Source organism: Phyllobates terribilis, unplaced genomic scaffold (assembly GCF_046119375.1).
Source record: "Phyllobates terribilis strain yellow unplaced genomic scaffold, ASM4611937v1 Scaffold_5__5_contigs__length_657084704, whole genome shotgun sequence".
NCBI classification, from domain to species: Eukaryota; Metazoa; Chordata; class Amphibia; order Anura; family Dendrobatidae; genus Phyllobates; species Phyllobates terribilis.
The window spans coordinates 166,084,557-166,156,645 of record NW_027362765.1 but is presented as its reverse complement, the minus strand read 5'-3'; the positions used below and the strand labels follow the sequence as shown (position 1 = coordinate 166,156,645).

The window sequence follows — 72,089 nt, the reverse complement described above, 5'->3', positions numbered from 1 at the left end:
TTTCCCTGCAACTCAGCCCCTCCCACCATGGGCTAGTACCAAAGATTAACTCTAACTGTCCCTATGGTCAAACTACACGCATTATCAATATCACCAATACTTTTAAAGCAGATCACAAGTCCCACTATATATCACAGTTTACATTGCATGACATAACATTTTACAACCATAAGCTTGCTTCTTCAAGAGGGAAACATGGGCAGCATGTCCACCTCCTTACATATGTATAACCTGAATACTGAAGAGAACATTGCTTTCTACTTCAGGATCATCAGCTTTAGGGCGTGCATAAGTTGTGTCTCCTGGTCATTTTTCAATCACACATAACGTTAAGGTACAGTAGTGCTCAAAATAATAGCAGTGTGTTCAAAAACATGAGTTAAGCACAAAATCCTTACACTTGTTCTTATGTCCATGCATTGGAAACATTGCACACTGGTTTCTAATTCAAAACATGAAGAGAAATGTATATAATTTTTAACTACTTTACAGAAAATAACAAAAAGTGAACATTGGGCAGTTCTAAAAAATAGCAGTGTCTGCATTTGTCTTTACATACTCACAATATGTACTTTTTTTTGAGGATTTAGCATTCCTGTGAATCAGTAACATAATATTTAGTTGTACATACAGTTTTTTAGAACTGCTTCACATCTATGTTGCATACAGTCATCCAACTGTTGGCACCTGTCAACTGTTATTCAAGCCCAGGATGCTTTGACTACAGCACTAGTGTTGAGTAGTGTTGAGCCACCCCCGTAGTGTTCGAGTTCGGTTCGGTTCGTCGAACACCCGTGTGTTCGCCGAACTGTTCGTCGAACTGTTCGTCGAACACCTTCGAACACCGTTAAAACCAATGGCAGGCAAACAAAAACACATAGAAACACATAGAAAACACCTTCAAAGGTGTCCAAAAGCTGACAAACTGCTCAGAAGACACAACTAACACATGGAAAAGTGACAAGTACATATAGTCATGCGAAAAGAAAAGAGGTGGAGGAGTAAAAGGAGGGGGAGACACAGATATAGGCATGTCATGCCCTTCTAAAATCCAAAAAGTGAGAAGCCGAGACGGCCAGTCCGCTCCTGCCCGTGCCACCTCCGTGTCGCCGGGTTTGTGCCAGAGCCGCGGTGAACCCTGACGGCCAGCCCCCCTCTCCCAATACTGGTGCCTGTCCGCTGGTGGGTCGAGAGAGCCCCCCTGTGGTGGAGGCAGCTCTAAGCTTTTTAATTTAAATTGTCCCTCTAATTTGAATGAATACACTTTAAATCCATTTACAAGGATCTATTGGAGGGCAAGTCTCATGCCAGCAGCCGCGTAATTCCAGCTCCAGTAGCGTCCACTAAAGCTGCTGCAGTTAAAAAGCTTTTATAAGGATCGAGCTCGGCTGTCCACCGCAAGGCATCCTAGTGCCAGTCCCAGCCCCTATGCCTTGGGGTGCCTCCTGATGCTCTTCACTAAGTATCCCGTGGTCCCGAAGCATTTCCTTTGAAAAAATTAAGTGTCCAAACTACAGGTGGTGTAGCTTGCTTAACAGCCGGGATAATCCGCTGACTAGCAGACACTGCTACTAGGCACAAAGTATTTCCTGGGCTAGATGCAGTTAAAAATTTGTAAGTAGATACTCTCGTTGGATGCTGAGAAAGCATTCCATAGAGTCTCCTGGCACGCCATATATGATTCTCTTAAAAAGCTTGGGGTAGGGGTCTAGGGGACCCTTTTATAGCCAAAATCACGGCCCTGTATCACAATACGTCACCTAGGCTGAAGATAAATGGAACTGTAGCACCGAGGGCTCGGTTGCTACAGACGTATTGCACCTCACCCAGAGGTGTGATATCTCACTCTCAGATAAGGATGGAGTGTGGATCAGGACCCGACACCTGCATGCATTACACCACATTGCCGTGGGGCAGGGCGACCAATATGCCCCTGAGATGGGCACGACAGTCCCTGTCCCTGGCTGGAGTGGGGGGAGGGAACACTGAGGAAGGGGAACCCTGCAGTGCAGGAGCAGGGAGGAAGCAGTTCCTGGGTGCATTGAGAAGGGAGTATAAAAGGTGGGCACCATCTTAGTTCAGTGCAGAGAAGTCTGAGCAGAAGTGGCAGGGAGCAGGGGCTCTGCATGAGCTCTGCTCCGGAGGCGGGCCTAGTAACAGAGGCCCAGGCCTGCAAGAGGGAGAAGGAAGGAAGAGGAGCGGAGAAGGCTCCAGGAACGAGGAATGAAGGGATCCCAGGGGTGCGGACGGGCGAGTCGCCACCGCACGCCCGAATCCACCTGCGTGGAGGGGTCAGGCCAAAGGGGGAGACCGGTCCCCGAACTAGTGGAGGCAGGAAACGACCCTCAGCTAGAAACCGGAGGCTCTGACATTTTATGTGGCGCAGCCCCTTGCTCCACCCGCTACGAAGGCACCACATAGGGTCAGGGAAACTGGCGCCAAGTTTACCAAGAGGAGGCCCGAGGCAGCCGGACAGAAGTGTTGGTAAGAAAGGCCAGACAAAGGACACACAAAGGGGGTCCTGTGAAGCGCTCCAAAGTTATCTGGGAGTTGTCTGAGCCCCTCACCTGGTGAGCACAGTACGACGTGGGCAGCTGTTACCTGCAGACGTGGTCTGGATAATAAGAACTGTGAGTAAAGGCCCTGAACTGCATCACTGACTCCGTGTCGTTACTGCTGCTGCCCTGCACCATCACCCCCATCCTCCGCATACACTGCCCTGAGGCTATACTCCTCCCGTGGGGAGTTATGCTACGCTCTGCTGCACCCACAACACCAGCCTTAGCGGTCTGCCCTGTAGCGGCGGTTCACTCTGACCGCAATCCACGGGTGGCGTAGTCGGACATTTAAACATCAAAACCACATAAATAGTTCCGCCACTGGTTGGACCGCCCTGAGCCACGGAACCGGATCGCCGCCACGAAGACTACAACCACCAGCATCCACCAAAAAGGGTCCAGCTCCGGGTGTCCCAAGGCCCAGGGGGCGCGTCAGAACATTTTCATCACCTTTCACAATCACCAATGGGACAAGGCAGGGATGTTCTCTGTCCCCTCTCTTATACATCCTAGTGACGGAGCACCTGCTCTCATCAATTCGCCATAACCCCAATATTAGGTGGATTGAGGTGGGAGGCACCGAGTACAAGTGCTCTCTATTTGCTGATGATGTCCTAGTATATATCACTCAATCACATATATCCATCCATGCTGTTATGGCTGAAATAGATCACTTTGTTACATGGTCAAATTTTAAAATCAATGCAGCGAAGTCTGAGGCCCTCGATGTCTCCCTCCCCAAATCCATATAGGATTCCATCCAGTCCAACTTTCCCTTTGCCTGGCCCTCACAGGGTATCAAATACTTAGGAATTCCTATTCATAGAGACCTCTCCCATCTATGTTATCTTAATTTTGGGCCCTTTATTGAACAACTCCATACAGACCACGGTTGGCAAGTTAGAACTGTAAGATTCACTACGTGAACCACTGGTGTTTTGTGGAAAAGCACATGTACACTGTGTTCCAAATTATTATGCAAAAAGTGTTTAGGAGTGATAAGGGAAGAATTTGTTTGTTTGTCAGTTAAACTCATTGATGGTGATGTGTGTCAGGGCTCTTTATATCACTGTAAGCAATTGCAGACACCAGTGCTAATTAGTTTGTCAGGTGTGTCCAATGAAAGGCAAGACTACTTAAGAAGGCTCTCTCACATTATTCAGCAGCCTACATTTTCTGCCAAAATGGGAAAGAAAAAGGATGTGTCGGCTGCTGAGAAGCAACAAATTGTGGAGTGTTTAGGTCAAGGCATGACTACAATCAACATTGTGCGATGATCAGGATGAAGTGTCTTGGCAATCAAGAAGTATGTAGCTGATTCACAGTACACACGTGTGCGTGCTGATAAGGGCAAATTGAGGACTCTTTCCTACAGGCAATTACGTCAGGTTGAAAGAGCAGCGGCAAAAAAGCCTTGTCATAGCAGCAGACAAGTTTTTGAAGCTGCTTGTGCCTCCAACGTCCCCCGAACAACAAGATGCAGGGTCCTTCAGAGGTTTGCAGCTGTGCATACGCCATCTTGTCGACCTCCTCTATCCACTTCACACAAGCAGAAACGGCTCCAGTGGGCCAAACATTACATGAAGACTGATTTCAAAACTGTTTTGTTCACGGATGAGTGCCGTGCAGCGCTCGATGGTCCAGATGGATGGAGTGGAGGATGGCTGGTTGATGGACACCCCACGCAAACACGGCTACAGCGCCAACAAGGAGGAGGTGGAGTAATGTTTTGGGCTGGAATCATGGGGAGAGAGATTGTCGGCCCCTTTAGGATCCCTGAAGGCGCTAAAGATGAACTCCATAATGTATGTGGATTTTCTCAAACAGCACTTCCTGCCATGGTTCAAGAAGAAGAACCGTGTATTTCACAGCAAGATCATTTTTCTGCATGATAATGCACCATCTCATGCTGCACATAAAACATCTGCATCTCTGGCTGATATGGGCATAAAAGGGGACAAACTTATGGTGTGACCCCCATGCTCCCCTGACCTCTACCCCATTCAGAACCTTTGGAGCATCATTAAAAGGAGTGTCTATGATGGCGGGAGGCAGTTCACATCTAAGCAACAGCTCTGGGAGGGTATTCTGTCCTCATGCAAAACAATTGAAGCAGAAACCATCCAAAACCTGACAAATTCAATGGACGAGAGAGTTCAGAAGCTCCTTTCGAACAAGGGGTCCTATGTGAAAATGTAACATCACCTAGAATAAAGTTTTGAGTTGAAAACTGTTTGATTTCAGTTTCTAACAACCTGCTAATGCTTATAATTTCAAAAATGACCATTTTTTTGGTCTTTATTAAAATGAAAAGGTTGATCGAAAAGTTTGGGGGATCTAAGAGTGTGGCAACCCAGTAGTCATGATTACTTCGAATTCTGACAATATGAGGGTCATGCTGCAGGTAGTGCAGCAAGAAGGCACTTATGTGTCTTGCGCATCTCGGAGCCCCAAAATTATTTTCCGGGCTAGATGCAGCTAAAAATTATTTTTAATTTTAAATCTGGTGGAGCTTATTATAGATGGCCTAATAGGATCAGTGCTGCACACTGCTACAAAGCCCAAATTATTTTCCAGTCAAGATACAGATAAACATGATTAGTAATTTGAAAGCTTAAAACGGTTGGTAGGGTGATTTTAAACAATCATCAAGCTTTTACTCTCCCCAGGATGACACAGGGGTAGAAAAGTTGTTTCGGATCCATGATTTGTTCATCTTTATGAACGTGAGTCTGTCTACATTATCAGTGGAGAGCCGCGTGCGCTTATCTGTCAGCACACCACCAGCAGCGCTGAACACACGTTCAGACAGAACGCTGGCTGCGGGGCATGACAAGATCTCCAAGGCGTAAGTGGCTAGCTCCGGCCATTTATCCAGATTGGAAGCCCAAAAAGAGCAAGGGTCCAGTGACACAGTCGTGGCTTCAATGTTTACTTGGAGATACTCCTGTACCATCGTCTCTAGGCGTTGACTATGTGTCAGACTTCTTGTCTCCTGTGGCCTTGCAAAGGATGGGCTAAAAAAGTGGTGAAATGATTCCGCAAAATTGATGTTACCACCAGATACTGTGGTTCTGTTACGGTTTGAGTGCTGAACACTTGACGGTCCCACGGTTGGCAAGTTGGAACTGTGAGATTCACTACGTGCACCACTGGTATTTTGTGGAAAAGCACATGTAAGATTCTGCAACAGTCTCTGCTGATACTCCTGCATGCGTGCATCCCTTTCTATGGCAGGAATAATTTCTGCAAATTTACTTTTGTACCGGGGATCTAACAGTGTGGCAACCCAGTAGTCAGGATTATTTCTAATTCTCACAATTCGAGGGTCATGTTGCAGGTAGTGCAGCAAGAAGGCACTCATGTGTGTTGCGCATCCAGGAGCACCAAGTCCCTGTTGTGTTGGTGGCGAGGTAACAATCATGCTTCCTTCCTCTGTCCTCTCCCCCCAACCTCGCACAACAGAAATGTGATCAAGGTCTCCCTCATCTGATGAGTCTTCCATCAGTTCGTCCTCCACTTCTTCCTGGGCTCCTGCACCTTCCTCACTAGTTTGGCTGCTACCATGCGCCCTGGTAAAACCATCTCCCCCACCCTCACATGCCTGCCGCCTTGGTGCTGCCGACCGTCTGGACCTTGCAGATGTTAGCCCTTCCGCATACAACTCCTCCTCCTCTACTTCCTCCACCTCCTCTTGTGCCACCACCTGACTCCGAATTCTGTTTAACATGTGCTCCAGCATGTAAATCACCGGAATAGTCATGCTGATAATGGCATCGTCAGCACTAAACATCTTCGTCGCCATTTCAAAACTGTGCAGAAGGGTGCATAGGTCCCTGATCTGAGACCACTCCTCCAGCGTGATTTGCCCCACCTCTGAATCTCGTTGGCCCAGGCTATACGTCAGAACGTATTGCACCAGGGCTTGTCGGTGCTGCCACAGTCCCTGCAACATGTGCAGAGTTGAATTCCACCGGGTAGGCACATCGCATTTTAGCCGGTGAAGTGGCAGGCCCAACGACTTCTGTAGAGATGTAAGTCGCTGAGCTGCGGGATGCGAACGGCGGAAGTGAGCACACAGCGACCGTGCCCTCTGCAGAAGGCCATCTAGTCTGGGATAGTGGGCTAAAAATTGCTGGACAACCAGGTTCAACACGTGAGCCATACAAGGCACGTGTGTGACATTGCCCCGGCGAAGGGCCGCACCCAGGTTTGCAACATTGTCGCACACGGCCTTCCCTGGTTTCAGGTCCAGTGGAGACAACCATTCATGAAATTGGTTCTCCAGAGCTGACCACAACTCCTCAGCTGTGTGACTCACATTTCCCAGACATTTCAATGTAAAAACCGCCTGATGACGTTGAGCCCTACTGCCAGCATAGTAAGGAGGTGTGCAGGATCCCTTCTGCGCAGTTAGAAAGCTTGTGGCATGACCAGACAGGCTTTGGGTGCAGGTGGAAGACCGAGAGGAGGTTGAGGAGGCAGAAGCAGTGGAGGAAAAATGACATAAAGAGGATTGACGCACAACTCGTGGGGACGGCAAGACTTGGACAGCAGCCCCTTGTCCTGCTGTCACCATAGTTACCCAGTGCCCAGTCAGCGACATGTAACGCCCCTGTCCATGCCTACTCGTCCAAGTGTCTGTGGTGAAATGCACCCTGTCACACACAGAGTTTCTCAAAGAAGCGGTGATGTTGTGTGCGACATGCTGGTGGAGCGCAGGCACACCTTTCTTTGAGAAGTAGTGCCGACTGGGCATCTGGTACTGGGGCACTGCGACGGACATAAGGTCTCGAAAATCCTCTGTGTCCACCAGGCGGAAAGGCAGCATTTCTGTAGCCAAGAGCTTGCAGATGGTGAAATTCAACCTCTTAGCTTTCTCATGGCTAGGAGGAAATGGTCTTTTACTTGTCCACATCTGAGGGACCGAGGGCTGGCTATTGTGCTTAGACGGGGTTGATAAGGGTGTCCCCGGCAAACTGCCGGTCTGTGAGGAAGATGCAGGCGGACATGTTAGGTTGCCTTGATCCAAAGGTGGTGCTATCGATGTCGGACAGCGCTCAAGACCAGCTGGTGTTACCACCTCCAAAGAAAATGATGACCTGCCAATCACGCTGGCTGTTGCGGGTAAAGAGGTGGCAGGTCTGCGCCCCAAAACAGGTGTGACTGCTGTCCCCCCAGTCACAGAGGATGAAGAGGCCGCGGATGCACAAGATATGGCAGAAGGTGGTTGGCCCGGCCGGCTAGACCGCATTGTAGCACACTGAGCTTCCCACTGCAACTTATGCTTCATGTCCATGTGCCGGTTCATGCATGAAGTACTCAAACTATGTATTTTTTGGCCTCTACTTAGCTTTTGCTGACAAATGTTACAGATAACACGAGTTGGGTCATCTTTATCGATCTGAAAAAATGCCCAGGCTATGCAAGGCTTAGCACCCATGCGACCTGAAGAGCCACCACGACTTGTGGTGAGAGGCAGAGTTGTGTTTGAGGATGCAGTTGTTGACGTGCTTCCAGTACTACGTCTCTGTCCAGGAAGGCGCAACCTGACCTCGTCGTCACTAGCATCTTCCTCCACCTCCTCTGCTGACCTCATCTCTTGGCTGACTGTGGGTTGACAGTAAGTGGGATCTCCGACCTCATCATCATCACCCTGTGCGTTATCACACCCGTCGTCCTCAGAGCCAACCTGTTCCTGCCCTGACAAAAAACTAAAGTTGTCGCTCCAATCAGGTATTTGAGTCTTATCATCGTCTTCCTCATTGTCTCCACCAACAGGAGTTACAGTTTGGGAATGAGGGTCTACATTATGGTCAGAACCTTCTGCGTCTGGTCCTGGATCCGACTCATAAAGATTCTGGGCATCAGTGCAGATCATTTCCTCGTCTGGATTCACAGAAGCGCTGGAGTCGACCTCTGATTCCCAGGCTATAGTATGAGTAAACAGCTCTGCAGACTCAACCATCTGTTCTACCTCATACTCAGACGGGCAGCTGGAGATTTGGGAGCTGTGAGGAAGCAAGTGCGATTTGGGTGACACCTTTGAGGACTGGAGTATTTGTGATGTTGAAGTTGATGTGGAGGAGAGCCCACTTAAAGGAGCACTTGATATCCGTTGAAGCACCTGCTGTTTTTGTGCCTCATCTGGAATTTGTAGCGATTGGCGTGGCCGTAAGAAAGGGATCTTATCACATTGTCCGCTAAAAGAAGTAGACATTTTAGTTTGGCTGGAAGATGGTCTTTCTTCTGCACCTACCCCACAGACACAACCTTTTTTCCCCTTCCCAACACGCCTATTCCCCTTTCCACCAGCAGCAGGCCTTTTTCCACTCATTTTGGTGGTTAACTAATTCACAACTCTGGAGTTGTTTGCACAAAAAAACAATGGATGGTAACCGAGCAGAGCTGAGTGGCCAAACTGTGGTATTAGGCCAAAACTATTGGCTGGGTTAGATGCAGAAAAAAATTATTTTTAATTTGCAACCTGATGGAGGTCAGTATAGATGGACTAATAGACCAAGTCCCACACACCGCTAGAAGCCCAAATATTTTTTCAGAGCTAGATGCAGAAATTTTTTTTATTCAATTTGCAACCTGATGGAGGTCAGTATAGATGGACTAATAGACCAAGTCCCACACACTGCTAGAAGCCCAAATATTTTTTCAGAGCTAGATGCAGAAAAAAATTATTTTTAATTTGCAACCTGATGGAGATCAGTATAGATGGACTAATAGACCAAGTCCCACACACCGCTAGAAGCCCAAATATTTTTTCAGAGCTAGATGCAGAAAAAAATTATTTTTAATTTGCAACCTGATGGAGGTCAGTATAGATGGACTAATAGACCAAGTCCCACACACCGCTAGAAGCCCAAATATTTTTTCAGAGCTAGATGCAGAAAAAAATTATTTTTAATTTGCAACCTGATGGAGGTCAGTATAGATGGACTAATAGACCAAGTCCCACACACTGCTAGAAGCCCAAATATTTTTTCAGAGCTAGATGCAGAAAAAAATTATTTTTAATTTGCAACCTGATGGAGGTCAGTATAGATGGACTAATAGACCAAGTCCCACACACCGCTAGAAGCCCAAATATTTTTTCAGAGCTAGATGCAGAAAAAAATTATATTCAATTTGCAACCTGCTGGACGTCAGTATAGAAGGACTAATAGAACAAGTCCCACACACTGCTAGAAGCCCAAATATTTTTTCAGAGCTAAATGAAGAAAAAAATTATTTTTAATTTGCAACCTGATGGAGGTCAGTATAGATGGACTAATAGACCAAGTCCCACACACTGCTAGAAGCCCAAATATTTTTTCAGAGCTAGATGCAGAAAAAAATTATTTTTAATTTGCAACCTGATGGAGGTCAGTATAGATGGACTAATAGACCAAGTCCCACACACCGCTAGAAGCCCAAATATTTTTTCAGAGCTAGATGCAGAAATTTTTTTTATTCAATTTGCAACCTGATGGACGTCAGTATAGAAGGACTAATAGAACAAGTCCCACACACTGCTAGAAGCCCAAATATTTTTTCAGAGCTAAATGAAGAAAAAAATTATTTTTAATTTGCAACCTGATGGAGGTCAGTATAGATGGACTAATAGACCAAGTCCCACACACTGCTAGAAGCCCAAATATTTTTTCAGAGCTAGATGCAGAAAAAAATTATTTTTAATTTGCAACCTGATGGAGGTCAGTATAGATGGACTAATAGACCAAGTCCCACACACCGCTAGAAGCCCAAATATTTTTTCAGAGCTAGATGCAGAAATTTTTTTTATTCAATTTGCAACCTGATGGAGGTCAGTATAGATGGACTAATAGACCAAGTCCCACACACTGCTAGAAGCCCAAATATTTTTTCAGAGCTAGATGCAGAAAAAAATTATTTTTAATTTACAACCTGATGGAGGTCAGTATAAATGGACTAATAGACCAAGTCCCACACACTGCTAGAAGCCCAAATATTTTTTCAGAGCTAGATGCAGAAAAAAATTATTTTTAATTTGCAACCTGATGGAGGTCAGTATAGATGGACTAATAGACCAAGTCCCACACACCGCTAGAAGCCCAAATATTTTTTCAGAGCTAGATGCAGAATTTTTTTTTATTCAATTTGCAACCTGATGGAGGTCAGTATAGATGGACTAATAGACCAAGTCCCACACACTGCTAGAAGCCCAAATATTTTTTCAGAGCTAGATGCAGAAAAAAATTATTTTTAATTTGCAACCTGATGGAGGTCAGTATAGATGGACTAATAGAACAAGTCCCACACGCTGCTAGAAGCCCAAATATTTTTTCAGAGATAAATGAAGAAAAAAATTATTTTTAATTTGCAACCTGATGGAGGTCAGTATAGATGGACTAATAGACCAAGTCCCACACACTGCTAGAAGCCCAAATATTTTTTCAGAGCTAGATGCAGAAAAAAATTATTTTTAATTTGCAACCTGATGGAGGTCAGTATAGATGGACTAATAGACCAAGTCCCACACACTGCTAGAAGCCCAAATATTTTTTCAGAGCTAGATGCAGAAAAAAATTATATTCAGTTTGCAACCTGATGGAGGTCAGTATAGATGGACTAATAGAATGATGCTATGCCCAAAAGATTTTACTTCACTAGGTGCAGTAAAAAAATTGGTATTCTATACACAGGTGGTATATCTTGCAACACAGATAGGCTACTCCACTGACTAACACACTCTGCAATAGGCCAAAAAGGATTAGCTTTGCTAGATTCAGCCAAATGCTGTGAAAAAAACTTGCACAGCACTGGCACAGACCTGCCTGGCAAAAACTGATAGGAACTGATGTAACCTAGTCCTGAAAAGGACTCCAATTACAATTAGTCTTTACTCCCACAATCTATCTATTTAAGAGCACAGACCTGCCTTATAAAAGTCGTAGGAAATGCTGTAACCTAGTCCTTAAAAGGACTGCAATCACAACTATTCCCTACTCCCAAGCTATCTGTATATTTGTGCGAAAATTGGCTTGAAATTAACAAGGTATAGCGCACACAGCAACAGCGGTGCCGTCTAACACGCAGCTGCAGCAGTGAGAAAATGGTGGCGACGGGGAAAATGGCTTGGTCTTATAGGGCAAGGACATGTGACATACACTGCCAATCACACATGCCCTTGCTTGTGTGAAAAAAAGCACTTCGCTCCGTGTGTGCGCTGCTGATAGGCTGACAGATTGCACCTCCCCACTGCAAATGCGGGAAAGAGAAAAAAAAATGGAGATCTTCATTGTTCCTGCAGAGATCCATCCCCTGCCCCTCCCCCCGCCCCGCTGTACACTCAAACTGCGTATTAACATTAATTTTCATCATTACTGAGAAAAAATCCAGTTATGATTTTGGTGCACGAACAGTTATCGAACATAACCTCGAACAGCCGAATTTTTCTCAAATTGTTCGTGTTCGCCGACCGGCTCGAACACCGCCCAAAACAGCTCGAATTTGAGATTGGCGAACAGTTCGAGTAGAACAACGCTCATCTCTATACAGCACACAATTTTTTGTCATTTGTTGGCTTTGCCTCAGAAACGACATTTTTGATATCACCTCACAAGTGTTCTATCGGATTAAGGTCCGTGAATTGGACTGGCCACTCCATAACCTCAATTTTGTTGGACTGGAATCAAGATTTTGCTTGTTTACTGGTGTGCTTAGGGTCATTGTCTTGTTGAAATACCCATTTCAAGGGCATATCCTCTTCAGCATAAGGCAACATGACCTCTTCAAGTATTGTATTATATGCAAACTGGTCTATGATCCCTGGTATGCGTTAAAAATAGATCGGACACCATTGAAAGAGAAATATGCCCATATCATGATGCTTGCACCATGCTTCACTGTCTTCAGAGCGTACTGTAGCTTGAATGCAGAGTTTGGGGGTCGTCTGATGAAATGTCTGCGGCCCTTGGATCCAAATAGAACAATTTTAATTTCATCAGTCCACAAAATGTTTGTCTATTTCTCTTTAGGCCAGTTGATGTGTTCTTTTGCAAAATGTATCCATTTCAGTACATGTCTTTTTTTAACAGTGGGACTTTGCGGGGACTTCTTGCTAAGAGATTAGCTTCAAACAGGCGTCTTCTAACTGTCACAGTACTCACAGGTAACTTGAGACTGTCTTTGATCATCCTGGAGCTGATCATTGGCTGAGCATTTGCCATTCTGGTTATTCTTCGATCCATTCAGTAGTCTTCTGTTTCGCTTTTCATTTTAAAGCATTGGAGATCATTTTAGCTGTATAGCCTATCATTGTCTGCACATCTTTATAAGGTTTACCCTTTCCTTTTTAATCAACTTTTTAATCAAAGTGTATGCTTACACTAGGGATCCAGTCTCTCTGCCCTTGTCCATATGTATGTCACTTGACAAATGGTAAGGTTTTTAATATTAGAGTTAGGACTGTCCCATAAGGGTTGCCGTGAAGTGGCAGGATGGCTTTCACATTATTTTGATCAAAATTATGTTAACTAAATACCCTTTATTATTTATTATCATTTTTGCACTGTGCGATTTATACATTTACTTTCAGTTATTTCGGTATTTTTCTTGTCTTTGGTTTCTCTCTGTTTAATGGCCTTGTGTGAACATGCATTTACATTTTGCATGCACATCAACTTATGTTTCAGTTCAGACCTTCAGGTTTTTTCTTTGCAGTCAGTATGCTTTAGTGCATATAAAAGGGTGTGGCCGCCCTTTGTCTGAGCTGAGACGCTCATTCTGCCTCGGTTTTATGCTTACACTAGGGATCCAGTCTCTCTGCCCTTGTCCATATGTATGTCACTTGACAAATGGTAAGGTTTTTAATATTAGAGTTAGGACTGTCCCATAAGGGTTGCCGTGAAGTGGTGGGATGGCTTTCACATTATTTTGATCAAAATTATGTTAACTAAATACCCTTTATTATTTATTATTATTTTTGCACTGTGCGATTTATACATTTACTTTCAGTTATTTGGGTATTTTTCTTGTCTTTGGTTTCTCTCTGTTTAATGGCCTTGTGTGAACATGCATTTACATTTTGCATGAACATCAACTTACGTTTCAGTTCAGACCTTCAGGTTTTTTTTTTTAGAGTTTGGGGGTCGTCTGATGAAATGTCTGCGGCCCTTGGATCCAAAAAGAACAATTTTAATTTCATCAGTCCACAAAATGTTTGTCTATTTCTCTTCAGGCCAGTTGATGTGTTCTTTTGCAAAATATATCCATTTCAGTACATGTCTTTTTTTAACAGTGGGACTTTGCGGGGACTTCTTGCTAAGAGATTAGCTTCATACAGGCGTCTTCTAACTGTCACAGTACTCACAGGTAACTTGAGACTGTCTTTGATCATCCTGGAGCTGATCATTGGCTGAGCATTTGCCATTCTGGCTATTCTTCGATCCATTCAGTAGTCTTCTGTTTTGCTTTTCATTTTAAAGCATTGGAGATCATTTTAGCTGTATAGCCTATCATTGTCTGCACTTCTTTGTAAGGTTTACCCTCTCCTTTTTAATCAACTTTTTAATCAAAGTACGCAGTTCTTCTGATCAATGTCTCAACTGACCCATGTTTCTCAGGCTTTCAAGGAGAAATGCATGTACAACATGTGCTGGCTTCACCCTTAAATAAGAGCCACCTGATTCACATCTGTTTCTTCACAGACTGATTGACCCCAGTAATTGAACTCCACACTGCTATTATTTTGAACACACCCCTTTTCAATTAATTATTCAAATACACAGAATCAAAAACATGAAGATCATGAATGCTGAGTCTGTTGGTTTTCTTAGAATCTACAGCACCAACTGGTAAATTGTTTGACATGTGGTAATATAATTTAGACCAAAAACAGTGATTAATCTGGTTAGTCATATTGGACTGATATTAGTTTGAACACTACTGTATCAGTGTATCTTATGGTTATTACTAAGTTATTATGGTTAATATTAAGTTATAATATTAAGTTATTATGGTTATTTACTTCTAAAAAATGCAATATGGGTTAGAGTCATATAAATACAATCACAAGCCTGTGTCTGGCTGTAAGGACACTGCTGCAGAAGGAGCCTCCTCCCACTGATGTTTCTTCAGTGCTAAATTTCTCAGCAGAAAAATCAAAGGTTGTATGTGTGATGTATAGATGTACCAGGTACTCCAAACTCTGAAGGCTTAATTAATTGTTCTATATACTCTGGGTTACAGTTTCTCCCCATACTCGTGCCCATACATGATCCATATTTAGGGGCAGCATGGTGGCTCAGTGCAGCCTTGCAGCGCTGGGTTTCTGGGTTCAAATCCCATCAAGAACAACATCTGCAAGGAGTTTGTATGTTCTCCCTGTCTTTGTGTGGATTTCCCCCAGATTCTTTGGTTTCCTCCCACACTCCAAAAGACATACTAATAGGGAATGTAGATTATGAGCCCCAGTGGGGACAGTGCTGATGTCTGAATTGTAAAGCGCTGCGGAATATGTTGGCGCTATATAAAATAAAAACATAATTTGCATATTTGTTAATATAAAAATGCTGGTCATTAATAGCCTGTAAACCACAAGCAGGGTTGGACTGGGGCCCCTGGTTAACATGGCCGCCGGTGCTCCACACTGCAAGGGCTCAGAAGGTCAGGAGGGCCCTTGCAGTGCGGCTGATGAGGGCAATCTGGCCTGCTTCTCGGAGCCCCTGGCTAGATTGCCCTCATCCTGTGCGGTGGGCAGGGAGCAATCCCTCCAGCTCTGCTGCCGACTGGAGGAAAATGGCAACGGAGCTGGAGGGATCTGTCCTCTACTACCTGCCCGGCACTTCTTCCCTGACACAGGCTCGCGATGCTTGATGACAGGCAGGAAGCAGAGGACGGTGCTGCGGGGGAGAGCGCTGAGAGGTAAGTTTTTTGGGGTTTTTTTGAGGGAGAGCAATGGTGATTGAGGAGGTGGAGGAGATATGGCATGGCAATGGGAGAGGTGGGGGAGATATGACATGGTGGGGGAAGATATGGCATGGCAATGGGGGAGATATGCATGGCATAGTGGAGGAGGTGGGGGAGATATGCATGGCATGGTGATGGAGGAGGCAGGAGGAGATATCCATGGCATGGTGACAGAGGAGGTGGGGGGGAGATATAGCATGGTAATGGGGGAGGTGAGGGGAGATATGACATGGTGGGGGAAGATATGGAATGGCAATGGGGGAGGTGGGGGGAGATATGACATGGTGGGGGAACATATGGCATGGCAATGGGGGTGGTGGAGAAGATATGGTGGGGGATATATGGCATGGCAATGGGGGAGATATGACATGGCATTAGTGATAGAGGAGGTGGGGGAGATATGGCAATGATGACGAAGTAGGTGGGGGGAGATATGCATGGCATGGTGATGGAGGAGGTGGGGGGAGATATGAAATGGCATTAGTGATAGAGGAGGTGCGGGGAGATATGGCAATGATGATGGAGTAGTTGGGGGGAGATATGGCAATGATGACGAAGTAGGTGGGGGGAGATATGCATGGCATGGTGATGGAGGAGGTGGGGAGAGATATGAAATGGCATTAGTGATAGAGGAGGTGCGGGGAGATATGGCAATGATGATGGAGCAGGTGGGGGGAGATATGGCAATGATGACGAAGGATGTGGGGGGAGATATGACAATGATGACGAAGTAGGTGGGGGGAGATATGGCAATGATGACGAAGTAGGTGGGGGGAGATATGGCAATGATGACAAAGTAGGTGGGGGGAGATATGGCAAGGATGATGGAGGAGGTGGGGGGAGATATGACAATGATGACGGAGCAGGTGGGAGATATGGCAATGATGACGGAGCAGGTGGGGGGGAAATATGGCAATGATGACGGAGCAGGGGGGGGGAGATATAGCAATGATGGAGGTGATGGGGGAGATATGGCAATGATGATGGGGGTTTTGGGGGGAGATATGGCAATGATGGAGGAGATATGACAATGATGGAGGAGGTGGGGGAGATATGACAATGATGGAGAGGATGGGGGAGATATGACAATGTTGGAGAAGGTTGGATGTGAGCAATGATGGGAATGGGAGGGAGCAATTATGGAGGAGGTGGGGGAGAGCAATGATGGGGATGGGGAGAGCAATTATGGAGGTGGGGGAGAGAAATGATGGGGAATTATTTGGACACTATATGCTGTTAATATCTGGTCTGGTCATGGTGTGGTGGTATTTCTCCCTTGTATGTGGTATTATTCAGTCACTATGTGGTGGTAATATGTGGTCTGGTCATGGCGTGGTGGTATTTCTCCTTTGTATGCAGTATTATTCGGTCACTATGGGGTGGTAATATCTGGTCTGGTCAAGGTGTGGTGGTATTTCTCCCTTGTATGTAGTATTATTCGGTCACTATATGGTGGTAATATGTGGTCTGGTCATGGTGTGGTGGTATTTCTCCCTTGTACAGTATGTAGTATTATTTGGTCACTATGTGGTGGTAATATGTAGTCCAGTCATGGTGTGGCAGTATTTCTCCCTTGTATGTGGTATTATTTGTGTTGGTACAGTGGATTGTGTTGTGTATGGCGGTCATTTGTTCTCTCTGATATTAAGAGAAGATTCTTTATTTCCATTAGTGATTAAATACTTGGAACAAGATGCACTTACTGGGGTTCTCCGGGGAAAACAAGTAATCACCTCTCCACAGGATAAGTGATACATTATTGATTAGTAGGGGTCTGACTGCTGGGACCCACACCGATTGGTAGAATGTGGAGCTTTTATCCCCATTAGACTGGAGCTCATGTGAGACATGACCACTGATCCATTCATTCCCTCAGTGGCTGTTCTTGGTTTTTTTCTGGAAACCCCAAAGAGCATCAATGGAGCTGCAGTCAGACGTCCCACCTGCTGCTGCATTTTAAAATGGGGATAAATGTCCTGACAAGGATAAAACTTTCCCAGTCTTCCAATCGGTGTGGTTTCCAATGTTCTGACCCAAACGATCAGTAAGTTATCACCTATCCTGTGGAGCCCTTGGATCGGTGATAACTTGTTTTAATCAAAGAACCCCTTTACTGCAAACTACCGTAATTGTACATCCCAGTTATAGCATGTGCACAGTAGATGTGCCGGGGCCACCTGTGATGTACAGCAGACGCTCCACTATGACGGGGATATCGGCTATCAGGTATTTGCATATAGCTGTAGGGTGGGCCCCGAGGATCAATTGCTCCTGTGGGCCCTAGACACCCCAATCCGACACTGACCACAAGGTATGTGTCACAATAGTATTTGTACATTGTGCAAGTGTATTTAATAAAAACATTCAATTTAATCAGTACTGAACAGTGGAAAAATCAAAACTTCTTATGTTCTACTTCAACAGTTTACTTCTTAAAGGGATTGTCCAATATAAGAAGAAAGTGTTTTGTTTTGTTTTCATTACAGAAAGAGCGCCACACTTCTTTCAAATGAGCTGTCTAGTATATTCAAGTGAAGGGAGGATGGGTTGCAATACCAGACAAGTCTTTTACTAAATAGGACAAAGCATTTTAGTCTATATGCTAGTATATGTGTTTACCACTAGATGGCAATGAGGCTCGGCATATACTGAATGGAGTCCGCTCTTTCTACTGCAGAAAAGCATGGATCATGTAGCTAATATTCATGTATGCAGTAATGGTACGGGATGTCTGCAAAAACTAGTCCCCACTTTCTCCACTGAGTGCTCAAAAGGTCCGTTTGCCCCATACAAAAAGACAATTACTATTAAAAGACATGAAACTTGAAGCACACAAGCTTCAACTTACACTGAGAGATGTACCCCAAATTCACTTGGTATACATATGTACTGACCTAAGTAGAGTGCCTGTGACATGCAAAAGTAGTGCTGTTGCTTCCAAAGCATCCAGCAACTGTTACAAATAACACAAGCACAGGAGACAGGAAGTGTTGTGCTTCAGAAGCATCCAGCAACTACAGGGGTTAACACAGTCACAGGAGACAGGGAGTGTTTTAGCAGAGCACCAGGGGGATTGTGGGGAACTTGTTATTGTAGTCTGGCTGAAGCCGAAGAGAAAGGTGGTGTCTTATCTGGATCTGACAGAAGGCAACTGAACAGGATTCCGATCAGGAGAGAAACTAAACACAGGTCAGATAGACAGCCTGAACTAACAGTACAGAGTATTATCGGCAGGAAGATAAGGACTGGAAGGAATTGTGTCACAGGGATCATCTCCCTCATCAAACCCTCCCCCCTCAATCTCCATGCAGGATAAAGAATGCTATGTACTATTGTATCTTTGTGAAGGAAAAGCATGTGGTTGTGTATGCATAGAAGTGTGCTGCTAAGAGATATAATCTATGCTGAATTTTGCTACTGAAGAGACTGTAATACTGTGCCTTGTGAAGAAACTACTGCATTGTTACTGGAGCCGGTTGCTCAAAAAACTCAGACTGTACTGTAATGAAGATTGTTGCTGTAATATCCCTGAATTACACTGGCTGTGCTTCAGATTAAATTCCACTGTTAAACTGTTGAAAAAGACTCTTGTCAGATGTGTCTGGTCAGCAATTGAATCTATCATGTGACTGAGAGAAGCTGCAGCCTATGGTCGCCCTGAGTAACAGTTCCCCCAGGATTCCAAAGAATTCATGAAACTCGTCTCGTCCGAAAAACACAGCTGCACAGCACCTCAACTCAACTCTGCTACACCAGTTAAAGGGGAACAGCTCTAAAGAAAACTCACTAGCAGCAATGGATGTGGAAATACAAATGGACAGAATTAGTGAGCTGCTTCTTCAGTTAACCTGTGAAGAATTGAGAACAGTAGCAGAACATATTAAGATGTCAGAAGAACAGATTTCTAAAGCACACAACTGCAGGCAACTGCTAGCTGCCATTAATGCAAAAATGGATGAGCTAGGGGAGAAAGAAGCTGAAGACATCATGGGGACGTTTCTCCAGGAGCTAACACAGTTTTTAACCAGGTTGAAGTTGGAGGATGGAGGGGCGGCACCAATTACCAAAAGCGGGAATCTCCATCCACAGACAGAACTACAGGAATTGAAAGAACAATTCAAAGCCCTAACAACAGCCCTGCAGGAATCAACCAAAACCTCTGAACAGGTGACAGACTCAGACAGAACTTTTACCCTGCTCGGGTTAGATAAATCTGGAAGACAGTCCTCTCTAACACCACAAATCACCATAAGGAAAGAATTCAAGATCCTGGGACAGATTGGAGAGTGTGAACAGAAATAGAAACTGTCTTATATGAACTTGTTGCACCAGATCGATACAGGCTTAAAGAAAGGCTACCAGCCAGATGAGATCGTCGAGGGGGTGGTAAAAGCGATCAGCCCAGGACTGAACCTCCATAGTATGCTAGAAATGGAAAGTCAATTGACCTTGGAACAGCTGTTTCTTCTTCAGAGCAATTGAACTGAAGGATAGACTGTTGTTTGCATCCAGAGATGTAGAAGCGGAAGAGAAGTTTGATGCTGTACTAGTCCAGAAGAAGTTCTTGAGATCATTGGGAACGGGGTTAATCAGCAAAGACATCAAGTTGCAGCTGAAACAGTACCTAGAAGATCCTGGCATTCTGGACGAAGTCCTAATTGAAAAAATGAATGAGGCAACTAGTTTGGAGTCAGAGAGCAAACAGAAGTTAAAGAAAGGCTCTGCTCCTAAAATCACCAAAATGAGTCAGCTGAAGTTGGAGACCCCCAGTGGCCAGTCCGAAGATCATCATGGAGACTATCCAGTGCCACCTCCGAGACGGAACCTTAAATCACCAACAAAAGAGAGGACCGCAAGTGCTGACTGGGAGGAAGTAATAGGAGAACTGCGAGCAGAGTTGATTGAGGTGAAAGTTGATTTGTTTCAGGCTAGAACCTGTATCCCTCAGACCCAAGAGTGGGTTCCAAAACAGAAGATACCTGGCTTGTGAAGCGTGCCGTTCATCAAATCAGAGTACAGTGTGTGTCCACTGTCTAAGATGTGGTGAGGAAGGACATTATGCCAAGGAATACCAATGGTCATGGTTGTTTGGGTTAAAAGACAGGAGGTTGCCAGAGCGGGGCGTCTGGTAACCGCGACATGGAGGAGGCCCCAGAAGCAAATCCAAATCTCACCAAACCCCAGAACGGCGCATGAGGTAAAACGGCTGCATCAGTACTATATCCAAGTGTGTTCCGGTCAACATAAGCTGCAAGAGAAACACGGGCATCTGTTACTTAATGCCCTGGGAGGAGGATTCCTCGATCAATAAACATAGCCTCATCAGCCTAATCGGTGAAAATTGCTTTATACAGTGCCAGCTAGATGGACTCGTGGTAAAAGAACTTTGGGACACAGGAGCCCAAGCGAGCCTTTTAAATGAAGAATGGAGAAGGCGCTACCTGCCACATACCAGCCTTCGCTCGCTAAAAGAACTCTTAGGACCAGTGGAACTCCACGGCAAAGCTGTCAACCAGACCAAAATCCCTTTCATAGGCTGGGTGGAAGTGACTTTCCAACTGAGGGCCACGAAGAACAGCAACACCATTGAGCTTTTGGTACCTTTTCTCGTGACCAGTGATCAGAACATGCCAGAGGATCCTAGTATGGGTTATAATGTAATCAGTGAGGTCATCACGAAACACAAGTCAGGGACGCTGGTGGTGGATGCAATTGCCACATCGCTTGCCAAACCCAACGCCGTGGCGTGAAATCTGATTCATAGAGTAAAGAAAGCACAGAATACAATGGACCTAAAAGAAGTCAAGGTAGACTGGCGCCCAACCATCATCCCTGCAAACCAAATGACTGTTCATGCCAAAAGACTCCTCGGAACTTCCGGAAAGCCTAGTTCAAGGTGAGACTGTGCTTAAAAATTCCTACTGGTGGGTTTGCTCAAGTGACAGTACCGGTGATGATTACTACGAAACACGAAATTAGACTGGATCCAAAGACTGTGCTAGGTCACATTGAAACCATTAAAATGGTATATGCAGCCAGTGTGAGATCCGCCCAGAGGTCTACCGTAAATTCAGTCTCCCCACCAAGGAACAGGAGTTGCCCAGGGGAGGAAATTGCACAACCCACCTCAGGGTCCTGGGATCCCCCAGTATCCCTGGAACACTTGTGTGCTGAAGATATAGCGACAGCAAAACAGATGCTGAGAGAAGAGTGTCATGCATTCTCTAAAGAAGACTCTGACATAGGCTGTATCCCGTCATTGCAATTGAAAATCAATTTGAAAAACACGACCCTAGTAACCAGAAGTTAAATGTCTGTGCCGAAACCATTACACCGTGAAGTAAAAGAGTATTTACAAGATCTAATCAAACAGAGGTTGGGTCCAAAAGTCGAAGTCGTCTTATTCCTCTCCAATTGTTTGTGTTAGGAAGAAGGACGGTACATTGAGACTCTGCTGTGATTACCTGGAACTAAACCGAAAGTCAGTACCTGATCGGCACCCAATACCAAAGATTCAAGATATGCTGGATAGCCTAACAGGAAGTACCTGGTTCACTGTCCTCGATCAGGGTAAAGCATACCATCAAGGGTTTGTTGAAGAGTCCAGTAGACCCTTGACAGCATTCATCACACCGTGGGGGTAATATGAGTGGATCCGCATACCGTTTGGGCTCAGTTTAGCTCCAGCAGAATTTCAGAGGAGCATGGAGACCTGTTTGGAAGGATTGAGGGACAATATCTGCCAGCCGTGCTTGGATGACAATGTGGAACACAGCAAAACCTTCCGGGAGCATGTTGAACACATAAGGACCGTATTACAGCGGTATCAACAACACGGAGTTAAGTTGACCCCAAAGAAGTGTGAACTGTTCAAAAGGCAAGTCTGATTTCTAGGGAAAATTGTGTCCGGAGAAGGATATACCATGGCCCAGCAGAAATCGCTCCGGTACTGGCCTTGAAAGACAAGCGGCCCTCTACTGTTGGGGAGTTGAGGCAGATCTTAGGATTCCTCTCCAACTATCGTACGTACGTTCGGAACTTCTCCAGGATTGCAGCCCCACTATACCTCCTTTTGGGGGGGACGACAGAGTCAACAACACTCACGGAGAAAAAAAAGAACGCGGGTAGGACCGGGCTTAAAAGAAACTACGCCGTTTCGTCCCAACAGCCCATTCTCTGGACAGCAGAAAAACCACCCATCTTAGGATATCCTGATTTCAACATACCATTTGTTCTTCATTGTGACGCTTCTCAAGTTGGACTGGGAACTGCCCTGTATCAGCATCAAGATGGAAAATTGAGAGTCATTGGTTACGGTTCTAGAACATTGACAGTCGCCGAGAAGAATTACCATCTACAATCCAGAAAATTGGAGTTCCTGGCATTGAAATGGGCTTTCTGTGAACGATTTAGAGATTATCTCTACTACAGCAAAGAGTTTGAGGTATACACTGGCAACAACCCTTTGACCCATGTCCTCACTACAGCCAAACTGAATGCAACGGGTCAGAGATGGGTCGCTGAACTAGCTGACTTCAAGTTCAGCATCAAGTACAGGCCAGCAAAACGTAATGCGGATGCTGACGGATTCTCGAGAATGCCACTAGAGCCTGAGGAGTTCATGCAAGAATGCTAGGAGGAAGTCAGACTGGAAGCAATTGGGAGAACTACCCAAGAAGTGCAAGATTATCAAGATGAAGACACACCATTGTGGTGTCCGTTGATGATGGAAACCACCAGAAAAGCAAGAGAACAAGATCACCCCCTGTCCATTCAACAACTACCAAAAGGAAAAATCTGTAGAGCACAACGGGAAGATCAGATAATTGGGAGAATACTACTTTATGTGGACCAAAATCGGTTTCCAAGTAAATGGGAGAGAGAAAATGAGTCAACAGCAGTATCTGTTTTAGTTAAAGAATGAACAAAGCTCTACCTCAGTGAAGACGGTATCCTGTATCGTAAAGGAGGACAAAACTGGCAGTTGGTACTACCCAGAGTATTCCGTAGGTTGGTCTTCAAAGAACTCCATGAAAACATGGGACACCTGGGAGTGGAAAGGACAACCGATCTGTGAACGTTTCTTCTTGCCGTACAAGCAGAGAGATATTGAGAGGTAAGTGACCAAGGAGTGTGGGCATCTGAAAGAAAAACGTCCCAACACCTCAACCAGGGCACCTATGGGCAACATCTAAACTATGTATCTGTTTGAGATGGTCTCAATAGACTTTCTACATCTCGAGACGTGCAAGGGTGGTTACGAATACATCTTGGTGGTGATGGACCATTTTACTCGTTTTGCGCAAGCGTATGCCACCACCAATAAATCTGGTCGAACAGCGGCAGAGAAGATCTTCAATGATTTTGCTTTGAAGTTTGGGTTCGCTACGAGGTTACACGATGACCAAGAAAGAGAATTTGAGAACCAGCTCTTTGCCAAGTTATGAAAGTACTGTAGATCCCACACAACACCCTATCACCCAGAGGGTAATGGACAAGTGGAACGTTTTAACCGGACATCATTGTCGATGTTGCGCACTTTAACAGCTGATGAGAAGAAAGACTGGAAGAGTTCCCTGTCAAAAGTGGTACATGTCTATAACTGTACAACAGCGAGGCAACGGGTTACTCACCTTTCTTCCTATTGTATGGACGATCGCCAAGACTGCCAATCGACATCATGATCGATACTCCGGTGTCAGACACTTACAAAACGTATCTGGAGTACGTTCGGAAATGGAAGGAATGGATGGCAGAGGCATACAACATAGCCTTCAAAGTGGTTACGCAAGGGCAGGGCAAGAGTAAGGAGTACTATGATCAAAAATTTTATGGAGCAGAATTGACACCGGGAAGTCGGGTGCTAGTCAAGAACGTACGTGAAAAAGGTGGTCCAGGAAAACTTTGTTCGTACTGGGAAGACAAGGTGTATGTAGTCGTGAAGAGGAAAGCCGATGATAGTCCAGTATATGAAATCCGATTGGAAAGAGGGGACAAGAAAACCAGAATAGTCCATTGGAATTTATTACTATCCTGTGATTATCTCCCACCACAACAAGACTTCCCAGAAGCAGACCGACATCGACCAAGACCGACTAAGGGACCACCACAGACTGAAGTTCCGTAGGTGGATAGTGACCTTGAAAGTTCCGATGAGGAAGAGCACATCGTTGTATTTCTCGGACCAGCAAGGAGATGGACGTACCATCATTAAGAGAATGAACTAAGTCCCGAAGCACCAGAGTTTGTACCAAGGAATACAGATGAAGTCCAATCCAGATCTGACAATCGAACAGCGGTCATTGAAGAGACTGATTGACACTTAGGAGTAGCAGAATTACCAGACAAGGTGGAAACGGATGACTCAAGAGAAGCACAGGAACTTACAGAGGCAGTTCCAAGATCATCTGGGGAAGTACGAGAAATTAGTGTGGCAGAAGAATCTCCTGTAACTGAAGAACCCATGGTATCTGAGGAACAACCCACCAGGAGGATGTCGACTCGAGAAGTGAGGATGCTGACATATGAGACACTTGGTGAACCAAGCCAAATGCCAAGGACTGTCGATTGGAAACCGGTATCTCTGCCTACAGACCAAGTAAGCCCGCTTGAGGGGTATTCACCACCGAGAGACAGTATGGACAATGTTACCTGGTGGAAACACTTGTTTTTGCCTAGTGAGAGAGAGAGCTGGTTGAAGATGTACGAAAAGCTTCAGTGGAAGAGATGCTAATTGTTTTTAATTGTGTTGTTTATTTCTTACGACCTTTTTCTTGTAGGACTGTAAGTATAGGCTATCAATGTTTCTAAATGTTATAGCAATTTGACAATGACAAATTTATATATAGTTACTAAGCTATCACCACTGTCTCAGAAATGGTTAGATTGACCAATCAAGACGAATGTCGAGGACGACGTTCTAAAAAGAGGGAAGAATGTGACATGCAGAAGTAGTGCTGTTGCTTCCAAAGCATCCAGCAACTGTTACAAATAACACAAGCACAGGAGACAGGAAGTGTTGTGCTTCAGAATAATCCAGCAACTAGAGGGGTTAACACAGTCAGAGGAGACAGGGAGTGTTTTAGCAGAGCCCCAGGGGGATTGTGGGGAATTTGTTATTGTAGTCTGGCTGAAGCCAAAGAGAAAGGTGGTGTGTTATCTGGATCTGACAAAAGACAACTGAACAGGATTCAGATCAGGAGAGAAACTAAACGCGGGTCAGAAAAACTCCGTGAACTAACAGTGCAGAGTATTATCAAGCAGGAAGATAAGGACTGGAAGGAATTATGTCACAGGGATCATCTCCCTCATCAAACCCTCCCCCCTCAATCTCCATGCAGGATAAAGAATGCTATGTACTATTGTGTCCTTGTGAAGGAAAAGTCTGTGGCTGAGTATGCATAGATGTGTGCTGCTAAGAGATATAATCTATGCTGAATTATGCTACTGAAGAGACGAATACTGTGCCTTGCGAAGAAACTACTGTAATGTTACTGGAGCCGGTTGCGCAAGAAACTCAGACTGTACTGTAATGAAGATTGTTGCTGTAATATCCCTGAATTACACTGGCTGTGCTTCAGATTAAATTCCACTGTTAAACTGTTGAAAAAGACTCTTGTCAGATGTGTCTGGTCAGCAATTGAATCTATCGTGTGCCTGAAAAGCTGCACCTATGGTCGCCCTGAGTAACGGTTCCCCCAGGATTCCAAAGAATTCATGAAACTCGTCTCGTCCGAAAAACACAGCAGCACAGCACCTCAACTCAACTCTGCTACACCAGTTAAAGGGGAACAGCTCTAAAGAAAACTCACTAGCAGCAATGGATGTGGAAATACAAATGGACAGAATTAGTGAGCTGCTTCTTCAGTTAACCTATGAAGAATTGAGAAAAGTAGCAGAACAATAGCAGAACATATTAAGAAGTCAGAAGAACAGATTTCTAAAGCACACAACTGCAGGCAACTGTTGCTGCCATTAATGCAAAAATGGATGAGCTAGGGGAGAAAGAAGCTGAAGACATCATGGGGACGTTCCTCCAGGAGCTAACACAGTTTTTAACCAGGTTGAAGTTGGGGGATGGAGGGGCGGCACCGTCTCGTCCTATCTAAACCTAACAGCGTGCGTGTAACACGCCTGCAAAGATCTGTATGGGCTGAGACCCTTGGTAGAGGAGGGGGCTGCAGAAATTATTACCTTCCCATAGTGAAGAAACAAAGGAACGCAGCACAAGTGAATGTACAGTATTTCACAGATATGATGCTAATAAATTATGCATTTTTTTTAAAGAGCACACTGAATATAAGCCGGGGTGTGGATGATTGAGAGGATTCCAGAAAAGAAGGGTGGTAACTAGTGATGAGCAAGCGTGCTCGGATATCGTGTTATCTGAGCATGCTTAGGTATTATACGAGTATCTCAGGCGTGCTCGAGTAATATGTTCAAGTTCCCGTGGCTGTATGATTCGCGGCTGTTAAACATCTACAACATATGTGGGGATTGCCTGTTTGTTAAACATGCAGCTGTGGGAACTCGAACATATTACTCCAGCATGCCTGAGATACTCGAATAATAGACGAGCACTCTCATTCATAACTAGTGGTAACCAAAATGTTCAAAATACAGCTTTCACCCAAGCAGGATAAGCATAATTTACACATCTCCATGTCAGTCTAGGAGAAAGTACTGGACACCTCCACATTACACCTACATCAGCTTTTATGACATCCCATTATAAATCTTAGGCAGTAATATGGCGCTGGACCCTTTGCAACTATAAGTTTCCACTCTTCTGGGAAGGCTTTCTACAGGATTTTGTAGGTGTCTGTGGGAGGTTTTGCCCAGACCTGGACAGGTCCACAGGAGGACAGGTGAATCCCCGGTGGGACCCTATGCAGAATGGGCCTCCTATGCCCCTACCTGAGCACTGTACACTTAATGCAACATGTACAGACAAGAAACATCTCATCAACTGGTGTTTTTGTATCATGCTTCAAACATGCCTCGATCACACCTATCCTCAAAAAGCCCTCCCTTGACTCATCCTCTGTGTCTAGCTATCGCCCCATATCACTTCTCCCCTATGCTCCAAAACTAATGGAAACAACACGTCCATCTTGAACTGTCCTCCCACCTCTCCTCATGCTCCCTCTTTGACCGCTTACAATCTGGCTTCCGACCGCATCACTCCACTGAAACTGCCATGACTAAAGTCACCAATGACCTACTAACTGCCAAATCCAAGCGACACTACTGTCCTCCTCCTTCTGAACCTATCCTCAGCTTTTGACAGTGGACCATTCCCTCTTACTACAGACTCTCCCATCTCTTGGCATCACAGACTTGTCCTATCTTGGATCGGTTTACACCTAACAGACAGGACATTCAACATCTCCCACTCCCACACCACCTCCTCATCCCGTCCCCTATCTGTCGGTGTCCCCTAAGGTTCAGTTCTAGAGCCTCTGTTCTTCTCCAGTTACACCTTCGGCCTGAGACAACTCAGAGTCTCACAGCTTTCAGTATCACTTTAAGGCCATGGCCCCACTATCAGTATTTGGTCAGTACTGATCGAATACTGACCAAAACCAAATACTGATAGTGGCGCCGTGGCCTTATGCTGATGACACACAGATCTACCTCTCTGGAATCAATATCACCTCTTTACTAACCAGAATACCACAATGCCTGTCCGTTATTTCATCCTTCTTCTCAGCTAGATTTCTAAAACTTAACATGGACAAAACAGAATTCATCATCTTTCACCCATCTCACTGAACCCCCCCCCCAACTGACCTATCCATCAAAGTGATCCATCAAAGTCACCTATCCATCAAAGTCAATGGCTGCTCACTCTCCCCAGTCACATAAGCTCTCTGCCTCAGTGTAACCCTGGCCCTGATCTCTCCTTCAAACCACATATCCAAGCCCTTTCCACTTCATGCAGACTCCAACTCAAAAACATTTCCCAGATCCGTACATTCCTTAGTGAAGAATCTGCAAAAACCCTAGTCCATGCCCTCATCATCTCCCGCCTTGACTACTGCAACCTGCGATGTGGTCTCCCTTCTAATACTCTCACACCCCTCCAATCTATCCTAAACTTTGCTGCCCAACTAATCCACCTGTCCCCCTGCTATTCCCTGGCCTCTCCCCTGTCAATCCCTGAGACTCCAAATCAAAACCCTAACCATCATACAAAGCCATCCACAACCTGTCTCCTCCATACATCGATGAGTCTCCTTCTCTATTCACCTCTTCCCACAATCGCATACAAGATTTCTTCCGTGCATCCCCCCTACTCTGGAACTGTCTACCTCAACATATCAGACTCTCGCCTACCGTGAAAGCCTACAGTCATGGCCAAAAGTATTGAGAATGAGACAAATAGTAATTTTTCCAAAGTTTACTGCTTCATTTTTTGTAATGGCAATTTGCATATACTCCTGAATGTCAAAGAGTGATCAGCTTAACAGCAATTACTGTACTTGCAAAGTCAATATTTGCCCAGAAAATGAACGCTAACCCCCAAAACACATTTCAACATCATTGCAGTCCTGCCTTAAAAGGAGCAGCTAACATCGTTTTAGTGATTGATCCATTAACACAGGTGTTGATGAGGACAGGGCTGGCGATCAGTCATGATTAAGTAAGAATGACATCACTGGACACTTTAAAAGGAGGCTGGTTCTTGGTATCATTGTTTCTCTTCAGTTAACCATGGTTATCTCTAAAGAAACACGTGCAGCCATCATTGCACTGCACAAAAATGGCCTAACAAGGAAGAGTATCGCAGCTACAAAGATTGCACCTCAGTCAACAATCTATCACATCATCAAGAACTTCAAGGAAAGAGCTTCCATTGTTGTCAAAAAAACTCCAGGGCGCCCAAGAAAGACCAGCAAGCGCCAGGACAATATCTTAAAACGGTTTCAGCTGCGGGATCGGACTACCAGCAGTGCCGAGCTTGCTCAGGAATGGCAGCAGGCTGGTGTGAGTGCTTCTGCACGCACTGTGAGGCGGAGACTCTTTGAGCAAGGGCTGGTTTCAAGGAAGGCAGCAAAGAAGCCACTTCTCTCCAGAAAAAAACATCAGGGACCGACTGATATTCTGCAAAAGGTACAGGGAGTGGACTGCTGAGGACTGGGGCAAAGTCATTTTCTCTGATGAATCCCCTTTTCGATTGCTTGGGACATCTGGAAAACAGCTTATTCGGAGAAGAAGAGGTGAGCGCTACCACCAGTCTTGTCTCATGCCAACTGTAAAGCATTCTGAAACCATTCATGTGTGGGGTTGCTTCTCAGCCAAGGGAATCGGCTCACTCACAGTCTTGCCTAAAAACACAGCCATGAATAAAGAATGGTACCAGAATGTCCTCCAAGAGCAACTTCTCCCAACCGTCCAAGAGCAGTATGGCGCCCAAAAAGGCCTTTTCCAGCATGATGGAGCACCTTGCCATAAAGCAAAGGTGATAACAAAATGGCTCATGGAACAAAACATAGAGATTTTGGGTCCATGGCGTGGAAACTCCCCAGATCTTAATCCCATTGAGAACTTGTGGTCAATCATCAAGAGACGGGTGGACAAACAAAAACCCTCAAATTCTGGCAAAATGCAAGCATTGATTATGCAAGAATGGACTGCTATCAGTCAGGATTTGGTCCAAAAGTTGATTGAGAGCATGCCAGGGAGAATTACAGAGGTCTTGAAGAAGGGGCAACACTGCAAATATTGACTTGCTGCATTAACTCATTCTGTCAATATAACCTATTGGTACTCATAATATGATTGCAATTATATTTCTGTATGTGATATAAACATCAGACAAACACTAATAAAAACCAGAGGCCAGCAGATCATGTGAAAATATAATTTTGGTGTCATTCTCAAAACTTTTGGCCATGACTGTACAACCTGCAGTAAGCCTCGTCCCACCATACCGCTGCACGACCAGTTCTACCCACGCCTACAGTATCCTCACCCATCCCTTGTAGACTGAGCCCTCACGGGCAGGGTCCTCTCTCCTCCTGTAGCAGTCGCTGACTTGTATTGTTTAAATTGTACTTGTTTTTATTACGTATACCCATTTCACATGTAAAACGCCATGGAATAAATGGCGCTATAAAAAAATGATCATTCATTTTCCAAAGTACCCAGTTTATTATTGTTTTGAAACATAGGCAGATTTGTTATAAAGAGTGAGGAAAAATTTCATGTAGCTGAACAGTGGGCCCAGAGAATCAATGTCACTGGCAGACCCTTGGCAATGCGGACAGGTAATGGTTTTGCCAATTCATGCGGAAGAACATTTGTGAAGTCATACACTGATGTTGGATGAGAGAAGGCCTGACTCACAACCTCTATACTAGTAAATCCTAAAGGTGTTGGATGGGGTTGAGGTCAGGGCTCTATGTGGCCAGTTATGTTCTTCTACGCCAAACTGGCCTCCCCTTGCCTTTATGGACCTTACTTTGTGTAGTTGGGACAGTCATGCTGGAACAGAATATTGGAAGCATATAATTATCCAAAATATCTTGGTATGCAAGTATTAAGATTTCCCTTCACTGGAGGCAAGAGACCTAGGCCGGCCCCTGAAAAATAACGCCACAGCATTATTCCTTCTCCACCAATCTTCACAGTTGGCACAACACAATGCAGATCGACATGTAACATCCATCAGATGCCAGATAGAGAAATGTGATCCATCACTCCGCAGAAGATATATACATAGCTTCAGAATCCAATGGTGGCAAATTTACAACAGTCCATCTGATGTAAGGCATTAATAAAGTCATTGAGATATGGAAACCCATACAATGAAGCTTCCAGTGCACAGCTTTGGTGCTGATGTGAATATCAAAGGTTTGGGCTCTGCACTTATGGAGTCAGCAAAACATTGATGACTCATACACTGTGGGCACGATTCAAGACTGACATTGTTCTCACCAATCTTGATGACAGGCATGCTGGAGCCAGATGCTACCAATTCATAAACAGGTATACGCCTCTTCATTATTCTAGAGCATCTGACGAGTGGCGTGCACCTCCATGCACTATGCCAGAAATCTCACTCTAGTCAGAAGGGAACACCACAGCTTTCCATGAATTAGGCAAGTTGTTGCATCCTGCCCCAGCTCTACTTATTTCAAGAGCAAAAAAAGGCACAGAATTTAGGCACAACAAGAGTTGAGCCTAAACTTTGCGACTCTTTAAAGCTTTTACACCAGAATTCTGGTGTGAAAGCTTTGATTAATCGGGCCCTATGCGCCAAAGCTCTCTGAGACCGTACTCTAACTTTACGTAGTTTCCACTTTGCTGTGGTTCCTAAACGCTTCTGTTTTCCAATAATAGCACTCACAGAAGACGGTGGAATATTTAGGAGGGAAGACATATCATGAACTGACTTGTTACATGATTAAGAAGTGTGTGCCAATAATTTGTCCAGACCCTCTATCCAAGACGTGCAGAATGTGATATTTTTATACAATTGATCAATAATAGAAATATTATTGACTTTTGACGATAAAAGTTGCCTGAGACAAGACAACTCACTATCATGAGTGGCACTCTCTCATTTCTAAGTCAACTTAAAATCTCCGCCTACAGTCATTTACGGGAAAGGCTAAAAATTCTAAGAATTCCTTAAGCGCCCAAACAATAGGGAGAGATCCACCTGATGACACACACGTTCAGAAAGGGATTCCAGGACATCTCAGGAGTAATTACTGTATGTTGTGCTGCTTTTAATGAGTTGGGACGATCCTGGTTGTAAGCACACACTCATATCTCACACATTTGTTTTTATAGTTAACACTCATAAAACTGCCAACATAGAGTAAAGATGGCGTGACCTAATTATGGTGCTTAGTCTTCAACAGAATTCTCTGTCTCCATGTCCCGCCACCTAATCATCACATGGACACATTTTACCTTCATGTTTTAAGACCGTGAGGTTTACAGTTTGAGCCGGGAAAATACAGCAGGGGTTACATGAGGCAAATCCCCATCACCTAGGGATGGGGAGAATAGGGCTCTTGTTGGACCTGCAAGTAATACACAGCAAAATCTTCAACTATTTTGGTTTGCAGTGGACTTTGATTTCCCCAATGAACTCAATTTGAAAAATGCACCAGAAATCATACAAGTTAAGTGATAAAAAAAATTAGGAAATTAAAAAAAAATAAAAAAATTGTTGTGGCTCATCTTTTGCATGGACTACTGGTTTTTATTGAAACCATTTTTTTTTTTTTTTTTATCTGGCTTCTTCTTATTGCATTTTTTGTCGCATTTTGACAATCAAAAACCCCACAATTCTAAGTTTATGTATTTATTTCTTATAGGGGAAAGTAGTGGGCAATTCAAACTTTTATATAGATTTATTTTCATATTATTATTTTCAGTTCCCTTATCGGTTTTGAACCTGTGGTTGTTCGATCACATACTGTATACTGCAATACTACTGGTTACTTGTTATCACTTTGTAGGGAGCCAGTGACTATGCGCACCAGCGATCGAGCCACTTAAATGCCACTGTCAAAAGGCTGACAGTTGCATTTAAGTGGCTAAACTACAGTGATCCGAGCGCACTCCGGTCGCTGTTACAGGCATATGACAGCTATGCTATAGCCGGCATCTGCCTGGTACGGTTTGCTCCATAAACAGTGACCAGACTCGAGATGTATTAAATCAAAAGACAGGAAAGGAGTTAAAAGGCAAAATGCAGGACAACTACTGTTAAAGGCTCATTGTTAGGTCACATTTACATATTCATTATTTGGTCAGTATTATATGTCAGGGTTTGTAAGCCAAAATCAACAGTCAGAGGAAAAGTAAAATAGAAACACGTCACCACTTCTGCATTATTTTACCCATTCCTGGTTTGGCTTAGAAATACTGATGTAAAATACTGACCACATACTGAATGAGTGAACTTGGCCTTGTATATAATCACAATAGGCTGAGGATAAACACGAATAACTCAGCTAAAGTTATTAAACACTACTGAGTCAAGTTCTCCTTTATCAGCAGTGAGAGAAAACATCTATTATTTCTTATGGAGTGATTTGCTCATAAAACAGTTCTCAGCAAAATTAGTTTGGCAAGTAGACAAAAATATAATAAAATAATGAAAAGAGTAGATGGGACCCACAGAGAGATTCGCTGTGACGTGGCAGTGGCCTTCATACAGAGCGATCAGAATTTAAAACTAAAAACCTTATGATCAGTTTGGTAAATTTTTGTTTACCTGCAATAGACCAATGTATAAGTTTTAGATATGTAGTCCTTAGCGCCGACTCATCATTTGCATTTTTTAAGGCCCTTTCCTTTTGGTCTTGTAGCATTAGTTGCTGTTATTGACGCCAAATTAATCAAAATGGCACACGCGATCCATGACTTTGATGCAGCCAAAAACTGGCTTTTTTTCCTTTAACTGCTTTTGCGATCTTTGGCACCAAAAATCGCAAAAATTGAGCCATAGCTTAGGACTAATCGAAAATACACAAGGGAGGGACTGGAGTGAAGTTGCATCAAATTGTGTGACCTTTTAAGAAGTTGCAATTGATGAATTGGGCAAAAACATCAAGAATCTCTAAACTCCGCTCACAAAGAAGGCGGGCACATATAAAATAAGGCGCAAATGGAATAATGAATTGGTGCAAAAAAAACCAAAGGCACAAAACATACTAGACAAAAAACAGACGCAAAGGCAATGATGAATCAGTGCCCTTGTCTTTTTCTACAGCTATGTGTGTTACATGGTCTGTCTTCTCTTTTGTTTTTGCTTGGACCAGCACTTCTCCCATTTGGCCCAGGAGCTGTAATTAGTAGACTACAAGAGGGGCTCTGCTTATTTTTGTTCTGAGTTTACAGGCAGCCATTGTTGCGGTGCCTGTGGGGTGGTGCGGCCTGGAGTCATGGTGGCTCAGCCTTGCAGCATGGGTGCTGTTGGCACAAGGTCACTCATCCTGGTGGTGCATCATTGCTGCATAAGTGGTTGGCAGTGCACCTTGAAAGGTCAGGCACCAACTATGACGTGACAGTTGGCTTCATAAAGTCTGATCAGAATGTTAAACTAAGAACCTCAGCCAGTTTTGTATATTTTTACCGTAATAGATAATTGTATGAGTTTTGAATGTGTGGTCCTTGTCTACAGCTGCAATATCTAATACTGGATCACGGATATGGAATCCTAATCATCCCTAGCACCTGAACAGGATCTAAGACAGTAGCCTGCAAGTTGCGGCTCTACATGGGTTGTAATACTACAACTCCAGGCATGGGGCCTGATGGCTGCATACTGGTGACTGTAGTTTCACAATATCTGGAGAGTCACAGTAAGCAGAGCACATTGCTAAGGAGTACAGCTATTTACTCTAGGGTAGCACTGTCTTACGAAATCATTACAGAAATTGCCAAAATGCAGGGACTTATCAAAGTCACATGTGATTTTAGTTCGCCAAATAGTCCTAGCATCTGGAAAAGAGCAGTACAAAGAGAACCATGAACATAAAATGTTTCATTCTTCTTTATTTTGTTTGTATTTGATAAAAAAAAAAGAAAAAAGTAATAAAAAAGATCAGTTGAAACACCAGATTTTCATACACAACTGTGCCGAGAATTGTGTTTAGGCCACATTAGCTACAAAGATGCAGCATGGAAGGGTGGGGGAGGGGGCACATTAAAATTGAATTCAGGGTAAAGAATTAAAACCACGCAGAACTTGAACATTGCTGCACTACTGACTCAGCATGAAGACGGGTCTACACCCATCAGGACACAATTTAATTCCATCGTCAGGTTACAGACAGCTAAAATGCTATATGACGCCATTTCTATGGTGCAGTTGGCCAACCATAGACATGGCAGTGCTGACAAGAGCTCCACAGAGATAGCAGTCAAGAAGCAACATTATGGTGGGATTATAATTTAGGAATGATTTGAGAGGTTTTCCTTCATCGACCTATAGGTGACAACATAACACAGGCGACCCTCATCACACTGAGATCAATCCTTCCGATCCGCTTCCTCCGCTGCTTGATCCGTAATGGTTTCCTCCACCGTTCCACTGTTGGTCTCAGACCCAGTGTTGCTATCACTTGTTCCCTCATCCAGGGTGCTATCCATCGCTTCTTGCCCACTTTCCTTGTCTTCTGGAGTAGAGGTCCCCTCCTCACCATTCTGCTGGCTCTCGTTGGTCTCCTCTGCTGGTGGCAAAGAAGGGGTCTCCTCTGGAAGAGAAACTGGAACATATACACTACTTGTATAGGAACATAATGGTTGCCAGATTAGCCCATTAGTCCTTTTTATGGCAAGTAAACTATTTTCTGTGACAAGAAACAGAGGCACAAGCCAAGCTGTTGCATAATAAAATAATTGCCCAATTTACTAGGGAGCTGGGCAGATGTGAAGGCAGATAGTAACCACCTTCCTTCATCTTAAACTTCCAGTATCTGGAGCAAGGAGGCGACATGAGCCCTGCATATAACAGAGCCGTCACACTGCTAAGAACTGGCAATATTAAAGGGATATATCAAAATTAAAGAACTGGCATTCAAGTAGGAAATGCCATAAAAATAAATTCAGTGGTTTGGGTAAGGGTTTTACTTTTGGAACCTAAAGGAGAATATTAGTCCTGTGACTGCATACTAAGTGAATCACCGATAAGAACCATACATACGTGTCTCCATCGCCACCTCTTCCTCTTCATTCTTCTCTTCAGTCTTCATAGCCTCTTGCTCCTCCTCAGCTGCTGCAGCTGCAGCTGCCGCGGCAGCGGCTGCTGCTGCTGCTGCAGCAGTCTGATTGCGTTCAGCTTGTTCTGCCGCTTCTTTCTCTCGTTCTTCCTGACGCTTGCGAGCTTGTTCTTCTGCCTGGGCGATTTCTGCTGCAATTTTATCCATGTCAACCTCCACTTTCAGGCTGCATAGCTGTAAATAGCAAACAAGAGTGAAGACCATAGACGCATACTAGAATGCCCTTACATGCAAAGAACATTCCCTGCACACCGGACACGTCACACAACACAGGACAGTGTACAAGGGGACTGTTTCCAACCCCTTTCTATAAGGGAACAGCCTGACTGACGGGGGGACAGTGCTAGTCCTAACAAGAGCATAGAGAATGGTGTAGACATCCATCAAGAAGTAGAATACTGAAAATTACCCGTTTAAGCTCATTGTTGAAGGAATCGGTACTTTCTAAGAACTTTCTCTTCTTTTCCTGGTGACGATCTTCAATTTGTAACAGCTCAGCCTCCAATTTGCGCTGATGTGAAAACACAGACAAGTCAGGACACAATGGACAACACTAATCTCCCCAGACAACTTTCAGACCCAAAGACATTTCCTGACCCTTCACAAGGGAATACCCCACACTATTTTTGCAGCAGTGTTTTTTTGTGTTTTTCTCCAAGAGTCACAACCTTTTTTTTATTCTTCTGTCAATTTAGCATTGCTGCATTATAAGAGACTATGTTTTTTCTCTCTACGAGGGCTTGTTTTTTTTTCCTTGAAAGTCTAGTGTCGTATTTATTAGTATCGATTGGAAGGAGTAAAAAAAACAACAACAATAACAAAAAAAAAAAACAACAAAGAGCAACTTCACCATTATTTTTCTAATTGTCTCTCTAACGTCCAAGCTGAAAAAATACCCCCAAAAGGTGTCCATAGCCTAGACTATGTGTTACGTCTTAATACTGATGTGTATGGCGCGGTGATGCTATTAGTGATAAACCAGGCACTAGTACACACCCATTCACCACACCTGCAGATTGGGTGAGGTTAGTTTGTGCCCGGCATGTTTATTCAAACTTCCATTCAGAAAAAGGGATGCAACTTTAAGCCAGAAAGGAAGCTGCAACTTATAATGATGAGTGTTTCTAAAATCAGCTTTAAGTTTTTTATCCCTATGAAAACTTACAGCGCGCAACATTAATGTCTATGCAGCTGTGGCCATCCCCAACCACTAGAATAAAGCTGCAGTTCATGCAGTAGCTGCAGAAAAATGCCTAGCAACCATGAAGCCAACTCCATACACTGGTCAGCGTTTTAGAAAGCAAAAAAAAGCTAAAAATCTGTTGTTGTATGTTATCTGTTGTTGTAATTGTAGAAATTAGTCAATTTTTAATCCGTATGCCATCGGTAACCCCTTAGTGGTCGGAACAAATTTTTTAAAATCTGACCAGTGTCACTTTATACAGTAATAACTCTGGAACGCTTCAACATATCCCAATGGTTTTGAGACTGTTTTTTCGTGACACATTTTATATAATAATGGTAAATTTAGGTTTTGTTTTGTATTTATAAAAATATCAGAAATTTGACAAATGTAAAAAGAATTGTAATTTTCAAACTTTGAATTATTATCCCTTTAATCCAGGTAGTGATACCACACAAATAAACATTTCCCTCATGTCTGCTTTACATCAGCACCATTTGTAAAATGGTCTTTTATTTTGTTAGCATTTTAGAAGGTTTAAAAATGTAGCAGGAATTGTTGATTTTTCAAGGGAATTTACAAAACGAATATTTTTAAATTGATTTCAGGCAGTTCATTAACCCTTCAGGTACTTTTCTGGAATTAACACAAAGTGGCATGGCAGGAATGAAAAAAAATATTTTTACTACCTAAATTTTGATAACTTCTGAACAGGCCGCTATAGCCTGCAGACTCTAAGGCTGTTATTTGGCCATGAACTGCCATGGCAAACATCAGGACCACACAGTCAAGATCTCAGGGTGCCAATGGAGCTAAAGAGAAAGCCCCCACACTCTGTTAACTACTTAGATTCTGTAGTCACTTTTGACAACAGCATCTAAGGGGTTATACGGCTATGGTCGGTGCCAACACTGATGAAGCAGGGTGTCAGCTATAGTGTACAGCTGACAGCTACAGGATTGTCACCCGTCGAGGGAAGCTAGTCTCTTAGACCACAGGTCAGTAAAAAGATGTATTGGTGGTCACTAAGGGGGTAAGTCTGTTTTTTTAAATCTATGTGACATCAGTCTTTGTCCATCAATCACTGAAGTTATACAAGGCCAAATACATGTTTCCTATGTTATTAATTACAATAAATCTGGAGAAAACAGATGATGTCCTCATGGCACTTTTTTAAAGAACCCCTTGAATTTAATGAGCGAGTGATCTGAAAAGCAGATCAGACAAGAGTGTGCCTCCATTTTTATTTTTTTTACACATGGACTATTGGTTTGTGTATAAAAACGCTCAGGTGAAATACCCCAGAGAACTGCACTTAATGTAGTAAAATAATTTAAAAAGGCTTGGCATTTCCAATTTTAAACACTAGGGGGAGCAGCTGCAGAAATTTGCCATGAAAGCCTTATGTACAACTCATATTACAACTTTAGTAAATGTGGGCGGGGCTGCTCTCACATGGGTGTGACATCACACCTGTCCTTCCCTTCTGGGTGTTTGCAATAGGATAAGAGAGGATGAAGTTTAGGATCAGTGTGGAGTCATTTTGTTGGTGACTGCCAGTGATACTGACAATTACAGTGTTAGGCTGAGTTCACACGATGCGTTTTTCATGAGTTTCCGCGGCGTTTACGCAACTGCAAAAACGCCGCGGAAACGCATGAAAAACGCATGGTAGAAGGGCAGCAATGTTCCCCAATTGAAATCCGCATGTGCTGTGCCCATGATGCGGATTTTTCCGCAGCGTAAACGCTGCACTCAAAAATCCGCAGCATGTCAATTAATTTTACGGAAACGCTGCTTTTTTGGCGTCATTGACTTGCATTAGACCGCATCACTGTATATGTTGATGCGCTTTTCATGCGGTCTAATGTGCGGATGGTACCCGGGTGTGGAGGAGAGGACTCTCATCCAGACCCAGGTACCATTAAAAAAAAAAAGAATAAAATAAAAAATATATACATACTCACCTTCTGACGGCCCGCGCAGCGCTCGTGCTTGGTTCCCCGCACTTCGCGGTTGAATGAAGAAGGACCTTTGCTGACGTCAGAGTCATGTGACGGGTCACGTGACGCTGACGTCGGCAGGTCCTTCAGTCTTCACTTTCGGTAGCCGGGACCGAGCGAAGCAGGACACCGGGGCCATCAGAGGGTAAAGTATATATTTATTTTTTGACATTCACACACTATATAAATCCATGCCGGCTGCATGGATTTATATAGTGTGAAGTTGTCAAGCACTTTCCAATGATGCTAAAATCGCTTGGGAAGCGCTTGACAACCCGCATGCGGAAATGAAAGTGAAGACCGCTTCACATCCGCATGTCCCTGGCAGGAAACCGCATATACAATCCACATGTACAATCCACATGCGTTTTTTCCTGCCAGGGAGATGCAGAAATGATCAGGAAAAAATCCTGAGCATTTCTGCATCGTGTGCACATACCCTTAGGCTATATGCCCATGTAGCGTTTTTGTAGTGTTTTTTGCGGCCGTGAAAAAGCTTGTAAAACCGTCTGCCATGCAAAGCAATGTAAATTCGGATGTGCTGTGCACATGATGCGCTAATTAGCGCGCCAAATTCAAATTGCGTTGCAAAACGCAGCATGACCATTTCTACCGCGATTACGCTGCAAATTTGCGGCCATTGAGGAACATTGAATCCACATATACCTGCAGGTTTGCTGCGTTTCAATTAAATTCAATGGCCGTGAATTTGCAGCGTAATCGCAGTGCGTGTGGTACCCAGGATGAAGAGGAGACTACAACTCCTCTTCATCCCGGCTACCACGCGGTGAAAAAAAGAAATAAAGTTAAAAATAAAAAAAACCTGTATACTCACCTCTCCGATCTCCTCCCGGCCGCATCCTCTCTCCTCAGCGCCCCGCGGTGTACTTGCTGGACCAGAGGTGACGTCATTTAGTCAGCTGATGGTCACGCGACCGCTGATGTCAGTGGTCAGGTGATAGCTGATGGTCACGCGACTGACTAAATTACGTCACCGCAGGTCCTGCCAGTACACCGCGGGACGCAGAGGATCGCCGCCGGGAGGAGACTGGAGAGGTGAGTATACAGGTTTTTTTTTTATTTTTTTTTTTAACTTTTTATTTATTTTTTTAACTATAGATGCAGCATTTTAAGCATCTAAGTTGGTCACACAATATAAATCCATGCCGGTTGCATGGATTTATATTGTGTGACCAACTTGTCAAGCACTTTTTCAAGTGATGCTAAAATCGCTTGGAAAAGTGCTTGAAAAAAACGCATGCAGAAATGTATGCAAAAATGCTGAAAAAACGCTTCTTTCTGGCAGAAAAAATGCATGTAAATCTGCATGTGTTTTTTTTCTGCCAGAGAGGCAAAAACGCTCTGCATCAAGTCTGCTACGTGGGCACATAGCCTTCGTGTCACTGAGGACGGCCGGCAGCACTGATTCTGTTAGTGCTGCTCACTGTATCATAAGCTGGGGTTAGATACATGGAGTGTATCATGTGCTGCGATTAGATACAGGGCTAAGTGTAGTGTATCGCACAGGATGGGATTAGATATATAGTATCTAAAGTATGTAATGAGATACCCCACTCTGTCTTAGTCTATGGGAACCGTAGTGTAAAGTGTAATGTTTCCCCCCCCGCAACAGAGCGCTCCATGCGGTATAATGCCCACCCCCCCCCCCCAGAGCGCTCCACGCGGTATAATGCCCCCCTCCCCAGAGCGCTCCACGCGGTATAATGCCCCCCTCCCCACAGAGCGTGCCACGCGGTATAATGCCCCCCCCCACAGAGCGTGCCACGCGGTATAATGACCCCCTCCCCACAGAGAGCGTCACGCGGTATAACGCCCCCCCCCCCACAGAGCGCGCCACGCGGTATAATGCCCCCCCTCCCCACAGAGCTCCCCACGCGGTATAATGCCCCCCCTCCCCACAGAGCTCCCCACGTGGTATAATGCCCCCCCTCCCCACAGAGCGCCCCACGCGGTATAGCAGAGTTGAGTCATTGTGTTCAGAGCACAGCAGTGTGATTATTTCTCTGCTGTGCTCTGTACTACCGATATCAGGTTGCAATCACCGCTCCCCGCCGCCAATAATCACCTCATCCAGGACCTTCACTCCCTGCACCTGCTGTCATCACTCCCTACCCGGCAGCTCCTGTCATCACTCGGCTTGTGCAGAGTACTAAAGGCCCAGTCACACCTAGCGACGCTGCAACGATCCCGACAATGATACGACCTGTCAGGGATCGTTGCTGCGTCGCTATGTGGTCGCTGGTGAGCTGTCAAACAGGCAGGCTCACCAACGATCAGGGGAGTAGCGACATCGTGGAAAGAATCTTTCCACGATGTCCTGCTCCGGTTACCAGCCTGCTGAAGCAGGAGCAGGCTGGTAACCATGATAAACATCGGGTTACTAGGGGCACATGCGCACCTAGTAACCCGTTGTTTATCATGGTTACCACTCTGCTACAGTGAGCGGGAGGTTACCGCTCACTTTAGCAGACTCGCAACCATGATAAACAACGGGTTACTAGGGGCACGTGTGCCCCTAGTAACCCGATGTTTATCATGGTTACCAGTGTGATCGCTGCTCCCGCTGGTCACACACAGCGATGTGTGCTGACCAGCGGGAGAGCAACGACCAAAAAATGGTCCAGGACATTCTGCAGCGATCAGCGACCTCACAGCAAGGGCCTGATCGCTGCAAAGTGTCACACATAGCGACATCGCTGGTGAGGTCGCTGTTTTGTCACCAAAACTGTGACACAGCAGCGATCTCGCTATGTGAGAAAGGGGGCTTTAGAGATGACAGGGGAAAAGTGTAGCCCGTGGCATATTCTGCGGGCTTCACAAAAATAGCGCCAATCTCCTCCCACAGCTGTGACCTGGACAGTCCAAAGGGCATGCCCAAGTCACAGCCACAATACAGGAGATGCAGTCAGACACCGATCGCAAACTCCTATGTGCTGGGGCTGCCATATTTGAGGTAAGTGACATTACACATTTGTAACACAATACCCACAGACTTAGTCATATGTACACAGGAGTATGGACACAAGTATAAAATATAATATTTTATTTCGATCAAAAAAATGTAAAAACCTAAACAAATCTAGAATAAGCAGAATGTTTCTTCAGTTAAAGAGGGACTCATGGAGTTACATGAGCCCTGCAGCTACAGGGCTCATGGACACTTCTCCTATCCAAGCTGTAAGTATACTGTAAGCGTACTTTCAGCTGGATAGGAGAAGTGTCCATGAGCCCTGTAGCTGCAGGGCTCATGTAACTCCATGAGTCCCTCTTTAACTGAAGGAACATTCTGCTTATTCTAGATTTGTTTAGGTTTTTACATTTTTTTTATCTAAATAAAATATTATATTTTATACTTGTGTCTATACTCCTGTGTACATATGACTAAGTCTGTGGGTATTGTGCTACAAATATTCAATTTTGGAGTGACATGTCTATTGTTTGACCATGTGGCAATCTAAGTGTCATTACACACCAGCAAATGCAAATGGCAGCCCCCAGTGGCTGAAAAAAAAATAAAATAATGAATTTTGTATTAAAAATAATGGATTATATAATCAATACAAAAATAAATATTGCAGCACCTTCCCTTTAATGAGTGTGAATCCAGCCTAAATCCGAAAGTGTCAGGTTGTTACTTACAGTAGGTGTTAATGTGGAAACTGACATCAGTCGGTGTTCCTCCATAAACAATATAATAATCTGCAGCACTATGGTTGTCTATGAATACATTGAGGGATTCTATAAAATCATAGAGGGCAATAAGTAGGCATACTGTGCTGTCATATGTAAAGAGAATATGGGAAGATATAAATCTGGGAAGGATTCAATCATGGACTTATTACTATGCAAACAGCCCTGCGGTGGTTGTGATCTCTCTCCATCATCCTAATAAGCAGAGACAAGTCCCAGCACTTCAGTTTTACCCCAGTACTGACCTGATGAACCATAAGAGACTGGACTTGTCTTTTAAGGACCTGCATCCTGGCTGTGGTGACAACAGATCTCACATCGGGCACTACGCTCTCGCTCAAGATTTCACTAATTAAGCGATGATTCCTCTGGAAACGTGCCGCTGCTGTATGCTTCATGGAAAAACCGTCATCATAGTCTTAAAGAGAGAAACAAAATGTGAACAGGTTAAGGTCAACATTATTTAGGTATTAGTTGCTCTAATACTATGCACACATGTGCCAAAATGCTCAGAAACTGCGCCCACATGTACACCGATTCAGTTTGCAAATGACAGCAACATGCCGTATGTGTCCTATATGGTGTTTATTTTTAATATAAGTATTAAATGTTAAGTTTTAATTGAAATCCTGAGTACATTTCATAAATTATTTGGGGATTCTTCTTTATTTTCAAAAAAATCTGTTATTGCTTTATCGGATTGCAATTTAAGAGGAGTATGGCTGGTTTCTTGGCCACTGCTATAGACACTAATCACTGGTTGACAGAAGTAAAAGACATTTTTTCTGATCGTGAATTTTAACAAAATAAAAAAAAAAAAACTGATAATTTTGCAGATATGCAGCAAAATGATCAAACCTGCATGGCAGCACTGTTCCCGGCATCTACGGTGTGTGCACACAGCCGAACAACTAACAGAAACACATCTATTAACCTGCTTCTCAAAATCCTGAAGGGGAATTAGAATGAGAAGTGTTCAACGTGGCTAAACTGAGAATATTTACAAAGACACGACTCTCGGAAGGAGTTTACTGGTACAGAATATTATTATTATTACAGTGTTGTATGAAGCAATGACAAATATCATTGCTTGCCTTATTCCTTTGAGGCACTAGGGGGAGCCGGATTACCCATTAGGAAACCATCCATAATATTAAGGACATTTCTCTATACGCCCCCTAGCTGTCACTCTAGAATTTCTCAAATTTAGCAGTGTGAACAGACGATTCAGACCTCCTACTCCTCGTATTAACATTTAGCAAGTCCAACCATTTTTGTTTTCTTTTTCTAAAGAAAAATTACATTAAATTCCAATTTTAAAAGCCTACTAAATGGTATTTTCAAACATGGCAGATCAGTTCTGAACATTTCTGAGACTCTAAATTACTACATATGAATGAGGTTTTTGTAGCATGTGCATTGACCTTTACAAACCCCATTTAGACAGATGGATCAGTCTGCCACATGTGAATATGCCTCACCAATAGAAAACAGCAACATGGGTCAAATGCACTGGGTTGTATCACTTACCGTCCGGATCCTCGGCTGGCTGGATGCTCATGTACGGCTCGCCCTTATCAATGCGAGACTGGCGCTGGCGGCTTTCTTCCTCCAGGGCTGCTTCAGCTCTGCTTTTGGCATTGATGTATGCAAGATAAGCAGGAGAGTTGTGGTACGTCTTCATGGATTCATTGTACTCAATCTGCAAAAAAAGCACAGCAGAAACCACAATTACAATCACATGCACCAAAACAGCCATTAAGTACACTACAGATTAACGCTGAGAATGACCTCTGTGGTACAGTACCGCGCTTCCCAATCCTACGGACAGTTAATTGGATCGTTCTAGGACTAGACTGAAGCACAAATTGTAAAAACATTAGAAGTCCATTTTTTTTGCCTGCCACGGACATGATATTCCTGCTAATCACAAGCCATTGTTTCATCTCACTCAGGTTTTTAAAAGGCTGTATGGGATTACATAGAAAGCTTTATGGACTGTGCTGGCATTTTAGTTTTACCCCTTTAAGGCGGCTGATCATCAGCACTGCAATCTAACCCAACACAGCTCAAAGAAGTGCAGAAAACTGTACCATTAAAGCAAATCTAGTGCCCTGGAGGTAGGTAGTGAGACTGGATCAGAACATCAGCAGCCTGTATATCATCCCTGTGCGCCTGACAGCAGGTGTTCATGCACACTGGCATTCCCCTCCTCTGCTAATCTAGAGCTTCTCGTTTGTATTCATCCAATTCTTACTTTTCCGAAGAATGTTTCACCTCACACTGTGTCCTAGTCTACATCTGTACATAATACTCCTATAAATATGAAATACGAACTATGGTAATATAAAACGTAGCATTTATTGTAAGAATCGATAAAAATCACATAAAATGTCTCGAAAGGGAAAAGAATCATATAGCAGAAAAGGTCAGACTAGGGGATACAGGCAAAAAATAATAGTCAGTAAAACATCCCAAAAATACCATGTACGTTTCTTGACTTCTGACAAATTATTGTTAGAAAAAATACATAACCATCTAGCACATCAGTTGTAGTAAATCTTGGGTATTACAGAAAGGAGATAACAAGAGAAAAAAAAAAAAATATATATATATATAGTGCTTAGTGAATAGACCCCCTCTCTCAACTCTACTCCATAAGTAACACAAAAGCTGTATCTGTCATGAATTTAGTGTTTATGATTGCCTGCAGACGTGTCATGGGTTGCACAGGTAAAAATAAGTGCCACAGATCATAATGGTATATACAGAACTGAAATGGAGATGTATAGTAATAGGTATAGCTCACTGCTGAGTGCTGACCAGATCCGACGCACGTTTCGCCTCTGGCTTTCACATCCTCGTCAAAGCCAGAGGCGAAACGCGCATCGGATCCGGTCCGCACTCAACAGTGCCAGAGGAGCCATGTAGTAGTTTTCACTTTTTATTGTGTTGGTGTGGCTTCTCTGTGGAGTATTATCTACAGACACCAATAATGAGAACACCATCTTCTCTATTGCAGTACAAAAACATGCCGCTTCAGGCCTTTTTCAAACGTCCGAGCTTCACGTGTGTTCTGTCCATTTCTTTGCGTATAGAACACATTCCCATCTTACTGTATTAGCCTTTTCAAGTGTCCACAAAAAAGGGTGGACATGTCCACTCTTGGTCTGACTTGCGGATCCTATGTGCCCAATTCAAGTAAATGGGTTCTTTAAAAAAAACAAAAAAAAACAAACAAACAAACATGATGACACAAAAGTTGCATCCTAGTGCTGTATTTTTCATGGACATGAGAATAAATAATTCGGCACTCAAAATATGCACTTAAACCAGATTTTATATTATTATGTGCCGAAGTATTAGTCCTACTTCTGAGCACAACGATTCATAACAGTTGAGCAGCACCTACTACTCATTCATCAATCTTTTTCACTGACAAATACTAGGAGAAGCTGGGGAAACAAGTCTGGAGAACTCAACAGTCTCTTTATTGATGGTGGGTCTCAGATGACTGCTATACCCAGTAATCCCCCAAACTAAATATAGGTCAAAACACCAGGCTCTTAGGCAAGAAACATGCTACTCTCACCTGTATCATAAGCTCTGTCAAAGCTGAGGACTTTTATCTTTACAAATTGCTGCACAAATAGAAAAACACTCAGTGGCTACCATATACATTTCTATATGGAGAGATCTCAGCAAGCCTCTTATAGTCCATGGTATGTCAATGAATGGCATATTACTAGGATATGCAGTGAAAATCTGAAAGGGGGGGGGGGAACTGGTTTGAGACCTGGGGTGTATTGTCTGAAAGCAGGGCTGTAGTCAGAGTCGGTATAAAATGGACAGACTCCTAATAATAAATTGGGTTCAGTAGGTCAATGCAGAATGCGCTGTAAATTTTTCCATAAGAGTTTGATAAAGTGCTGAAATGTCCTATAAATGTCTGTTCTGTTCCTGATCTAAGAATTTAGGCTTTTAGTTACAATGAATCTGTGCTGCACTTTATGTACATGCTCAGTAGTGAGGCAGTGCTGTGGAGTCAGAGACATGGAGTCGGAAGTCAGGGAAATTGAGTCTGAGGTTTGGCTTACCGACTCCACAGCTGGTCATCAGACGCTTTAATAAACCTATGACCCTTACATCACACCAAACTCTAGATTATTTGCACATTATTGTAGTATGTGAAGTCATCACTTTTGCAGTACATGGTGACTACATCACAAGTCAGCACAAAACAGCAAAATGGACAACACATCTGTCCAGCAGCACAACGCACATGAGAACATGGGAACAGCACTGACCACACATATTCAGCAGCAAATCGCCACGTTTGTACGACAGACAACGCGAGACAAAAAAAAGCCCAAGTGTCCCTCCAAACAGACTGCTGCTTGACAGAGGACAAACCTATGAATAGATCTGAAGTATTTCTTCAGCCTAGTGTCCACACCATGGAGGTGATAGGAGTTTAAGATGGTCCTGTTAGCCGGGTAATGCTAGGACACAATCTCTACATGAGTCTCAGCTTCTGTTATCTTCATCATGTCCATCAAAAAGGAGATTATTATATAGCAGTCAGTGATGTTCATTTAAAGAACAGATCCTTTACATGTGCAGCAGTGGTGACCCCAGGGTGGACAGGTTTATGAAAGGGGCTTCTCCAAACATTACCCAAAGTCTAATTAGATTATTCACATTTCTTATCAATCAGCTCATTAATAGGAGTTTTCGAAATTCAATATTCAATTCAAGGTGTAGCTGACCTGTAAACCAGCGTATTTGGTTTTGGCTTACAAATACGGACCATATACTCAATGTGTGCACATGGCATAAGAGACCGTAATTTTTGCATTCTGATTTTTCTCTTTACGCATATATTGATGTATTAATTTTACATTTTGATAGATAGGACTTTTATGGACGCAGTGATACCACGTTTATTTTATAATTTTTTTATCGCTTTATTATTAATGGGGAAAAAGGGGAGGGGTGATTCAAATTTTTAGCATTTTAAAATCTTTTTTGTTTTAGTCCTCTTAGGGGATTTGAAGCTACAATGGTCATTGAAAGCCACCATAGGCTGGTATTCACAAAAGCACAGTCATGGCTGCCACAGGGACCCTCATCTGACCCCGGCTGCCAGGGCAATCAATCAGCATCTCACTATTGTGTCATAAGGAGAAAAGAGGCAGTGGACGTGCAAAAGAGCACGACCCCTGGACAGCCATTATCTGCCAGGAAAGATGCAAGCCCAACTCCTAACTCTGCATCAAAGAGGACCGATGTTGGATGTACCAGTACATCTAATGTCGGGAAGGAGTTACTGGGTAACCCCTTCACCCCTGGGGGATTTTCCGTTTTTCCCCCCATCTCCTTGCAAGAACCATAGCTTTTTTTCATTTTTCCAGCCATATAGCTGTATGAGGGTTTGTTTTTCATGGGACGAGTTGTACTTTTGAATGACACCATTCATTCTGCCATATACTGTACTGGAAAGTGGGAAAAAATTCCAATTGCAAAAAAAAATGCAATTACACAACTGATTATTTTTTTTTTTTTACCATGTTCAATATATGGTAAAACTGACCTGACAGTATGATTCCCCAGGTCATTATGAGTACGCAGATACCAAACATGTATAGTTTGTTTTGTTTATTTAAAGTGGTGGAAGAAGAAAAAAATCTGAAATTAATCTAAAATAAGTTTACACTTTTACTCGCCATTTTCAGAGACCTGCAACATTCTCATTTTTCATGATCTGGTGCTGGTTGAGGGCTTATTTTTTGCGCCCTGAGCTGACATTTTTATTGATACCATTTTGGGGTAGATACACTGTTTTGGTCACCTCTTATTGCAATGTTGTGGCAAAAAAAAAAATACAAAAAACGTTCTGGCATTTTGATATTTTTTTTTGCAGTTTACCAATCTGATTAATTTACTTTGTATTTTTATAGATCGGACATTTCTGAATGTGGCGATACCAAATATGTGTATTTTTTGAATGGTTTTTATTTTTAATGGATCAAAAAGAGGGGTGATTTTAACTTGTGTTTTTTTTTTATTTTTTTAAAACGTTTTTTTCTTTCTGTATCTAATAGTCCCCTTAGGAGACTTGAAGCTGCAATCTTCTAATCGCCTGTGCTATCAGCAGTGTGAAAATATTTGCCCCCTTCCTGATTTCTTATACTTTTACATGTTTGTAACACTTAAATGTTTCAGATCACAAAACAAATTTAAAATATTAGACAAAGTTAACACAAGTAAAGACAAAATGCAGTTTTTAAATGAAGGTCTTTATTATTAAGGTAAGAAGAAATCCAAACCTACAGGGCCCTGTGTGAAAAAGTGATACCCCCCCCCCTCCTTAAAACATAAATTAACGGTTTATCACATCTTTGGGAAGCGGAGTTCAATTCCCCTAATCACACACAGGCCTGATTGAGAGCAGGTGTGGCAGTAATCAAGAAATCACATAAATAGGACCTGCCTATTGCGTAGGCGCCGGGGAGTCACTGTCACTTCCCAGCGCCTGCGCAATAGAACCCTGCGGTGCAGTGCACAGGCAGACAGGGCCCGGATGAAGCAAAGCGCGCTCTATGTGAGCGGCGTTTTGCGCATGCCTGGGAAGTCAGTGAGCACAGTGCATGTCACAGGGCCCTGTGATGTGCAGGGGACGGGGGGTGGGGGATATGATAATTACGCAGATAGGCAGGGATTTGATAGAACTGATTAAAGTGCTTTTCTCAGCAATCAAACCTCTACTGTGGGCCATACAGGCATGTATAGATTTACTTTTCTATACCCTGTATGGCCATAGTAGAGGTCTGATAACGCCAAAGTGGTGACAGATTCCCTTTAAAAAAGAAGTTCATGCTTGGAAACCCTCCAATGTGGCTGAATTACAACAATTTTGCAAAGATGAGTGGGCCAAAATTCCTCCAGAGCGTTGTAAAAAACTCATTGCCAGTTATCGCAAACGCTTGATTGCAGTTGTTGCTGCCAAGGGTGGCCCAACCAGTTATTAGGTTTAGGGGGCAATCACTTTCACACAGGGCCCTGTAGATTTTTGTCGTCACCCCCCTTAATAATAAAGACATTCACTTAAAAACAGCATTTTGTGTTTACTTGTGTTATCTTTGTCTTATATTTACATTTGTCTTGTGATCTGAAACATTTAAGTGTGACAAAGAAAAAAAAAAAAAGAATAGGAAATCAGGAAGGGGGCAAACACTTTTTCACACCAATGTATGCACAGCAAAAATCAAGATGTTTTATGAAAGCCAGCCACAGGGGGCAATAATACTGGCATCACAGATAATGAAGATATCAGGGGGCAACGCTAAACAACACTGGCATCTGGGACTTATTCTAAAAGCAGTTCATCCCACCGAATATTATGCAGCCTGGGACCCAGTGAATAGCAGAGTCAACCCTCACACCTCAGAAGAAACAGCAGGTGTAGCCTTCATTAGTTCTAATGAGATTTTTTTGAGGGATATTTTTCAATTTTCTGAACACTAATTCCTCGTACCTTTTCAGCTTCATATTCGTTCAAGTACTCTTGCTTCTCCTCATCGGTGAGGTCACGCCACATACCACCAATGATCTTGCCAATCTCCCACAACTTAAGGTCAGGGTTGGATGCCTTCACTTGGTCCCAGACCTATTCAGAGACATTAAGGGTGGCGGAGAGGATTTTTCTTTTATTATTTAAATGTCTGCAGGATTTTCTTGGTGCAGCATGTACTCTGGATTTATTCTATAGGAACAAAATCGGGCTTTCGGAGAAGATAATGGAGACAAATAGCTGTGCCTCCAAGACTGCAGATCCATCACTCACCTTCCTGCTGTATCTCATGTACGGCATCAGCGGCTTATCTGGAGGCTTTGGGGGCTTTGGGATAGTGATCCCAGATGAAGCCTGGAAGAGAAGATCATGTTAAATCAAGCTTAAGTCTTTGTACAGCTCATAGCTGGTCACTCACAAGAACATGTGTGCCACAAACAGCTAAGTCACGAATTTACACTGATGGGTGCCATATAGTCTCTTCCACTAACCACTACTGTATCTGTGACACTGGACAACACAGGAGAAGAGGTTGTAATGGGATCATCTTATTTTAATAAAGAATAAAGTCTTATCAATCAGGAATACTGTACAAGATTTGGACACTAGCCAGCAAGAAAAAAAATAGAAGGAAAGTCAATGTCAGAGTTTTATCATAACAGAGGGTTCCTGTATAGACCATGGAGGCCTCTAGTCTGCAGCTCTGGTAAGTTAGAAGATCCCAGCAATGCTCACCATCATACACGAGATTGGCTTTGGTAGACTATGCAACGACAGCAAAAATATCTGTCAGATGCAATAAAAGGGTCACACTAAGACCATCCAGATATACATTTAAAAAAAACAAAAAAAAAACGGGGGGGTGGAGACAGTTCTGCTGATTGCTGCCGGTCGGGCTATGCTTGATCACGACTGTCCACTCACTGGGAAGAAGCAAAAAAAATGACACTGATTGCTACCAGATGAAAGATCAAGGTATGCAATTTCTGCCAAGAGCTAAATGCTTTAGAAAAAAAAAAAAAAACATTATAAAGCACAAAAGAACTAAGTTTTTTGCACTTCATAGAAGCCTTATCACTAGGTTCAAAGTAGCTAATTTTCGCTTTTATTTTATTCCCACTGTATTGCATTTTTCCTTTCTTAAATTCCTCCATACGGCTCCAGAGATATACAATATGGGCCTTTTTATTTAGTGTTGACTTTTATGATCTTTATTAAAGGGGTCGTTGCTCACAGGATAATAATGAACAGTAATATCCTACAAATTACCCTTTAGCCAGATGAACTATCACTGACCATAATTACATGAAAAAAAGTTTGACATTTAGTACAAAGAACTATGCACAAACAAATGCCAAAAAGATTAAAACACTCATTGGAAAAAAAGCGATAGGACAGAGTGTAGTCACATTATGTAAAAAAATATAAGTACTCAAAATACTGATGACAATGCTCACAATTGAAATACATGATGACACCAACGCACATCAAATTGCAATAATTTTCATAGCGATACAGCCTCTGTATAGAACATAAATGATGATGCCACCCAAAAAAAGATATAAAAACAATGAAGTACAAATTATAACTACATGATGTTATATATCCAATTACATTTATCCCTGTAGCACTGCATCTTCTGTGTACCCCACAAGTGCAATATCAAAGGACGCCATGACGCTCTGCACGTACCCCCTGCACATTTCCTGTACTGCTGTGTAATAATGCAGAGAATCCTGCGAGCCACGCCACCTTGGTATTAGCACTAAATAAAAAGATATTATTCTGGAACAGTATGGTGGATTAAATAAAAAATTACAAGAGAGTTAGACCTCTACATAAGCCTTGTTATGATTCGTCTCTAAAACACAACCTCTTCACATCTGTGGATTTGATGACATACATCCCATGTTACAAAATGTGGCTGCAAATAGGGTCACTCTATAAGCACAAGCCTTACCGCAGAGGATTAGTAACACAATCTGTGGGTTTTTTGGGTCAGCAGCCCACTTACTCAGTTAACAATGCCTCTCAGCCCACACTGGTTAACCAGTCAGTAACATTACAACACTGCGTGGTTAACCCACTTAAGGGGAGAGGTCGGACTCCTCCAGAAACACAAACCCATCTTCCGACTGTGCTGCAAGGCCTCGGGTCACACATAATTACAATCTCCTACCGTTACCCTGCTGTTGCTGCCTGGGTTCCCTCCCAGCCTGTAGTTGTTGTAGGCAAGATGACTGTATGGATTGTATCCCACAAACCCTGGTGTGCTGGGCATTTGCTGATGGAAACAAATGAGACAAAAACACGAATGAGAAATGAGTTCAAACAAAGGAAAGAAAATAAAAAAATTATAGAAACTGAAAAAAAAGTCACAAAATGAAAATGATTTTGCTTATGGAGTGTATAAGAAGCTGTGAGATATCAATCATTGGAGGAAACACAAGAAAAGCTTGTGGGCCAGCAGGAGCCCATCGCTCCAATATTAATAGATCCAGTTTGTTGAATTATTAAAGGAAACCCATCATCGGATTCAAGTCACTCAAAAAGCCAGGTATATTATTCTGATACATTTTCTATAAAGTGTTGGAGAGCATTTAGAAAATCAGGTCAGAGTCAGAGACTAGACTCTTCCCAGCACCGCTCCAGATGATTAACCGGTCTCTACTGCACATGTACTTAGGGAGAGACCAGTCAATCACCAGCAGCATTGCTGGGAAGAGCCAGCCTGAGGGCAGCGGACTAATTTGGTCTCCGGCTATGTTGCCCAGCCAGATCTAACAATATTTTCTCTGAAACGTCGGTGCGTTTTAGAGAAAACCATGCGTGACTGCAAACTTGCAGCCAGGCTCTGATTCATGTACTTTAGGCAGCATGAATCAGATGACAGCTTCCCTTTAAGTGTCTTAAGAAATATATCTTACATTATTTTATTAAGCATTAATGTCCCATCAGGCATCCAATGAGATGTCAGTGTAAATCTGGCCAATCACTTATTTGCGCTAGGAGGAGAGGGTAAATGGCTGTCAGACATCTCTGTTACCATTTATCTTCCATGGGATCTAATGATCAGCATGTTAACCAAGATGCTCGATCACTGCTTCCCCAGAAAGCCAGTGTAGAGAGTTAATCTGCCCTTTCCTTCCATTGTAGGGTAAAGTCTAAGGGCTAAAATGGTTATCCGGTACCTCTCATTTCCACATTGAGTGGTACCGATGAAGATAAGCCTACAGGTATCAGTAGATGTGAAGTCACGGGCACTGCTCAGTTCCTCACCTTTATTAAATTAAAAAACTGAGGATTTCAACAGTAACGAATGTTTGTAGGGTAGAATGTAACACTGGTCATTTTAGCAGACAGACCACCATCTTCAAACAAGTTGGCTGGATTTCAAGTTTTCATAAAATGGTCAACAAAAGATTTTGAGTGAAAGAAGATTGCCAGAAAGCTCTTTCATCATCCACTCCGTGTCAGTAAACATGTATGCCCAATTTCACTGATTGAAGGTTCAATCGTTGCTCAACCAACTCACTTGTATTTAATGTGTGTGGCCACCATTACATGGCCTTCCTTCCTGCTGTTCCATTGTCCTATATTTGATGCTTCAGCTGATTTCTCAAGAATTGTCTGTGCTAGATTAAATTTGCAAATTAATTCTGGATTTTGCTGTAAACTCCAGAGGATTTGCCATAAATCGAGATCCCTGTGGGTGCAGGAACAATAACTTTTGCTTCTATGGTTTACAAAAGCTACAAGCTTTTTATGATTGGGCATAGAGATAACTATGCAGTTTCCCATAGGTGGAGAGTGACAATAGTCTGTGTGGACACACTGGAATAAATCAGACTGGATGCAGGCAGTTATCCTCACGTGTACAATGAGACCAAAAAGGACTAAAGATCTCAAATCTGTTAATTATCTATTATAAAAAGGTCTACATTTTTACAGCTCCGCATTTGGGCAAAAATTAATAAAAAATACTAGCTTTTAGAGGACTATGGACAAATAGGAATCAGAGTTTTATTTTTATGAGCCCTTGGCATATTCCCTATATGGGCAAATGTACATCACAGAGGAAGTGTTCCCCCGCCATAGTGGAGGGCGGACAGCAAAGAGCAGCTCTGGCAGGCCTGTCCCTCTAATGTATTACACTGGTGGCTATTTACAGCAGGGTTGTGGAGTAGGAGTCCATCTTGGTGGAGTCAGTATAAAATGGACCGACTCCTAAAATAAATAATAAATTGGGTACAGTAGTTCAATGCAGTTTGTAGAGAACATTTTTTCATAAGAATTTGGGAAAGTTATGAAATGTCCTATAAATGTCTGTCCTATTCCTGATATAAGGGTCTAGACTTTTAGCTGAGATGAATCTGTGCTACAGTAAATTTATCACTTAAACATGACCCATGTATTAGGGGGTCGGAGTCATGGAAATTGAGGAGTCAGAGTCAAAGGTAAAGTTTTGGCTTACAGACTCCACAGCCCTGCTGACAGCAGGCTCTAATGCGAAGCCTGCTGTCAGTGTCGGGGCACGGTTACAGCCGACGCTCTCTATACACAGAGCGGTGACTGAAACCGTGTTGTCGCCACCCCTACGACTGGGAGCTGAATGCTGTCAGGGGGAATATATTTCATTTATTCCCAACAGCGGGGAGAAAGGTGTGGAGGCCGCACAGTGTCAGAACACTATTAACCTGCAGATTACCACCATATCTACAGCGCGTTATTTTACATGACAAGTTCCCTTTAAATGATTAGCAGCAGTGTAATATTACATTTCCACTGCAGCTTTTAATCGACAGACATGTGACAATCACCCGATTGCCAGACTATTTAAAAACTGTTAAATCAAACAAGAACAGGGTTGGGGGCGTTTGAGCCATGTCCAGGGCTACCAATTCTTCCAATGGCTGCACATGAGATGAGAAATTGTAATCACTCTCTCAATAGTGGGAAAGGTTAGATACTGAAAGACAAGTCAGAAATCTAACCGTGGGAAATGCAGTATATCACACAGCAAAGCAACAGCAAGCATACGGGTACCATAGATATACACGATGACTGCACGTACTGGACAGACAGAACAACATGTAAATATATGAATAAAGCAGACGGGGAGGGGGGTTTGCGTAATATACAAAGCTGAGCAGTCAAGGGAATGGGTTTGCCCATCAAACAGAAAAAAAAAACCTAATTTAAATCACATCGAAATTTGATTCAAATTAGTGCACATCCATTTTCTGGGTTTTCTGAGTTGACAAATTTACAACTTTGCTCACAGTGGCTTCTCAGGAGAGTGTTGTAGGAGGTGTGAGCACATCAGGTGCAAGATAGAGGCGGCCCCAGGTTTACTTTAGGCTGGAGATGTGATGACCTGCCACTGCTCTATGGTAAAGCCCTGACGTGCAATGTGTGAAGTACTGGTAATAATAATCAGCTTCACTTACTGTTGTGGGTGCCGGGGCAGGCGGCGGGGCATACGATGGCCGCTCTGTTGAAAAAAGAATGATGTTAAATTGGAAACAAGTAAAAATAAGTGCATAATATTTAGCTACTTAAAATGTCAGTAAGAAAAGGCTCCTGTCACAGTCCATTCATGGGCTATAAGAAAGGTACTGCTGTAACGTTCTACAGATGTAAAAGGTAAGCCATAATAGCTAACTAAATATAAGATGGACTGGGATATATTAGGTTTCACTTGTGTGCTAGGTTGGGACCCCACTAAGATAACTTACTGGTCTCTAACCACATTGATCCTGAGAACGGGGCTCTGGAGCCCAGGATGGGTTCTTCAGAATCCTATCTTGAATGGAGCAAAGGTGCACAAGCTGTACCTCTACCCCATTTATTGTCCATTGGACTGCCAGAAATAGCTGAGCACTGCTTTCTCCAGCAGTCCCATACACAATGAATGGAGCAGATGTTGAGCATGTACACCTCTGCACCATTCAAGACAGGACTCTGCATAGACTCAATCTCAAGATCAAAGGGGGTCCCAGACAGGGCTGTTGAGTCAGATTCGTGGAGTCGCTATAAAAAGGACCGACTACAAAAATATATAATAAATTGGGTACATTAGTACAATGCAGGATGTGTTGTTAATGTTTTCATAAGAATTTGGGAAAGTTATGAAATGTCCTAAATGTCTGTTCTATTCCTGATCTAAGGATCTTGGCTTTTAGTTGAGATGAACCTGTGATGCACTTTATGTACATGCTCAGTAGTGAGGCAGGGCTGTGGAGTCGGAAGGGAAATCGAGAAGTCGGTAGTTAGGCTTACTAACTGCACTGCCATGGTTCCAGAGGTCAGGCCCCAAGCAATCAGCAAGTTACCCCCTAGCCTCTAGATAGGTAATAACTCACTATTTTGAAAATATATATAGTATATCTATGCTTTACATAGCTATGTCTTAGTATAGTATATCTATGGTTTACATTTTCTTTCCTAATGGCCCTTAAAACTGTTGTAGATCAATAAGAGTCTGGGTCACAGAGACCCCCACCGATCGTTCAAAAGACTGCACTGAAGAGCTCTGCATGTACAGACTCATTAGGTCTGTACAATGCTGTGTTCGCACTCATGCAAGAGCTGGAAGTTTTTGCACAGTCTTGAGTGATCGGTGGGGTTATCAGGACCTGGCTTCCCTCACCAATCTACACTGCTCAAAAAAATAAAGGGAACACTCAAATAACACATCCTAGATCTGAATGAATGAATGAATGAAATATTCTCATTGCATACTTTGTTCTGTACAAAGTTGAATGTGCTGACAACAAAAAAAAAAAATCACACAAAAATCATCAATGGAAATCAAATTTATTAACCAATGGAGGCCTGGATTTGGAGTCACCCCCAAAATTAAAGTGGAAAAACACACTACAGGCTGATTCAACTTTAATGTAATGTCCTTAAAACAAGTCAAAAATGAGGCTCAGTATTGTGTGTGGCCTCCACGTGCCTGTATGACCTCCCTACAAAGCCTGGGCATGCTCCTGATGAGGTTGCGGATGGTCTCCTGTGGGATCTCCTCCCAAACCTCAACAGTCTGTAGTGCAACCTGATGTTGGTGGATGGAGCGAGATATGATGTCCCAGATGTGCTCAATCGGATTCAGGTCTGGGGAAAGGGCGAGCCAGTCCATAGCTTCAATGCCTTCATCATGCAGGAACTGCTGACACTCCAGCCACATGAGGTCTGGATCTCAGCACCTTATGGCAGTCAAGCTACCTCTGGCGAGCACATGGAGGGCTGTGCGGCCCTCCAAAGAAATGCCACCCCACACCATTACCGACCCACTGCAAAACCGGTCATGCTGAAGAATGTTGCAGGCAGCAGATCTCTCTCCACGGCGTCTCCAGACTCTGTCACATGTGCTCAGTGTGAACCTGCTTTCATCTGTGAAGAGCACAGGGCGCCAGTGGCGACTTTGCCTATCCAGGTGTTCTGTGGCAAATGCCAAGCGTCCTGCACGGTGTTGGGCTGTGACCACAACCACCATCTGTGGACGTCGGGCCCTCATACCACCCTCATGGAGTCGGTTTCTAACCGTTTGTGCTGACACATGCACATTTGTGGCCAGCTGGAGGTCATTTTGCAGGGCTCTAGCAGTGCTCCTTCTGTTCTCTTGCACAAAGGCGGAGGTAGCGGTCCTGCTGCTGGGTTGCTGGCCTCCTATGGCCCCCTCCACGTCTCCTGGTGTACTGGCCCGTCTCTTGGTAGCGCCTCCAGCCTCTGGACACTACGCTGACAGACACAGCAAGCCTTCTTGCCACAGCTCGCATTGATGTGCCATCCTGGATGAGCATCTTCTGTGGGTTGTAGAGTCCGTCTCATGCTACCACGAGTGTGAAAGCACACCAACATTCAAAAGTGACCAAAACATCAGCCAGAAAGCATTGGTACTGAGATGTGGTCTGTGGTCCCCACCTGCAGAACCACTCCTTTATTGAGGGTGTCTTGATAATTGCCAATAATTTCCATCTATTGTCTATTCCATTTGCACAACTGCATGTGAAATTGATTGTCAATCAGTGTTGCTTCCTAAGTGGACAGTTTGATTTCACAGAAGTTTGATTTACTTGGGAGTTATTTTCTGTTTAAGTGTTCCCTTTATTTTTTTGAGCAGTGTATAACACATATACAGACAATAACATCTTCAAAGGGGTTGTTTGGCTCAGGGCTGTGGAGTCGGAGCCCATTTTGGTGGAGTCGGTATAAAATGGACCAACTCCGAAAATATATAATAAATTGGGTGCAGTAGTTCAATGCAGTTTGTGGGGATAACTTTCCCAAATTCTTATGAAAAAATTATGAAAGGTCCTATAAATGTTTGTCCTATTCCTGATCTAAGGCTGAGTGCCCACTATGCGTTTTTCAAGCGTTTTTTTGCGGCGGAATTTCCGCAGCGAAAATGCTTAAAAAACACTTGGTAATAAGTGCCCCATGGTCCCCAATGATAATCCGCATGTGCTGTGGACATGATGCGGAAATTTCCACTACGGATTATCATTGTGGAAAAATAAGCAGAATGTCCATTAATTTTGCGCACACGCAGCGTAATTGCCGCCATTGACTTGCATTGAAACGCTTGATATCCGCATCACTACATGTGCACACGCGGATATGAAGCGATTCAATGTGCGGATGGTACCCAGGTTTGGAGAAGAGGAGACTCTCATCCAGACCCAGGTACCATGGTACCTGTAAAAAAAAAAAAAAAAAAAGAATTTAAAATAAAAAATAAAGATTATACTTACCTTCCGATGGCACCCGGCCTCCTCAGCGATGCGTCCGGTGCGTTGGGCAGCTCGCGGTCGTGTGAAAAGACCTTCCATGACGTCATTTAGTCATGTTGGGGGTCGCGTGACCAGTCACATCACTAAATGACATCATGGCAGGTCCTTTTACACAACCGCGAGACACCGGGGAGACCGGACGCTTCGGAGAGGGAGAACGGCAGCCATCAGAAGGCAAGTATAATCTTTATTTTTTACCATTCTTATTCTTTTTTAACTATTACTTGGTCACACTATAGAAATCCATGCCGGTTGCATGGATTTATATAGTGTGAACAAGTTGTCAAGCACTTTTCCAAGTGATGCTAAAATCGCTTGGAAAAGAAATGCATGCAAAAATGCTTGACAAGCGCTTCTACCTGGCGGGAAAAACGCATGTAAAATCCGCATGAGTTTTTCCTGACAGGGAGAAGCGGAAAAAATATGCAGCATTTCTGCATCGTGGGCACTTAGCCTAAGGGTCTAGACTTTTAGCTGAGCTGAATCTGTGCTACAGTAAATTTATCACTTAAACACGAGCCATGTATGAGGGAGTCGGAGTCTGTGTCATGAAAATTGAGGATTCGGAGTCAGAGGTTTGGCTTACCGACTCCAAAGTCCTGGTTTGGCCTAAGGCTGTGTGCCCACGATGTGTTTTTGATGCGTTTCTGCAGCTGCGGAAACGCATTAAAAACACATGGTAGAAGGTCTGCAATGTTCCCCAATGATAATTCGCATGTGCTATGCACATGCTGCGGAAATTTCCGCTGCGGATTATCATTGCGGAAAAAAAAACACAGCACTTCCAATTATTTTGCATGTGATGTGAGGATTCCTAAGTCTGCAGTGACAGAGTGACAGCAGACTTACAGCCTAAGAGGCCAGATCCTGATAACTCAACTGATCATTAAAGATTGTGCAGAAACGCCCAGCTCCTGCATGAGTGTGAGCACAGCACTGTACAGACCCATAGACTTTCTAATGAACCTGTACTTGCTGAGCTCTTCTGTGCAGTCTTTAAAATTAAAAAAGCCACCAACACAGATCATATATAAAAGAATAGGTACACTTTATACCTAATGCAAATCCACTTACTTGACATGTTTGCTGATTACTTCTCTAATCCAAACATTGATCCTGGAGAGGGGGGAACAAAATAGAAAAAGTCAGTGACTCTACTGTACTAGCGCTTTATACTGATGACAGCAGAGCCGCATCCCCCACGTTTGATCACAGCAGCGCCTTACCATGCACGTTACTGCTCCATCCAAAGGCTATGGAACGGATGGAGGCGTGAGCCTGGGGCCCAGGGGACGCAAACGAGGGGGTTCCTGGAGTAAAACTCCCATCAATCTAAGATTTCCATGATGGAAGTTGTAGTTTTGCAACATCTGGAGACGACCGGTGATTGCACATTCGTGTGTGTGTGTGTGTGTGTGTGTATAAACAAACATATATACACACACAGGCCGCACTGTTACACACATGGAGCCATCGGGATGCTTTCCTTTGTAACACATCTCCAGTGCCCCGGTCACTAGGCCGCGCCGCTTCCGCCCTCGTCACTCACTGCCCGGCTCTATAACCAGCGGCTCGGTCTTGTTCCACCTTCCATAGCCCCGTGTAGCCCACCATGCCGGGTGCCCCCTGGTCACCTCGGCCGCTGGAGCCCCGCACTCACCTCGTCGCCTCAGCTCTCCTCGCTCCGGTCTATTGTGTCTCTCTCTCAGGAAGAGGCAGTCTTCATTTCCGTTGTCGCACTTTCCACAAAGTAACGCGAATTACCGAATTACGGCACATTCACCAGAGTCTGAAGGATGGCATGTACAGGCGAATACACAACCAGCTTGAGAACTTTTATTAACGAATTCATAAATTAGTTTTTTTTATGAATTTTGGAGATTATTTTTGTGACGAATCAGCTCTAACGAATCTGTACCTTGTGCTTTATTTTTTTCATAAAAATTTGATAAAATGGAAAATATTTATTCAAAAAAGTCACAGGCATAGACCATGGCCCCACTATCAGTATTTGGTCAGTATTCAGTCAGTGTTTCTTCTCCAGAGCGGGAGCCAAAACCAGAATTGGTGACTTGTTTCTATTATACTTTTCCTCTGATTGTTCCTCACCTGGTTTTGGCTCCTACTCCTGGGAAAAAATACTGACCGAAGACTGACCAAATGCTGATAGTGGGGCTGTAGCCATAGTTATGTTCTGACGGAATAAGGATCAGAAGCATTTGACCACCATTTTGGGGTGTATTTCACACAAAGTTCATTTTTGAGGTTTGATGTAATGTGGCCCTTGCACCATTTACCTTACACTATAGGAATGTGGGAGTCAAATCACAGACGTCCATACTGCGCTGTGTAAACTTGACGTCACATTTTCCTGTGTGCAGCCCAATTAAATGTGTCCCTCAGTGAGGTTTATTCATCACTGGAGCCCCTCACAGACTTCAGTCATGGCGGATTTCCATGGTGACCTTCGTTTGGTTCAGTAGAACAGCGGGTCCAGGTCTACAGATCTTAATATAGCTGCAGCCTGCAGGAACGGGCGACACAGTTACCAGTTCTTTTTTACAACACTCCTCTGAGTACCCCATCACCCTAACAATGGCCGAATCTGCATTCAAATGGCAGCATATGATCCTGTTCAGTTTTTCTTGTGGGCTCTCGTCTTTTCATCGCTGATCGGCTTAGTCTGTTTTGGATGAGTCTGAGCTAATATCTTTACTTTGAAGAATGAGGATGTAGTTTATCTCATGAAAGGACTATTTACTCTGAAGTATATATTCAATGAATGTATCCCTAAGAGGTTCTAAGAAACTCCCTCCTGGAAAGTATTGGCAAATCTTTAAGGGGGTTTTCCAGCTTTGGAAAGGCCCTCAACCTCAGGACAGTTTGTTTAAAAAACAAAACATTGCATTGCTCACCCTCCCCAGGTCCTGCGCTGATTCTCTGCCACTTCTCCAAGTGTCTGTAGTATTCATAGCTGACGTCACGTCTACAGTGATACAGCCAATCAGTGCACCAGAGTTCACGATATGAATCAATGAACTCATTGATTGCCTGCAGCGCTGCCAACATAAAGTCAGTGCTGCAGACAATAACAGACACCAGTAGCAGCAGCGGAGACTCAGTGCAGGACCCGGGCAGGGAGGGTGAAGCCAAGTTTGTTTTTTTTACTTAAACAACTTGCAGCCTGGGAACAGAAGTTTTCCGAAACCAGAATACCCCTTTAAGGTCCCGACAATGTCTTCTGGAAAACAACACTTCAAAATAGTTTATTTTGAATTATTACCTCAGGATGCTTCATCATCAAAAATGGCCAGGGCTGTTTTATTTAAAATGCTGACTAAGCTGAAGCCGAGGCCTCTCTGGGACTAAAAGACCATCAATGTTTTTTTTTGCTTGAAGCACTGTTACCTGCGCACCACATGCTTCTTTTTCCCTTATTACACCTCCATGAGCAGTTCATTTTCAGTTTTGACCTTGATCACATGTTCAAACATTCCCATGATTCACTGGGTACCATGGTCTGTCTAACTGTAATGGGGCGAAAGAATGAAGTGCTGGAGGAGACCTTATATCAGGGCTGCCACCAGGAATTTCAGAGCTTCATACTGGCAACCTTTTCGGGCCCCCTTGAGACTCTGCCCCAGGCTCCATCCCAGCTCCGCTTCCCCCCTAGCTCCGCCTCCACCCCTTGAACCTTCCACAGTCCCACTGCCCACTCTTGGAAAAACTCCATTCTGCACCACGTCCTCACCAATCACACAATAATAGTTCCCATCAAACACCAGATCACATACATAACCAGCAGCTTTTGTTTTGGCCAAAAGATTTTTTAAGCCGCCACCACGACAATGAGACTCTTCTGGTAGGGCCGTAGTCTACTCTAACCTCGTTTTAAGTATATTTTTATTTATTTTTCTTTAAAGGAAATCTGTCACCCCTGGGACCTATCAGACCTCTAATATGGGCATACAGGTGATAGAAATGTGAATCTATGCTTACCTGTATGTCCCATATTAGAGGTCTACTTTCTTTCTAATCGCTTTTTATTAAAATCGTTTTGGCAAGCTTCCCATCCGGGGGGCGCAAAGAAATCTCCCCTATTAGCTTCACTTCCATATTCCCCCCTCCATCCACTGCACGTCACAGTGCCCTGTGATGTCCAGTTCCCGGCCGGATCCCGCGCCTTCGCAACTTACCCTGTACGGAAGGCGCAGTAATCCCTGCCGTCTGTGTAGCCTTGTGGAACAGGAAACTTGTGCGCAGGCGCCAGTGAGTCACTCTGCCTTTCCGGCGCCTGCGAACGAGTTTCCTGCTCCACAAGGCTACACAGACAGCAGGGATTACTGCGCCTTCCGTACAGGGTAAATTGCGAAGGCGCGGGATCCAGCTGGGAACTGCAGGGGAGTGACATGCAAGGAACGGAGACTCATGGAAAATGGCAGCATAATAATAATAAATAAATCCAGATAAATAATATGGCTGTCAATTGATGGACAACGATGGACAGATCATTACAATTATCAAGCAAGGGGGAGGGGAGAAGGAATGATCAAAAAAGTCCAAAATCTAGAAAACAATATGACGCGCTCCCTGGGCCGTGGGGTACCCGGAGCCGGGCCGGTAGATGCTGGGGGAATGTCACAGTGGCGGTGACCCAGTCCGTGACCCAGGGCGGTCAATAAAAGGGGTTATGTATAGGGGATTATAGAGTTTTTATAGAGTTCGCGACGCCACCTGTGGAATGCGGCTAAAGGGAGCCGCCGCTGCGGAGCAGTCCTCTGAAGCTGATGTTACTGCAGCAGGGATGGTGTGGCTCTCCACAGGAAGAGCTAGCTCCAGGGCAGTGTAGATAATGTTGCAGGTTGTGCTGGGCGTTGTAGTGCAGGGGTTGATGGCGCAGCAAGAAACACAGAGACAAGAAAGTGCAGTCCCAGGGTCTTTACTCACGGTTATTGCAGTCCAAGTTACAGAGCTCAGTATAACTGCCCACGTCGTGCTGCGTTTACTCAGTGAGGGGTTCAGTCCACCCTCAGATATCTCCGGAGTACTTAGCAGGACCCCCTTCTGTGTCTTCTCTCTGGCCGTCTCCCTGAACCTCATACCAAGTGTCCCAGTCCAGTATCTGCGGGCCTTTTCGGGTGACGTCTGTTCTGTCCCCTGGGTCCTATATAGCTACCTTCCTGGTGAGACTGATATAGAATGTTGGCTACAGGACATGAAATACTGCAGCCTCCAGTTTCTAGTTAAGATGTGCAATCTTTTGCTAGTTGAGGGATCCGGTACCCTGTATGCAGCCTGACCCCTCCACCTCCCGGTAGATGTGGGCGTACGGGTGGCCTTCTGCATGGCCCGTACCCCTAGGGTCCCTTCTTCCGTTCCTGGAGCCTCTCTACTTCCTCTCCTCTCTTCTCTCCTTCTCAGATTTGGGCCTCACTGTCCAGGCCCGCCTCTGGAGCAGAGCTCGTACAGAGCCTCTGCTCCTGTCACTTTCCTCCTCTGACTGAACACCCTGATCTAAGATGGTTTTCTACTTATATCTTTCTTCTATGTGCTCCCCGTAACTACGTCCTCCACCCACACCCACTACATGGTTCCCCTTTACTAGGTCCCCCCCCCACTCTAGCCAGGGACCAGGGACTGTGCTCTCCCGTAGGAGCAATCTCGCCCTGCCCTCTGAAGTGTGGTGTAATGAATGCAGGTGTTAGGGTCCTGAGCTGTACTCCTTCCTTACCTGAGAGTGAGATACCACACCTCTGGGTGAGATGCAGTACCTCTGTGGCAACCGAACCCTCAGGGGCGCCACAAATATAAAGTTTATTGATTTTATAAAGTATAATAACAGGCAAGGAGCATGACACATGTGCAGTGTGTGCATGGGACGCACAGGGCCAGAATACAAAGGGTACAATGAGTAGCACAAATAGTAAACCATAACAAGAGTCCACTATAATACAAAGTAATGAACCCTTCCACATAGGCTATCATACAATGCAATAGGTCTCAGTATGACGACTAAGTTACAGACAATATTGAGCCATGCATATACCATAGTGGTTGTGGATAAGACTCATAGAAATAAGAAGGTACATTACCAAAAGTAGGTACTCAGAGGTCCTGCGCGTATATACACCAGTGACATTATACACAGGAGCTCTGTATATAGTGTCAGTGTACAGGTAATACAGGGATCATCAGTGACATTATACACAGGAGCTCTGTATATAATATCAGTGTACAAGTAATACAATGATCACCTGTGACATTATACACAGGAGCTCTGTATATAGTGTTAGTTTACAGGTAATACAGGCATCACCAGTGACATTATACACAGGAGCTCTGTATATAGTGTCAGTGTGAAGGTAATACACCGGTGACATTATGCACAGGAGCTCTGTATATAGTGTCACTGTATCTATGTTAAACTCTGCTGTCCGACGAATCCACCTGTCCTCCTGCTATTCCTTGGCCTCTCCTCTCTGTCAATCCCTTCACTGGCTCCCCATTGCCCAGAGACTCCAGTTCAAAACCCTAACTATGGCATACAAAGCCATCCAATGCCTGTCTCCTCCATAAATCTGTGACCTAGTCTCCTGGTACTTACCTGCACGCAACCTCTGATCCTCATAAGATCTCCTTCTCTACACCCCTCTTATCTCCTCTTCCCACAATCGCATACAAGATTTCTCCCGTGCATTCCCCCTACTCTGGACTCTCTATCCCAACACATCAGACTCTCACCTACCGTGGAAACCTTCAAAAGGAACCTGAAGACCCACCTCTTCCGACAAGACTACAACCTGCAGTAACCACCGCTCCACCATACTGCTGCGCGACCAGCTCTACACTCACCTACTGTATCCTCACCCATCCCTTGTATATTGTGAGCCCTCACAGGCAGGGTCCTCGCTCCTCCTGTACCAGTCGGTGACTTGTTTTGTTCAAGATTATTGTACTTGTTTTTTATTATGTATATGACGCGCCCCCTGGGCTGTGGGGTACCCGGAGCCGGGCCTGTAGATGCTGGGGGTTGTAGTCACAGTGGCGGTGACCCGTTCCGTGACCCAGGTGGTCAATCCAAGGGTAGTATAGGTGTGTAGGTTATATAATGTCCGACTACGCCACCTGTGGAGTGCGGTTAATAGAGACCGCCGCTGCGGAACAGTCCTCTGAAGCCGGTGGTATAGCAGCAAAGGTGGTATAACTCCCCACAGGAAGAGTTAGCTTCAGGGCAGTGTGTGCATATGATGGTGGTTGTGCAGGGTGTCGCGGTGCAGAAATAACCACAGAGTCCGTGCAGTGCAGTCCCAGGGTCTTTACTGGTAGTGTTATAGCAGAAGATGGAGTCGCTCAAGTTTAAAGGCCCCATCTATGCTATATAAGTCTGACAGTTATTTTAGGTGAAAACAACAGCTATGAATGTTCCTTCTTGTATCAATAGCGTTTCCTTGCTAAAAAGATAACGTGATTCTCCCTGGCCAGATGTTTCTTCTTGTAGCAATAATGTGTTCTTGCAGAAAGATGAAATGACCTTGCTAACTAGATAAGTCTAATTAAATATTTTAAAGCATACAGAAACTAGCTTTTTTCGCTTGTTCAGCTAAACTGTATAATCGAACCATATATGGCAAATCCGTTTCCTGCCTTTAGGGTGTATATTAGCCCTGTGTTTTGTAATAAAGTTTTTAGAGTATGTTTAGACACAAACATCCTGTCCTGTGTCTTCATTCTCTCCGAGCTCGTAATCCAAAGGATAGAAGACCCAAAATTCAGTGACGACAGCTGGCGCCTCGAACAGGGACCTTGAGTTAATCTACCCAAGGGTGCTCGACCGGTCCGAGACGTGGGACGAGTGAAGCTCTCTGTTGGTGATATATACAGCGCTGAGGTAAGAATAACTGTTATATTCTACCTAATTATATCACTGCATAGAAGAGACTCCCTCACCCCCGAGCGGTCGGCTCCCCAGGTAATTCAACAGATTGTTGTCTGGCTCAGGTCCCTTTGAACCAGTAGAATCCCTCAGATAAATTGACAGTCCTGCCTTCTATCCTTTGGAGAATTTAAGAATGAAAGTATGGATCCAATGATTGTGTTGTGGATGTGTCCCGGGATTGATGTTTTTGGTCTGTTTTTCTGGCTGGCGTATAAGTCCTAGAGAGGCTAGTAGTGGAATGGTTCAGAAACCTTTGTGGCCCATTGTCTAAGTGACCATTGTCTAAGTGACTGAGGAGTCTCTTCTAGGTGAGGAGAACCGAAAAAAAATGGGGAACCAAAATGCCAAGGAAGGCATTATAGCCAAAGACTTAGTGGTACGCAGAGAAGGGAAACAGGCACTGATTGGATTTGACAAAATATTGTGTAAAGCGGGCATGAATGAGAATGGAGAGATGAATGGAGAGAAATGGAAATCCTTCTTTAACTCCTATCATGGATGGCTGAAAGATAAGGGTCTGTTAGGGACAGTAGATGTATGGATGAATGCATGCGCTTATTTTGAAGGAAAGATTGAAGAATTAGGAGACGGACTTTACAGACTGACAAAAACTGGAATGACAGATTTTCCTCCCTGTCCGCTCCCGACGTCACCCCCACCCCAGTACCAGAATTCTCAAGAACCTAAATGTTGGGTTTGCCCCAGATGTGGACAGCAGAATCCCTTGACAGTAGACATCTGTGTGGCATGTGGAGGACTGAGACCCCACCCAGCTAGACAATTCCCAATGAGGACGGTAGTTGTGCCAGGAGCACCAGCAGCAGCAGCAGCAGGGGGGATGCAGTGGTTCCAGGTCAGGAAGCTCGCACAATGTTAATGTATAGACCATGGAGTCCTTCAGAGCAGTTGGCGTTGATCTCCCAGCTGCCAGACCCATCCCAGTCCCCTATGGGTTTCGCTAGAATGATCACCACCATACAGGATACGTACCATGCCACTAGAATAGATCTGCAGGGGGTAATTAAGGGAAAATTGGCAGATGAAGCCCGCTATGATAGGTTGATAGATGAGACAAAAAACAGTATGCCAATAGGACCGGACCCGTAGATGCAGAATCTAATGATGCAGCCGCTGGAGTTCTATTCGCAGCAGCGTTGGTAAAAGCATGTCAAGACAGGCAAGCAGAAAAGCAAGTTACACTAGAAGATAGAGTGCAGGGAAAGGAGGAAGATCCTAAGGATTATTTCTATGCACTAAAGAAAACCTGGTCAGAAATGGGGTTCAACCCCTGGAATAAGACTAGTGAGAGGGTATTAGCAAGTGCTTTCATGAATGGACTAAAGAAAGAGATTGCAGAGAAGGTAAAAGCAAGTAGACCGGACTGGAGATCAGTGAAGGCAGAAGATTTAGCTAGAATAGCTCAGGGGGCACAGCATGACATAGCGCAGGCAAAAAGAGCTGCCAGAATACATATAGTAGAGACGACCCCCAGAAACAACAGAGGCAGAGGACGGACTGAAGGAGGAGGACAGAAACTGTGTTACGGATGTAAAAAGCCAGGACATTTTAGAAAGAACTGTAGGACCAACCCGTATCCAAATGCTCAGAGTACGGGTCCTCCAGCCGACCAAACAACGCCCCCATAGGATGAGGGTAGCTTGCGCATGAACCCCCTCATCTCCTTACCCCCAACTCCCAGTTGTACAGTGCAGGTGAACCTACCAGGGGGACATGAAATCGATTTCCAAGTAGATACGGGGGCCGACAATTCAGTAATTACGCAAGGTGATTGGCCATATACTGACACTGATTTTTCACATCATGTCATTGCCACCCCCTTCAATTCCCCGTCTGTCCTGCTTCCTGTCACTAAAAGAATTCCCCTGCAAATTGAAGGAGCTACTGTACATAGCCAGCTCATGGTATCGCCCCAAGGCCAATGTAATCTTTTGGGAAATTATGTGTTGTCCCAATTACAAGCACATATAGAGTATCATCCCGATGGCACTGTCACCATGACCCCAGGTTTAAAACCAAGTACCCTTTGCAAAATTATGTCGCTAGATATTGCCAGCATAGAAGAGACAAATGAGTTTCCCCCGATATTGGAGCAGGCTGTACCACATGATTTTTGGGCCTCAGACAAAACAGATGTTGGCAGGTTAAGAGTTCAACCAGTAATGGTGAAATTAAAACCAGGAGCCATCTTGCCTCAACAGAGGCAGTATCCCCTTAGCTCGGCTCAGGAGAATGCCATAGCCCAGCAGGTCCAAAAATTACTACAGAGAGGAGTCCTAGTCAAAACCAAGTCCCCTTGCAACACTCCCCTGTTCCCAGTAAAGAAAAAGAGTGTGCCAGGACAACCAGCCACATATAGAATGGTCCATGACTTCTAACACCAGTTGTGCCCAACCCGCATACTCTTCTGTCACAGATACCTTCTAACTCTCTTTGCTTTTCAGTGGTTGATTTGGCAAATGCATTTTTCAGTGTACCATTACATCCTGACTGCCAGTACCTGTTTGCTTTCACATTCCAGGGTAGTCAATATACATGGACAGTGTTGCCACAGGGTGTCCAGAATTCACCCACAATGTACACTGCAAGTCTGCAGGAAATACTGGAGGGATGGTCTGAACCACATATTGTTGTTTTGCAATATGTCGATGACCTGCTCATTTGTGCCCCCTCCAGGAAACAATGTCATAGTGCAACTATATCGCTTATGTTGTTTCTCTATCACGCTGGTTGCAAGGCATCGAAAGATAAGCTTCAGTTTTGTAAATCTTCAGTCACCTTTTTGGGACATTGCATTACACCAGGAGCTCGTCATTTAACAAATGCACGCAAACAAGCAGTACAGGCATTCACCGTCCCCATTAATGTTGCAGCCCTCAGAACTTTTCTTGGACTTGTTTCCTATTGCAGACAGTGGATTCATGCCGTCTCTGTTTTAATGCAGCCCCTCTATGACTGTCTTACCCCAACACATTTTGTACTAACATCAGAGGCAATAGACTGTTTTTATTCTCTCAAGAACCGTATTTTGGCCGCTCCAGCTTTGGGTACACCTAATTATGAGCTCCCATTTACTCTGTACCTTCATGAACAAGCTGGACATGCAGCAGGAGTTTTAACTCAAACACATGGTGATAATCAGAGACCTGTTGCCTACTTTAGTGGCAGATTGGATGCGGTAGCCAGAGGTGCACCATCCTGCGTACGTGCTCTGCATGCTGATGGACTATTACTCCATAAATCCGCAGATATTGTTCTAGATCATCCGCTCACCGTTCTAACACCTCATGATGTCTACACTATATTGAATCAAGTGCAACCCGCTCACCTCTCAGCAGCACGTCATCTTAGGTTACAATGTGCACTGTTAATGCCTCCCAATGTTTCTTTACAGAGGTGTACTAACCTGAATCCAGCAACTTTGTTACCTCTCTCGGATCTAAAGGAGGAGTCAGGTACTGTGCTTTTTAAGGAAGATCCAAGAGAGGAAGTTCCTCATGACTGTGTACAAATGATGGCACAAGAAACGGCAGGTTTACCTACTGTATTTGAACATGAATTACAAAATGCAGATTTTGAATTTTTTGTAGATGGATCCCGTCATCAGGACGATTCAGGTACCTTCCATACTGGATATGCAGTTGTTTCCCTCAATGCAGTAATCAAGGCAGAACCAATGCTCCCACACCAGTCGGCTCAAGAAGCTGAACTTAGGGCCCTAACCGAGGCCTGTAAACTAGCAGAAGGTAGTATTGTTAACATTTACACAGATTCTAGGTACGCATTCGGTATATCGCATGATTTTGGTCCAATATGGAAGTCAAGAGGTTTCCTGACGGCAGCAGGACACCCCATTAAGAATGCTGATGCGGTCCAGCAGTTAATTGATGTGCTACAACTACCTAAACAAGTAGCTGTCATAAAGGTAAGAGCACATACTAGATGCACCGACAAGGTAAGCAGAGGAAACGCGATGGCAGATGCAGCGGCAAAAACAGCAGTCTGTAAGCCGCAACAAGGGTCAACAGTACGTCAGTTAAGTGCCCCTAAAAACCCCTTTGTGTCGGAGGACATCTTATCCCAAATGCAGGCTCAGGCTCAAAAGGAGGAGGTCGATAAGTGGTTAAAGGAAGGTGCATGCCTGAATGAAGCAAATGGGGTATGGGGGAAAGGGACACGATGATGCCTTCCAAGGGCACTGTACCCAGCAGCTGCCCAGATACTACATGGGCCGACACACCAATCTAAAACGGGTGTGATGAGTGTGATGCAGAAACATTGGGTGGCACCAGGATTCTCCACCTGTATTGAAAACCTGGTACAAGGGTGCATGATATGTGCTACACATAATCAGGGTAGAGTAGTTAAAACACCACCCAAACACACCCCCCGGCCCCTCTATCCATTCCAGAGACTGCAAATTGATTATATTCAGCTGCCAAAGTCAGGATCATGGGAATATGTGTTGGTCTGTATTGATTTGTTCTCAGGATGGCCAGAGGCTTTCCCGATTGCCAAAGCCACGGCTGCGGCAACCGCAAAGAAACTGCTTGCGGAGATGGTCTGCAGGTATGAGGTACCAGAGGTAATTGAGAGTGACAGAGGTACACACTTCAC

At 44.1% G+C, this 72,089-nt stretch overlaps 1 protein-coding gene across 5 annotated transcripts; it reads right to left on the bottom strand.

Annotated features, from left to right (window-relative positions):
* Positions 1-35,004: 35,004 nt before the first annotated feature.
* SMARCE1 (SWI/SNF related BAF chromatin remodeling complex subunit E1) lies at positions 35,005-61,287 on the bottom strand. 5 transcript variants are annotated; one of them, XM_073683336.1, is made up of 11 exons: positions 61,179-61,287; positions 60,593-60,634; positions 56,171-56,214; positions 52,900-53,004; positions 50,994-51,074; positions 50,685-50,816; positions 44,678-44,849; positions 43,393-43,565; positions 36,660-36,761; positions 36,175-36,424; positions 35,005-35,737 (listed from the first exon to the last, which is right to left on the bottom strand). In XM_073683336.1, exons 2-11 carry the CDS (start codon positions 60,597-60,599, stop codon positions 35,502-35,504), a joined length of 1,302 nt encoding a protein of 433 aa, XP_073539437.1. In that variant the 5' UTR covers positions 60,600-60,634; positions 61,179-61,287; the 3' UTR covers positions 35,005-35,501. The 5 variants fall into 5 exon arrangements, with proteins under 5 accessions (XP_073539437.1, XP_073539439.1, XP_073539438.1 ...); XM_073683338.1 differs by having other exon boundaries at positions 35,005-35,725; XM_073683337.1 differs by having other exon boundaries at positions 52,906-53,004.
* Positions 61,288-72,089: the final 10,802 nt, after the last annotated feature.

Excerpts from the sequence above, each read along its gene's own strand:
- SMARCE1 (XM_073683336.1), bottom strand. Across the intron at positions 44,850-50,684 it reads ACGAATATGAAGCTGAAAAG|ATTGAGTACAATGAATCCAT; the intron begins GTACGAGGAATT and ends CTTTTTTTGCAG. Across the intron at positions 43,566-44,677 it reads GCCAGCCGAGGATCCGGACG|ACTATGATGACGGTTTTTCC; the intron begins GTAAGTGATACA and ends TCTCTCTTTAAG.